The 72089-nt window shown below is 43.8% G+C and overlaps 1 protein-coding gene and 1 long non-coding RNA gene across 4 annotated transcripts in view; one reads left to right on the top strand and one right to left on the bottom strand.

The window, feature by feature from the left end:
* Positions 1 to 12867, bottom strand: part of LOC142828954 (uncharacterized) — a 13652-nt gene extending 785 nt beyond the window's left edge. Inside the window, exons 1-2 of one of the 2 annotated variants that reach the window (XR_012903134.2) lie at positions 12575 to 12867; positions 463 to 730 (exon numbers count right to left, since the gene is read on the bottom strand). This is a non-coding gene — a long non-coding RNA (uncharacterized LOC142828954). The remainder of the gene's footprint in view (positions 1 to 462; positions 731 to 12574) is intronic. The other variant, XR_012903133.2, reaches the window with a different exon arrangement.
* An 18254-nt stretch (positions 12868 to 31121) lies between these two features.
* Positions 31122 to 67502, top strand: LBHD2 (LBH domain containing 2). 2 transcript variants are annotated; one of them, XM_075926509.2, is made up of 5 exons: positions 31122 to 31395; positions 48678 to 48776; positions 56035 to 56095; positions 59993 to 60188; positions 62801 to 67502. In XM_075926509.2, the coding sequence occupies exons 3-5, from the start codon at positions 56036 to 56038 to the stop codon at positions 62875 to 62877; spliced, it is 333 nt and encodes a 110-aa protein (XP_075782624.1). In that variant the 5' UTR covers positions 31122 to 31395; positions 48678 to 48776; position 56035; the 3' UTR covers positions 62878 to 67502. The 2 variants fall into 2 exon arrangements, with proteins under 2 accessions (XP_075782624.1, XP_075782626.1); XM_075926511.2 differs by lacking the exon at positions 31122 to 31395 and adding an exon at positions 46551 to 46694.
* The last annotated feature ends 4587 nt before the right edge of the window (positions 67503 to 72089 follow it).

Here is a 72089-nt window from a genome sequence, read left to right as displayed (position 1 = left end):
GATTTGTATCCCGGGATGCTGGAGGAGAGGGGGGCAGGGAGTTGGGGGGAGGTGCGTGTGAGCCGCAGATGCTCCTCTGCCTCGTCATGCTGTCCCCAGAAGCAGATGCCACCCTGAGAGTGCGGGCAGGCCCATGTGCCATGTGTGATACTCCTCAGAGTGCGCGTGCGCGCGCGTGTGTGTGTGTGTGCGTGTGTCTCCATGTCCCCTGCCTCCTTCTAGTGGTGGCTTGTGGAGGGAAGGTGTCTCACCCCAGTGTCGGGAGTAAGGCAGGCCTCTCCAGACATCCTGTGAGCCAGAGCACAAGGGTCCTCTGATGCAGCCTCCTGGGGCTGTGTGCCCCAGATTGGTGCTCCACATGCACAGGCTTGATGCATGATCCCCCGGGGAAGAAGGCCAAGCAAGGAGCACGCAGCATCTCCTCACAACAGGTGTGCATTTAGGGAAAGTAATGGCACTCACCCAAGGGACCTTCCCCAGCTTTAGATGATACCTGGGAGACATCCTGGGAGGAGGATAGCAGCTGCAAGGCGAGCATGATGTCCTGGTTGGCAGGCATGGAGTTGGTGCTGGCCTTGTCCAACTCCTACTTCTCCTGGTCTTCCTCCTCCTCCACACCAGCTCTGCCCCCTGGGAGGGTGACGATGGGCATCTCCAGCACAGAGTCCACAACAAAGAGTAGGGATGAGACTGTCCCCCCCTCCTCCTCCACAGGATGTGATGGAGCTGCCTGTAGTAAGGGGAGGTCCAGAGGAGGAGACAAAGGTAAATTAAAGTTGCAGATAGTTGAAGTGCGTGAGATGTGTATACAGGAGATGATCTCCTAAAACACGTTGATTAAGGAAGCTGAGCTGGAACCATGAGTTTACTTGGTCAGACAAGCAAAGAGGATTAACTCAGAACAATTATTTAGGCCTGATCCAAAGTCCATTAAAGTCAGTGGAAGGATTCCCATTAGTTTAAAATCATTAGTTGGGTTGTACTGCTAAAGTGTCTACAGATAACTTTATAAAAATGAAACGTCAACAATGGCCATGTAGCCTTTTGGGAACCACAAGAGGGAGCTAAAAGTAAATTAAACATTTGTACAGCCATCCCAACGTTCTGGAGAGAGAGGACACCTTCAGGCAATGCTCGGCCTACTCTGCTTAGAAAGCACACTAGGGTTGCTAAGGTCCCGATCCTGTCGTTTAGAAGAGGCAGAACAAGGCTCTGCATACACACAACAGCCCACTTTGTGTTGGCAAATGCAGAAGCAAGGCCTACAATTTGACAGTATGTTGGAGTGAAAAGATATTAGGCCAGATGAATTCTGATATAACCTCCCAGCTTTAATGGAGTTCCCCTCAGGACACCTGTCCCAGGGTATGTCTACACTACCCCTCTAGTTCGAACTAGCGGGGTAATGTATGCATACCGAACTTGCTAATGAAGCCCGGGATTTGAATTTCCCGGGCTTCATTAGCATAAAGCCGGCTCCGCCATTTTTAAAAGCCGGCTAGTGCGAACCCCGTGCCGAGGTGGAACGAGGTGTACAGATAGATCGGAATGGCTACGTAGTTCGAACTATCTAGCCCGTGCCGGCACTAGCCGGCTTTTAAAAATGGCGGAGCCGGCTTTATGCTAATGAAGCCCGGGAAATTCAAATCTCGGGCTTCATTAGCAAGTTCGGTATGCATACATTACCCCACTAGTTCGAACTAGCGGGGTAGTGTAGACATACCCCCAGAGAGGTGTAAATGGATGCAGCACCAATAAGATTTGAATTTAGCCCGTAATTTATTTTTAAAGAGTTAAATAATTATATTAAGTCATAATGATAATAAATGTTATAAGATATATCTACTGACTTCTTTGGGGTTATACAGTGATGGATTTGGCCTATAATCTTTACTCTCAAAGCTTAAAATGAATATGGGCAACTGTTCATTTACAGTGTTTGTTGGAAATACCCTTCATCCCACACTTAAAGCCCTTGTTCCTGCTCCCATAATATGCAGATTTATTCTCATATCTTAAAGAAATGAAACAACACAACAATAGAAACCATATCAGCATGAAGTAGTACAGGCATGTTTTCATGTTATTAATTTGTGTGATTGATCAGAGACATATAAATGTTCCATCAAATTCATAACACAGCAGATGGATTGAAGGGTAGGAAGAACATGGCACTGTCTAGTGCTTTCTGAGACACTTTCTACTACAGAATTGTAAGGACTATAAGGAGCTCCATCTTCCCTCTCTTTTTGTGGGGGTGATGAAGAAATTCTGAGGAGTGTCACCTGAGAAGAAGGGGTGATGTGAGAAGGTCCCAAATTTCCTGTGCAGATTAAAGCTGCATTTCCAGATCCCACTAAAACCAGCAAGTCTTTCTATTGACTTCACTGAGTGTTAGTCAGAGTCCAGGGGCTTGATCTTACCAAGTGACGAGCACTTGAGACCTTATCCAATGAAGAAGTCAAGCACACTCTTAAAGTTACGCATGAGAATAGTCCCATTGACGTCAAGGGGATTATTCTGGTGCTGAAATTAAGCATGTGCTTTGTTGAACTGGGGCCAGAGTACAGGAAGTCCCCGGGTTACATCAATCCAACTTACATCGGATCCCTAGTTAGAAATGGGGGGAGGGGGTGGCGCAGCTAGTGCGGGGTGCCTCCCCCACTGTCGCTGCCTCTGGCAGCGCGGGGGACGCTTCCCCCCAGCAGAACAGAGAGACGTGGAGCTAGCGCCCCCCTCCTCAGCAGACCAGGGAGATGCGGAGCAGCTTTTCTCGCCGTGGAGGACGCGGGCGGCAGGACCGCCGAGACGCACCGCGGTCCCGTCGCCCGTGTCTTCCGCGGCAAGAAAAGTCGCTTCGCGTCTCCCTGGTCTGCTGGGGGGAAGCGCCCCCCGCGCCACCAGAGGTGGCAACAGTGGGGGAGGCACCCCGCCCCGCCAGCTTTGGGTCCATTGGCCCCGCAGACGCCCCTGGGCAGCTCCAACACCCCCTGCTGTCGGCTGGAAGGAGGGTCTTGAGAATAAAGGACTGAGGGAAGTGAGGTGTGGGAGAAAAAAACTGAGCTCTGGAGAAATGTTTGGCTAGAGTTTCCCCTACAATATGTACCAGTTCCGACTTACATACAAATTCAACTTAAGAACAAACCTACAGTCCCTATCTTGTACGTAACCCGGGGACTGCCTGTACTTAAAACTTTGCAGGATGGAGTCCTGCGTGTGCAACAGGTTAGTCTGCTCACATAGGGCCCAGTTCTGCTCCCCTGATATCTACAGATTTCCTATTGACTTAAATGGCAGGAAGATCATTAATCAATATGGGCCTGATCCTGTAAGGTGCTTATCCCCTTCTGTGAAATCTCTTTGTAGGATCAAGGTCCTGAGAGGTTTCCCTCTGTATAGGCTGAACCTCGGCTGTTACAAATAAAAACTCCATTTCTGAAATGTATAAAAAGAGAAATTCTTATTTAAAAGGTAGATATCTGGCTTCCCTTTTTCTGCTGAATGTTGAGTGACCAGTATGCAGGGTCTCTTTTGGTATTAGTATGCTGCCACTCCCTACCACACAGCGACAGACTAGATAAATTAAACATTTTTCAAACCTCTGTGAAATTAATAGGAGGTGGTATTTCAAAATTTCCATGGGTACTCAACTGTCCTTCAGGCTCCTATCTCTCTAAGTTTGGGTTCAATCTAGATAACTCACTCACTATGAAAATAATATATAAATCTCATTATGGTGAAAAATATTGTGTGGTCCAGTGTTTTCTAACCTTTTTTCATCTCCAGACCCCTAAAAATGTCAAAAGGAGATATGCACCCTTTGGAAATCTTGCACATGGTCTATGGACTTCCAGGGGTCCCTGGGCCACGGTTTGAAAACTGCTGTTGCAGACCAACATAGCAATTTGGATGATTAATTCAGGCCGGCAGGAATGATAGCTGCTGGCTAGAGAAGGGCTGGACACCAATTACTGTTCACAATCCCTGCTTCTATGGATGAGGATTGGGAGAACACCTGCTAGGCATGAATAATTCTCCCTGAGCTAATATGCTTTTATTCATAGCTGATTAACTCTATACCACATATGGGATGATGATAACAATGTAATTAATTCCTTTATTTCTGCAATCCTCTGATAAACTACACTTATTTTTCACCTTTGATCCCCTCACTTGCACTCTGCCTATTAATCCTTCTCAGTCAGGACTGCTGCTAATATTCCAAACGCACTCAACGGTCATCAAACAGTTGCCTAATTCTCTCTCTCACTCTCTCTTAAGAACCTGACACAAAAATGTAGGTCATGTGAAAGAGCAGATTGCAAATTACAGTTGTAAGATCTTTTTTCTTTTAATATGTGACTGCAACGTTCATCACCCTGGGGGCCCAAATCTTGATTGGGACCTCTACGACCTGGTCTACACTAAAGTGGAAAGTTGACGTAAAGAGTCGCAACTCCAGCTATGTTAATTATATGGCTGGAGTCGACTTACTTTAAATCGTGTTTTCATGCCATCCACACTGTGGGAGGCCAATGGGAGCAAATGCTCCTCTTGACGTCCCTTACTCCTTGTGAGGAGCAGGAGTACCAGCACCAAAGGGGGCACCTTCTCACTTTGAATTAGCAGGTCATCACTAGACCTGCTCATTCAAACCCCAGAAGATCGACTGTGGTAGTGTCGATCTTCCATGTAGAGTAGACAAGCCCTAGGCGCTGTAGTAGTTGGAATGTGTTACATAGGCTTTTGTTTCAGGCCCTTATCTTACTACAAGTGCTATCACAGTACATAATTGAACAATATGCTTCCCATATTCAGTCCTCAATCAATGGCAGTATGATATCTTTCTGCAAACACAGGGCCAGACTAACCACTTGAAGAAGCAAATAGCCATTGGGATCACTGGAGATGAGCCTATTTCATGGATGGGGGTGTTAACCTTTATTTCCAGGCACCAGAGACCTGACATGGCTCTGGTTTTAATAAATCAGCATTTGTTCATACACCAGGCCAATTTGAATTGACTGTGACTATGGGCAATGATCTTGTCAGCTCTCCTAAGACTAGCAGCATGAGACTTTATCAGTGCATGGATGGGAGACCTTCAAGGGAAACCTGAATCTGCTGTTGTTTATGACTAATGTGGTGGTGTTTCTTCTTCCAAATCATCCTTATAAGCTGGGAGGGACCATCTCTGGGTGAGATGTAAAAATGAGAAACTATCCACTAGTGATCTCATGACACTTTCCATCTGGGTAAGTGTATTGATCCAGGCAAGGGTTCAGATCAGATTCCAATTTGACTAACTATGTATAATATCCTGCATTAGCACTGAAACTTATAAACATTTCATTTACTTGTATGCCATGTATCCTGATTCATCCTGTATCCTAATTAGTTTTTACATTTCTTTGCCCTTTGACAGTGAAAGTAGGGAAGTCAATTTCACTTTTCTGTTTATAAGCAGAGTTATGTTCCAATTTCTGTGTACTAGCACAAATATTCTTGTGTTTGGATTTTCAGCTAACACTGCAGGAAAAAGTTCTAAAACTTTAAAAATACATATGGAACTCTCTCCTCACCATTCTTAATTTGGGACTTAAACTATTTACCATAATATCAGTAAGAAGAAACCTATTCTTTGTACATTTGTTATTTCTTCTAACCATTATTTATCCAGTAGTAATTCATATTCACCCAGTTCTTATTGTCTGATATAACATGGATTCTCTGATCCAGGCATCTTTTAATTCCTATTCCTTCCACCCACCATTAGTTATGGGTTTTTTTCTATCCATGTTTATACTACACACAGTCTTGGTCTTCTCTGTATTCACGCTAAGTGTAAACTCCATCTCAGAGTTCTCCTCAGATAATTGTTTGAAAATCTTTAGGGATTTCAGCAACATTCTCTTTGCTGACATCCTTTCTTCTTGTTCAAAGTTTCTGAAAATCTTCTCTAGGAATGAGATAAAAAATTACATTGAGATACTGACACTTTTATCTAACTCCCCAATCAACTTGTTCTCTGCACTCACCTTGTCAGCCTGAAATGCCATTTTATTATTCATGTAAATGTTTCAAGATAGCTTGTAGTCCTCCCTCTTCCAGTATTTCACACCATATGTCTATTTCCAACATGTCCTGGGTCAAGCTATTCAGTCTGGCATGCGCAGCCATGGTCTTCACCAAAACCCTAGCGGTAGTGGCGGCCCTCTTGCGCAGAGTAGGAGTAACAATTTTTCCCTACTTGGATGACTGCCTCGTCAGAGGCCGAACATACACAGAGGCGAGACAAATGGTAGCAATAACCTCTCAAACCTTCGCTTCTCTGGGTCTCCTCATAAATGCACAGAAGTCTTCACCAGAGCCAACCCAGGACCTGATGTTTATGGGGGCGAGACTCGATTCAAAGACAGCACAGGCCTACTTATCCACCGAACGTTTCAGCGCCATCCAAGACCTAGTACACATGCTGACACATGCTCCTACACTTCCAGTTCGCGTGTGCTTACAACTAATGGGACGCATGACTGCTTCAACTACTGTAGTCCAAAACACAAGGTTGCATTTTCGCTGCCTCCAGCACTGGTTAGCCACAGTTTATACTCCGGCAAGAGACAGCATCCACAAAGTGGTGGTGCTACCACCACATGTGCTACAATCCCCGTAGTAGTGGACCAAGCCACACAACCTCATGGTGGGCATTCTCTACCATCGCCCACAACCATCAACACAAATAACGACAGATGCATCTCTTACTGGTTGGGGAGCACAAATGGACAACTTGACAGTCCAAGGTCACTGGTCCACGCAGGAGATGCTGTTACATATCAACGTGCTCGAGTTAAGAGCAGTACAACACATGTGCCAACACTTTCAGTCCCATATAAGAAACACGACTACCAGAATCCTCACGGACAATATTGCCACCATGTACTACGTGAAAAGACAGGGAGGTACTCGATCCCGATCCCTCTGTATGAAAACAATCCGTTTGTGGAACTGGTGTATCCGCAACAACACTGCGTTGACAGCCTCTTATCTACTGGGCATCCACAACTCTATTGCGGACTCACTCAGCAGGGCTACGTCTAGACTGGCATGATTTTCCGGAAATGCTTTTAATGAAAAAATTTTCCGTTAAAAGCATTTTCGGAAAAGCGCGTCTAGATTGGCAGGACGCTTTTCCGCAAAAGCGTTTTTTGCGGAAAAGCATCCGTGGCCAATCTAGACGCGCTTTTCCGCAAAAAAGCCCCGATCGCCATTTTCGCGATCGGGGCTTTTTTGCAGAAAACAAATCTCTGCTGTCTACACTGGCCCTTTTGCGCAAAAGTTTTTTGGAAAAAGACTTTTGCCAGAATGGGAGCAGCATAGTATTTCCGCAAAAGCACTGACAATCTTACATGAGATCATCAGTTCTTTTACAGAAATTCAAGCGGCCAATGTAGACAGCTGGCAAGTTTTTCCGCAAAAGCAGATGATTTTGCGGAAAAGCTTGCCAGTCCAGACACAGCCCAGGTGTTTTCCCCACGATCAAGAATGGGAAATTCGCATGGACATTCTGCATCGTATATTTACTTGATGGGATTTTCCTACGATAGACCTGTTCGCAACTTCACTCAACGCCAAGTGCCCCAACTATTGTTCGAGGGCGGGACTAGGACGCCACTCTCTAGGAGATGCCTTTCTCCATCACTGGAGAATGGCATTGCTCTATGCCTTTCCCCCGGTCGTCCTAGTACCCAAGATTCTGGAGAAGATCAGCATAGAAAAGGCTTGAGTAATCCTCATAACCCCAGCATGGGCGCGTCAGCCCTGGTACTCAATACTCCACCAGATGTCCGTCAGAACACCGTACACCCTTCCTCTTCTCCCAAACCTCTTGACTCAAGACAACAGCTCCCTCTGTCATCCATTTAAACCCGAAACCTTGCACCTCACAGCATGGATGGTAGTTGGTTCAACTCTGCCGAGCACTCATGTTCACAAAGAGTCAAACAAGTATTAATGCATAGCAGGAAGGATTCCACTCACGCAAATTATCTAGCCAAATGGACTAGATTTAAAGCCTGGTGTAACAGTAACAATATGGATTCCCACATGACAAATATATCATAGATACTTGATTATATTTTACATCTTCATGACACAGGCCTTGCAATAGCCTCCTTGCAAGTGTATTTAGCGGCAATTAGTGCATTTCATCGTGTGGAGGAGGGGTTCTCCTTGTTTGCTCACCCCACCACAAAGAGGTTCCTGAAAGGATTCACAAACCTCAACCCACCACGATGACCGCCACCACCTTCCTGGGCCCTGGACCTCGTTCTGGACTCATTGACTCACCTCCCCCCACTTTGAGTGACAATATCATTACAACTTCTTACCACTAAACTTCTGTTTCTGCTTGCCTTTACATCAACTCGCAGAGTCAGTGAGATAGCAGCGTTCATGTCATCACCACTCTACACAGTTTTTACTAAAGATTCGGTGACACTGAGATCTCATCCGGTGTTTATTCCGAAAGTTTGTTTGGATTTTCACATCAACGAGCCGGTTCTTCCTCCCTGCTCCAGAATTCTATGTTTCTCATTTCAGATAGGGGGTGAGAGGAACTGAGTGGGGCCTGACCACGTGCAATACATCAAAGGCATGAACGCCGCCAAAGGCAGCTGCGCATGCACAGTCCAGCGGACGACGGCTCTAATAGCTCTCCAATTCATGGCGCCAGAATGGGACCCAACACCAGGAGTGAAGCACCCATGGGGCACATCTCGAAGAACAATCGTTACTTCACAGGGTGATGAACTTCTTCTTCCCCAATTTGGCCTTAATGGTCTTTGCCTTGTTGGTATGTCATATCGCCACATGAAGCCCATCTCTTATTGCTCGGAAGGTTGGGCATTACAGATTATCAACTCTTCTTTTCTTCTTTTCGGTCAATACTGTGTGAATTCAACTCCTTTCCCAGTGTTGACCTCTTTGCCTGGAATGACCTTCCCAGTCAATATCCTCTTTTTTGTTCAAACCCTGCTCCCCAAGTCCATCTCTTCTGCAATGCCTATACAGTGCAGAATATAAGTGACCAAAAATATCCAGCTATTCCCTTCTCTGGAATCTCTAGTGCACTCTGCCTTTATATTTGTCTTTCAGATTGCATGCTCTTCAGTGGAGTTTGAACCAGGTTCGAAGCGGGTGCAGACCAACAAGGTTCAATTCAATATTCCTGCTGAAGGATCTTGCCTTTGTTTTTTATCTTGCAGTCTTGAATAGTACAGAATCCATTCTTAGTGCTAACCAGTAAAATAATGGAATACAGCAATTGAAAGAGTTCTGCTCGCTAGATCAATAATCAGTAAAAAGACATACATTTAAATACAAATGTGAAAGGCCCTCAAAATAGGTTTTATATTATCCATCCATGGCAGAAATGGCATGAGTCCGACTGAGACATTTTTTGAGTAGGGACCTTATATAATGTTAGCTAACTGATCAAAGTGGCCGGCAGCATGAATCCATTCGGATTAAACACATAATTAGCATGTGGCTAACACACAAAAAGCTAAAAGCCTGGCAGGACAAGGAGACATCAGCCCATCAAAGAAGTGTTGAGATTTTCACTTTAGAAAAATAATGTAATTCACCAAATATCATCTTTGCGAAATGTGGGTTGGTTTTCCAGGCACTAATGTATGTGTTGAAAGAAAGTTGTCAGTTCTGAAAAACATTTACATTTAAGAGGAAACAACTGTCAGGAGAGACAACAGAGCCATGATTGGGGTTAAGGGCCATTTGGGTGGTAATTACTATGAGTTCAGAAAATAGTATTAAGAGACTAAAACAGCATGTTTGAGGAGAAGAGACCAACTCCCTTCTTTCTCAAACCAACCTGTATATTGTTCTCCCCCTTCCTCCTTTTTCTGATTGTGAGTTGGTGATAGACAAATTCTGGAACCGTATTTAATGTGTAAGTGGTTTTGTCTTGTACTGCAGCGTTACACAGTGTGCTACTGTGGGCGTTACAAATTGCTAAGCAGATTTAAAGTGTTCTTTTGAGATGCAAACTGCAGTATTTCTGCACATACTGATTATTATTCATCTCTTTCAAGATGCTCAGGGCCTGATCCTGAAATATGCACTTCTAAAAGAGTTCTTTTGCCTGAGTACAGTCAGCATGATTAACACCCAATTAGTAGAGCTGTAGGGTATAATTCTATGGATCCTGAGAGGTTCCTGCACCTCCTGTTGTTTATATAGGGCTCTGGAGAGGGTTTACAAAGACAGACAATACAGATTATATTTACAATGGCAACTTGGTGCAAGACTAAATTGTTGGACTAAATTGTGCCTTCAAGTGCACAGATGCAGTGGTGGAAAGAGGCCTCAGTGGGGGTGGTGCTAGGCATTATGTGTGCACTGGAGACTGGACAGAGGTAGATCGAATGCCTCAACAACCACATTTACTGCCCATATAAGCCTGATCCCACAGGTACAAAGTGTGGATGGCTCTGGCTCCACCCCTCAGCCACTCCACTTTTGAGGAATACAACTCAGCCTTCCGCACTAATGAGGACAGCGCTACCTAGCTCATTTGGTCTATCTGGGTAGGTTCTTTTATCACACCCATCTCTGCAGTATCTAAGTGCCTCTCAATTACAATCCCACCCTCCTCAAATAGCAGTCTCTCACCTAGGGTTGCCAGGTGTCCAGTATTGACCCGAATAATCCGGTATTTTCGCCTCCTGTCTGGTAAAAAAAATTCAGAAAATACCGGACACCTAAAATGTCCGGTATTTTCTGGTTTTTTTCCCTGCCAGGAGGCAAAAATACCGGACACCTGGCAACCCTACCACACACTCAGCAACTGGGCCCAGCCCCGGCCTCCCTCTCCTCCCCGACACCCCCATCCCCAGACCTCCTGCTTACCTGGTTCCGCAGGGAAGCTGTGTTCTGGCTTGATCAAGAAAACAAAATGGCCACCAGCAAAAAGCCTAAAGACCAAGGGGAAGCAATGCCTTCCCTGGGTCTTAGTGCTCAACCGCTCCCCTGTTCCTATCCCTATTCTAACTGCACGAAATGAAAGGGCCTTGCTGTTTAAATGCTGTTTTATTTTAATTAATTAATTAATTTATTTTGCTCAACAACTTTGGTCTTCCCCCCCTTTCCCCCCCCCCAACAGAATTTTTTCCCCCATGGTTTTGTTTTTTTGTTTTTGTTTTATGAGTGGGGGGTGGTGGTGTTCAGTATTTTTTGTTAAACCATCTAGCAACCCTACTCTCACCCCCTTTTCCTATAGGAAGGTGTAGATTGTTCACTCTGATTCTAGGATTAGAAATGAGATTTGTTATTTGTTGGTTGGCTACTCAGTTCTGAAAAAGTGTAGGGGAAGCTAATTCAAAGGGACAACTTTCATACTGAATGCTGAACAGGGTGAGATCCTTGATCCTTTCCATCTCTGGATTGGGGAAAAGGGGCGAGTTCCATAGTCTTGCTCTGGACCCTGCAAAAGTTCTGTTTCCTGAGTGTCTGAGACTCTATCACTGGTCACCAGTTTCCTTGTTACAGTGAGATGCAGCTGTTGTGAAAAACCATGGTTGCAGAAGAGGAAGCTAGGAACAGTTCCATGGAGGGCTTTGAATCATAGAACAAAGACCTTGAACTGGATTCGGTATTGAATGGTGAGCCATTGCAGATATGATGTCTTCTTAGAAACCCTTGTTGCTAAGCAGAGAGGACGCTATGCTTTGTACCAGCTTAGCTTGTGAGGTTTCATTCTTTGAGATGAGTTCCAATAACTGAGCATGGAAATCACAGATACATATTGTCAGGTCTGAGTATGACCAGACGGGATACTGTTCTCTGTCCAGCTGGGGATGGAAAAAGGTTTTTTTCTCCAGCTAGGACTGCATGCAATAGCAGGAGTCTGAAAGAATCAGAGGCTATGTCTAGACTATAGAGTTTTTTCAAAAAAAGTGGCCTTCTTTTGAAAAAACTTCACCTGCATCTAGACTGCCGTCGCATTCTTTCGAAATTAAATCAAAAGAACGTGGCATTTTTTTGACAGCAGTAAACCTCATTTTACGAGGAAGAATGCCTTTTTTCAAAAGAGCTCTTTCGAAAAAATGCGTTCTTGAACATAAACAGGCCTTTTTCGAAACAGAGCGTCCGGCTTGCCTGGGTGCTTTCTTGTTTGGGTGCAATTTGCTTTTTCGAAAGTCTCGTAGCTGTCTAGATGATCTCTTTCAAAAGAGGCTTGTAGTCTAGACATACCCTAGGCTACCGTCTGCATTGCAGCTGGGAGATGTAAATGCAGCACATATAGATACAACTGAGCTAGCTTTGATCTACACAGGTCAAAGCTAGCTCAAAGTAATATATATCCAGAATCCTAAGTGGGCAGGGCTAGGCCATGTTAGTATGCTGCAGTGTCTTCATAGCTATTGTTACTTGCTATATTCTTGCTATTTTTACTCACTGTTGTTACTTCTAAACCTGCTGCAGCCACACCTCTCCTTTGCAGAGAAGACATGAGATATGAAATTAGCGTGTGCTAACAGCGGCGGTAGCAGTTTACCTGCAGACTCCTGCACTGAGGCCAGTAGATCCCTGCAGCATCAAGTTCTTCCATCTCCACCACCACTCCATCTAGCTCAGCCAAGCCCAGCGTGCTTGCATAGAAGACGGCCTTGATCACTTCTGAATAAGTAATTGTTAGGTAAACATGTTGGGTGAAATCCAGGCTCCACTGAATTCAATGACAAGTCTCCCATTGACTTTAATGGGTTTAGGATTTCATCCATCAATTTGTATTAGCAAACATCTACGAGAGTGAAAAAAAGTTCAGTCAAAAAAGTAAGCAAAGAAACTTTAAAAAGGTTGCAATTCATTATACTTTTCTACCACATGGTTGGTTCGTGGTGAAAATTGGGAGCTATGCCATGTTAGCGCTAATTATAGCTCATTAAATATTTGTATAGCCTAATCATTTCTAATCTAGCTATTTTTTGTTGCAATAGGACGTGGTTGTGTTGCTAACCTATTCCTTCTAACTCATCTTTGTTTGTTCACATTACAGGGTTTTGATCAGCTATCACTTTTGTTTTGAAATGCAAGGAATGGAAATGCATCACGCACAGAGGAAACTCAAAGAAATAAGAATACACTGTCAAATAAAATTGTGATGATTTAAACACAATCTTCTGTCCCAAAATAGTTTAAACAGATAAAGAAAAACGAAGAGATTTCATGAAAATTAGCCACCATGTCCCCTAAGGAAACAATTGTGACAACCCAATCAACACATTTTCACTTATGACCTCAGCTAGATTGGAAATGACATGTCCAGAGGTAAAATGCTAGTGCATGAACACTCTCTGCCTCCTCATCTTTTTTGCTGTTTGTTTCTAATGACTCCATATTAAAAGTGCAGAACTGGCTGGGAGAGAGATAAGGCACATACAGTTACAACTGCAGTTCCTCTCCTTACGTCTTTTCTTTTTCAAGTCCCTTCTTAAAATACCTGTCTTTCAAAGGACCTAGAAACCCTATTTCTCCTTCCAGAGAACAGCTAACAAGTTAGAGGACTGACGATCCAGTATAAATAATAAAACAAAAATTGAGGAAGTAATACAATGAACGTTGAACTCAACTCTTCAGTCACGCTGCTTTTTGCTACGTCTTGTCCTGATGCAATACACTGACCACTAAGTTTGTATGCTCTCTACGACAGAGAGCTTTTTTTTAAACAAGCCTGAAAAACACTTAGCAAATCATGAATGGTATATAAATAAAAACCAAGAAATAACAGCTAATATTCTCAGCAGAGGCTGGAAAGCACTGTCGTAGTCTCAGTCACAATGACAACATTCAAAAACCTTAGGTCTTATCTACACTAACCACCTCTCCCCCTCCGTCAATCTTTGCTACGCAAATAGCGTAGCTGAAGTTGATATATTTACCACCCTGTCTTCTGGGGGATAAGGGGATGTGATAAATTAGCTGCCAGTGGATTGATCGCTGCAGCGTCGATGCACTGTGTAGTTAGTGAAGACAAGCCCTGAGCTGTAGTATACTTTATGTTTCCTGACTAGTTGTTAGCATTCCCACTCCTGAACCTGTCAAAGCAATACATCTATAATACAGGCTGCTTTTAATATATGAATCAGTGCTAAGTTGCAAGGGAGATCTGTACCTCCTCTGGCTGGTTCATGAACTTCCCTTGGGGTATGTCTACACTAGCCCCCTAGTTCGAACTAGGGAGGCTAAGGTAGACATTTGGAATTGGAAATCAAGCCCAGGATTTAAATATCCCGCGCTTGATTTGCATGTTCCCGGCCGGTCGTCATTTTTTGAAATTTACAAGCCCGGACTAACTGCCCACATCTATACGCGGCAGGGAAATGGGCGTTCGAAATAAAGCCCTAAATCGAACTACCTGTTATTCCTACCTGCAGCGTGTAGACATGAGCAGTTAGTCCAGGCTTGTAAATTTAAAAAAAAAAAAAAATATGACAACCGGCCGGGAACATGCAAATCAAGCTTGGGATATTTAAATCCCGGGCTTGATTTGCAATTCCGAATGCCTACATTAGCCTCCCTAGTTCGAACTAGGGGGCTAGTGTAGACATACCCTTAGAGTGGTGAGAAAAGAACAGAGAAGGACTGCAAAATGAAAGTTACTACAATAGCCAGAGGGGCCAACAGCCTCCTCAGGCCCTGGGCAATGTGATGGGGCTGAGGGCAGAAGGGGAGGGACCAAGGGCAGCTAGTCCTCAGCACTGTCTGGAATGCACCATGCAGTCCCCAGCACTGCCCGGAGCATAGTGAACTCCTCCGCCCTGCTTCCCCCCCAGCCTTAGCATTGCCTGCAATCAGCAGCATGGCACTCCAGTAGCAATTTAAAGGGCCCAGGGCAGCAGCAGCAGCAGCAGGAGCCCCAGGCTCCTTTGAATCACCAAGTCCCAGGGCAACTGCTCCCTATATCTCCCCCACAGCCCCATTGGCAAGCCTGATGATAGCTCAGAAAGTGATCCAACCAGTAGTATTTGTTTTTCACCACTAATGTCTATATAGTCATGGTTTTTCTATACAAATTGATTCTTTCATCCTGGAGAAAAATGGTCTTCTCTCCTATCAGCTGTATGTAAGAATGACAACTTCTCTCTTTTATGATAATGGGCTGCTATTTAATATACATAGTGGCTTCAACAGCAATCATGCTGTTAGCTGAAGGTCTGTAGAGAACTAATGTTTTATCTAAAAGCTTGTTCTTTGGCTGACACAGTGCAAGGATGAATGAACCGTTGTTAGGTTGAATTCTTTACTTGTTACTAAGCAGCTATCCCAGTAATGCATGCTAAGATAAGAGGTCAGATCTAGTACTTCAGGATGAAAGCTGATCATTAGACGCATGATAGAAATATTTTCCTCCTCTGATGCATCAGATATTGGGCATGCTAAAGGATACTGTTGCCCCTTTTTCACCCAAGGACCTGGTCAGATTTTGGGGCCCTGTGGATGTTCTCGTTGAGTGTCAAAACTGTTGGCGGTCAGGCATTTCTTTGATTATTTACAAATATATACAGTTTGTCCTGTGCCTCTGAATTCAGAGGAAACCATCTGCTCATGGTTTGCATCCAGTCAACATCTAGCAGCTTCTGCCTTGTGAAGCTGAAGTATCCCCATTTAATCATATTACTTCAAAGCAGAGCGGGGGCAGAAGGGAGACGTGGGATCCTATAATCCTAGCTGAGGGAATCCTATTTTTGTAACAGATCATCTGAAATTTTTAATAGCTATGCTTCAGCTATGTTCCTGCCCTTTTTGTGCTCTCTTTCTGCAAATGTCCTAGTGAATGAGCTTCCTGCTAGGGATTTCCGTGTGACTATTTGAAGAAAAACTGAATTTTTACTCAAAAGTAAACCAATGTAAAGGGAAAACCGGTTCCAAGAGTAAATTAGGGAACAGAAATGTATCATGTGATCTACAGTGAAACAGTCTGGATATCAAGTATTTCCAAGCAGCTGCTTGCAAATTAGTTAAAATCAAGAGTTATTCTCAGAAAGTATTTAATAATTAATTCCCAGCAAATGAATCTGAGAAAACCATTCACATGAACAGGAAGAGAGGCAAAATTAATCAAATACAAAATTTGCTATGTGAATGATACAAAACAATTGGTCTTGGAGAAATGCACCCTTTTGGATGGTTTTACTGTATTTGGTAAGGTGGCTTGTCACATCGGGACACTAGAAGAAAATGAAACAGAATAGCTACCTCTTATGTGAGTATTTGAATTTGGGAGTAAAGGAATGGCAGGGAGTCTTTGGTAAAAAGTAATGATCTCAAATTTTACCCTTTGCTGGGATTAATAGAGTTATGTCATAATCTGAGGTATACTGAGGCACTGGATGGCAAATCATCCAAACACTGTTGCAAGAAAATTCTGAAGAGATGTCCAAGTTCATATTTAAGGTGAGTTTTTTCTAGCACTCATAATAAAGCAGTATCCCTGTGCTTCTCTTCTTTTGTTGAGCCATGGGCGAGATTTACATCTTGCAGTTAGATCACAGCACCTCACTAAAAGAAGATTTAACATGTTCACTGGTCCTCTCTTTCAAAACTCCATTCAAAATCTCCGTATGAAAGGCAGAATGCATCCCCTAGAGCGACTAAGTCTGCCATCTGGTAGTTTTGTTTTTTATACAGTCATTTAGAAGATATTAAATCTTCTTTTGTATGCAGTGAATTAGGTGGTAGAAGGGGCTTAAAGTTCCACTGAAGGAGAAAAAAAAGTTCAAAAAGACATTGTGTCCAGGGTACATATTATAGAGGCATTAGTGGAAAGACAAAAGGCAAGCTAGCATCAACCCCTTTGAAAGCTATAAATCCCTCCAACTCCTTCTTAGGTAGTTGGTTAAGTTCATTGTTTTCAGGATAATCACTGTCCGGTGTTAGAACTTAAGCTTTCAAACAGTTTATTTTGAAACTAAATCATTCAAGATGAGCAGCAGAAAGTCCTAATGTTGTTAAAGGGAAATCAAGGAGAAAATAGCTCAAAGAAAACCTTTAAGCAAGCTGGTATTTTCTGCCTATGCTACTAAACTCTTTTATCATTAGAAAATTAGAACTGTTTCTGGCTATTCTCTTTGGCCACTGAATATGGGGTAGTTGCTTTCCACAATGGAAAAAAAGATATTTGGTAAGATTGTTGGTTTCCCACCTTGTCACTTGCAGTAACACCATGGGCTGAAGCTAAAGATGTCTCCAAGTCTACAGCCATTCCAGCAGATGCTAGCAGCTATATTCATGGCGGATTGCCTCTCCAGTTACACTGAAATGAATGGAAGCCCTATAGCAAGTTGTTCCAGAGCCAAGACCAGAACGCCTAAATAGAGAGAGAATATTTGGCAAGTGAGTATGTTCAGATAACTTTGCCAGGGTCTCAGTTTTGAGCAAGTGCCACATCACAAGCCACCGATATTTTTACAATACATAGCAAAGAGCTAGACAAGGTGCCTCTTTGTGCAAGAGTTCACTCATAATGTGCACCAGGGTAGTAGCCTAATTGCTCCATTGGATTCTTCAGTGGTTTAGGGGGATATAGTAGCATAGTGCCATTTGAGTAGCCTACCAGCCTGAAACATCAAACTTATTCAAGTTTATAAGACGTTGGTGGCTCTGTTACTTACCAGGGACTGTGCCATCTGCTTGTAACTTCTGCATAATGAGAAGGAAAGTCTCCAAAAAGGAAGGTCTGATTAACCCATGACAATCATATTGTAGTCCCACAGTTGTTGCATTCTGAAATCTTAGTGAATACACAAGAGGGCCTCACAAAATTCTGAGAATGACCTTGATAGCTGGTCTGCTGGTTCAGCATTGGGCAGAACTTAAAATGCATAATAGAATTAGGAAAGTCAAGCAGAAGAACCAGAAAAAACAACACACAGAACCTCTTGTATCCATAGCATTAGCTGATAGAACAACACGCACATTAACAGCAGAAGAACAGCACTCTGAGGCTACATCTACTCTGCAGACTTCTTGCGCAAGAACTTATGGAGAGTCTACGCTGCACACGTGTTCTCGTGCAAGTAAATTTACAGTAAAGCATCCAAACAGAGGGCTTCTTGCACAAGAGTTATTCCTCTCCCCACGAGGAATAAGTCCTCTTGGCAAGAGCTCTTGTGCAAGAAGGCAGAGTGGACGGGCAACAGGGGTTTCTTGCTCAAGTAACCCCTATAGCTAAAATGTCCATCAGAGCTTTCTTGCACAAGAGAGCATCCACACTGCTATGGATGTTCTTGTGCAAAAGCATATCTCTTGTGCAAAAGCACATGACAGTGTGGACACACTCTTGCGCAAAACAGTTCTTGCACAAGAAGCCTGCAGTGTAGACGTAGCCTGAAGGAAAAGGCCTACCTACCTGGCAATCATTGACTTTTTTTCCTGGAGCTTCTGATTCTCACCAGACTCATATCATCAGAGTCAGAGAAAACATTAAAGACATGTTTCTCCCTTTGTTGTTGAAAAAGAAATACTAACAGTGAGCTACCATTGGTCAGCTCTGAATTCCAAGTGATTAGGATACAGTATGAATTCAAACATTTTGCTTCCAGCCCTCACCACCCACAGGGAATGAACTGACAGAAAAAGCAGTATCAATTGCTAGGAGAAGCCTACAACATGGAGATTTCATATTAGCTCCGCTGAGCTATAGGGCAGTAGCCACATTGGTCACAAGAAAAGGCTCAAATCACCCCTTGAGGGTTAACAGATTTGCCAATCCCCGAGGAGGCCTTTGGATGATGTCATTAGTTAAATAATGTGGATTGAGGGATATCAAATCTAAAAGGTCTCAGGCTTTCTTCCATTAATCATCTGAATGAAGCCCAAAGCTTACTCAGGCTTAAACCAGGAGACCTGTTTCTGAGATTGAATGAAGAAACATATTGGAAATCCCCAGCTGTTGTCACTAAACTGTTGATTTGCTAATGACTCCAATCTGCTGTAACACAGATGATTCAAAAAAATGGAAAAATGCCAAAGGAAGGAAGAGGCGAGACAAAGGTATTAGAATCTGCTGTTAACATGGAAAGTACATCTATACAGCAGGCCTAAAGCCAAAATAAGCTATGCAACTTGAGCTTCGTCAATTGCGTAGCTTAAATCGAAATAGCTTATTTTGGCTTTTGGCGCTGTCTACACAGCAGGAAATCTGAGAAAGAGCACTCTTCCTCTGACTTCCCTTACTCCTCATAAAATGAGGTTTACAGGAGTCGGAGTAAGAAGTCTTCCCGCTCCACATTATTTTGATATTATGTTGAAATAACTACTTGTTGTATAGACGTGAACTATGTTATTTCAGAATAATGTAAATTATTCCGAAATAACACTGCTGTGTAGACGTACCTGGAGATTCTCTCCAGCAAGGAGAGACCAAGAGCAGAACCAGAGGAGATGATGGATTTACAGGAGGTGCAGAAGAATCCAGCAAGGATACTGACTCTGGTATATCTACACTACTTAGATTTGTCAATAAAACGTATGTTGACACCCAAAAGTTGACAAAACAAAAATCCCCAAAGGGTGTTCACACTTGCTCCCTCTACCAACAGATCATGTCCACACTGGGGGCACCATCATTGACAGCGCTGTGTGGTGGGAAGGCAGAGCTGATTGCTGCACATCTTAGCATTCCCTCCAAGTTCTCCCACAGCCTCTCTCAGCTGCTAGGATTAGGAGCAAGAGTAGCTGCCTGTCCCCCTCCACTGCAACAGCAGCCTGCCTGCTGCTGTGTTCCCAATGCTGGTGAGGAGGGTGCCGTCCTGCTCCACTGGATCCCAGCCCAGGGTCCTAAAAATTGCAGACCTGGATCCAAGTAACAAAACAAATGGACTAAAATGTTGTGTCCCTAGGCTACTTCCTACACTCCCCTCACTGGGTACCCATGTCTGAGCGTTGTTCTTCCTCTCTCCTGGTACATCTCCCCAGCAGCTGTTTGGCATCCTGATTGGCTGGCAGCTCTGGTGATCCTGATGAGTGCTCAGCACGGCTGAGGGGCCCTAACATAAAGTGGGAGGCGTCTGTCTCAGCTGGTGGTTCTCCAGCCCAACTGAGTTGCAGGGCCCACCTTTTCTACTTCCTGTCCCACCCTTCTGCTTCCAGCAGAGCAGACATGAGATTCCTGGCTCCACTCTCCAAGGAGTAGATGGGGGTTCCTTCCTGTGTGTCTCTGAGGCAGGCCATGCCCCCTTGCTACAAGGCATTCATTATTCTTCCATAGACCTGTATATCTTATGTTTTGTCTATGAGTAGAGTGTGTGTATTTTAGAAAGATCCATGCAAGGTCTCTGTGTTACTTCTTTTAACTGTCAAAATGTCCTAAAATAATTAAAACAAGGTATCTCCCAGGGTGGAGCTCTGGAGAGGGAATATATGAGCTCCTGGAGGGGTGGGAGGAGAGGATTCTCACTAGTCTCGGGACCCATTGCAACGGAGATGTGTGTCCCACATCACAAAGTGTAACAACATTGGAATCTGTAGGCCAGGAGTGAGTCTGAGTGGCCAAGCACAGATCCAGTGTCTGGATGGTGCTCAGACTCAGTAAGTTCATGTATGATGGAAGATTTGAGTCTGATTCACAATCCGCAGCAGCCAAAGAGGACATGGCTCCAAAGCACAAGTTGTGGGACATTCTCCCAACACTTCAGGGAGTATCACTGGCTTAAACTCCAGCCAAGAAAACAAGACCTTGTTTTGTCAGCACAGAAGCAGACAAAGTATTCCTAAACTGATCAATCTGGATTGCAAAATAGCAAGCAACTTCTTTAGAATGGCAGGGATTCAGACAAGCTAGTGAGCTGACACAGACTGAATTTACCAAACTATCTACCATGCAAAACAAATCTGCTCTCTGCGATCTTGCAGATGGAGGAAAAGAACTTTTCCCTTGCTTCCCACAAAATAAGAATTTGCAAAATCTTGATGCTGCAATCTGCCTTGGCATGAGACTTCCGGCACTGGCATGCTAATTGTCTACCCATTTGCCACAGATCATCAGTAAAGAAAACTGACTGACAGAAACAAAGCCAGTGAAATGGATGGCTAAGAGCCACCTTATCAACCACCTAATCAGTACAAATTAGTATTATAATGAGCTACCAACCCATGAAGGGAGTGCTCTGTCATTGTTCTCAGAGCTCTCTGGAACATTTCTTGTTCCTTTAATCTTTAAGGGTACACCACCAAAACAGGTCTCTCACCCTGACAGGAGAGATGAGCCTGAACCATAAGTGATAGTGGTAGGTCCATTACACAAAATGTAAGGTTCAGTTTACTAATCTCCAATTCCAGTCCAAATCTATATCCACAGTATGACTAGCTGCATACTCTAAGCAAATAACTACCTGGGATACACCCATGAGCTGTTTCTGAAAATTCATCATCTATGCACAGTCTGCAATTGCTAAGAACAAGCAATCTCTGTGTTTCCAATGCCACTCTAGCAACAAATTTAATCAGCTCATGAAGTGATTTGGCAGTGCAGCAGGGCAAGCAGCTCCTATTGTAATCCCATCCCATGACTCCAATATTAAATGCACACAACTTTATAAGATCCAGGTTTGCCATGCGGAGGATATTCCAGGCGTGGTTCAAAGATTCAACATGGGGTCTTCTTCCCCCACTATGAAACAAAACCAAACTCATCGCAAGCAGGGCAATCACCACTCCTAACCTTTTCTAAAGCACCCTCATTAATAAGATTATCTCAGTCTATATGCCTTGCCTCTGAGTTTTTCATAGAAATAACTGCCATGTCACTTAATCTTTCCTGCACGTGCGGAGTTGGGGCTCCCCTGAATTCTCAGCACATCCCAATCCAAGTTGGTCATGCTGTCAATACACAAGGGGTTCTCCAAACAAACCATAGAAAGGTCTTTTTCTTTCTCTTTCCATTGAAAGCAAGGGGAATTGGAGTAAAAGAAAAGAAAGGCAAGATGGTTTGTGTCTTAGGCAGTCTTATGGGATCACCCCTTTAGAGCTTGCCTTAATAGCAGATACAATATCTTTAATGAAGCTCTAGCTCCAGCCTGAACTCTTGGGGTGCCCTGCTTTACAGCTAGCTCATGCAGCTTCAGTAGTGATGAAGCCTGCTACTGACAGCGGTGGGCTGGCCAACGGGCCAACAGGGCCATGCCCCAGAGATCCTGGCCAGTTGGAGGAGCCCTGAAAAAAATGCTCGCAGGCAAGAGTGTTGGATGGATGGGGGAAGCTTACACATCCCAAACCTATTTTCCCAGCAGGAGCAGGGGGAACTGCAGGCAGACAGGAAACAGAGGAGCTCCTGTTTGCACTTGCCCAGGGCCCTACCACAAACCCCTAAGCTGCCATTGGCTATGGTCTCCCTCTTGGCTGATCTGTCTCTGTTGCCAGGGGGTCCCTGAAGTACACCTGTCTTCTTGTTCACCACCCCTTCTGTGGAAGATTTTCCCTTTTAAGCTCCCCCCAAACCTCTAGACAGAGCAAGCCTTACAGGTGCACTTCATTAGTGCTGAGCAAGCCCATAAAAGCTTGATAGTCACCTCTCTGGCGACATCTACACTGGCGCGTTCTCACGCAAAAACTCTTTTGCGGAAGAGTTCTTCTGCAAAAACTCTTTCAGAAGAGAGCATTTACACGGGCATGTGCTTTTATGCAAGAGATGTGCTTTTGTGCAAGAGCATCCATGCCAGTGTAGACACTCTTGTGCAAGAAAGCTCTGATGGCCATTTTAACCATAGGGCTTTCTTGCGCAAGAAATTCATGTTGCCTGTCTACAGTGGCTTCTTCTGGGAGAGCTCTTGCGTAAAAGGGCTTCTTCCTGAGCGGGAGCATCAGAGTTCTTGTGCAAGAAGCCCTGATTTTATACATTAGAATACATTTTTATACATTAGAACGTCAGGTTACTTGCGCAAGAACACGCGGCCAGTGTAGACAGGCAGCAAGTTTTTGCACAAGAGCGGCCGCTTTTGCACGAGATCACGCCGTGAGTGAATGTGTGCCCCTTCAGGCTGTCCTATGGATTGATTAATTTAGTTTGGTGAAATAAGACCTCTTGTGAATGTAGCTAAGGTGATCAATGGGCCCCTTTGTTTCCAAGTCATCCCTTACAAATATGCTTGCAAGAACTGGAGAAGAGCTCAGTAATGTTCTCAATATTCTCAGAGTTTCAATCCTCAGGCCAGGTACTCGCTAAGTTTTAAGGATGCCTCTTTAGGTCTGCCCTGTTGCATACCTGTGTTAAGTTACAGTGTGATCCTTTTCCAATCATTCTGCAAATTCCATCCCCTGAGAAACTGATTGCCTTTGGCATGGGAAAGGTTAGAGCAGGCCAGAGAGGCTGTGCAGGACTCCAGCCAATCAAGGAAGGGCTTACTGGGAGCCTGTCAGGAAAAGCCTTGCTGGAGTAGCCCAAATATAAAAGGCTGCTCTGCAGAGCAAGAGGTCAGTCTCTCCCTGACTAGCAAGGGAGAAGAACTGGCCTTCTGGGAAGACACTCGAGCTAGAGCAGTGCTAGGCAAGGTAGCAGGGCAAAGAGAACCCTTGGCTGATTCCTGCCATTTTGAAGTCTTTGATACATGGACCTAGTGGGTGCCAGGGCTATGTGGAAATGGCCCAGGGAAAGCAGGCACTAAACGGGAGTGGAAGAGGGCAGTAAATGGCTGCCAGCGTAGAGGGCAGGCCTGGACCTCCTCCCCACTTTGCACCTACTTGCCAGAGAAGAGACTGGCTGAACCAGTCTACAGTTTGCCTGAGGGACTGGATTTTAGGTTGCAGTTTACCACTGAGGCAAGTGAGAGGCCTGAAGGACTGCTGGATTCCTGGCAGGGGGAGAATGGAGTTGGAGCACAGGCAGAAAAGAGTGCCCTGAAGAGGCCACCATGGTCAGGAGTGATGCAGGTCCAGAGCTGAACTGGAGGGCTATGTCTACACTGCAGGCTTCATGCGCAAGAACTTTTTGTGCAAGAAGCTTTGCACAAAGTTCTTGCGCAAGAGCGAGTCCACACTACCTTGTCCAAGATTGTGCAAGATTGTCCATGGCCATGTGGATACTCTCTTGCACAAGAAACCCCTGTTCCTGTCCACACTAGCCTTTTTACGCAAGAACTCTTGTGCAAAAAGGCTTATTCCTCATGGGGAGAGGAATAACTCTTGTGCAAAAAGCCCTCTCTTCTGATGATCTACTGTAAACTTTCCTGTGCAAGAATAGGCTTGTAGTGTGGACGCGCTTGCGCAAGTAGCCTGCAGTGTAGACATAGCTGAGGAGACAAGGAAGGGAAAACAGTCAAGATACCACTAGAAGCAGGGTGCACTGTTGGATTGGAGCTAATTCCCAGGTAACCACAAGGAGATGCCATGATGGTGAGTCTGCACCTTATTACAGTCTGGAAAAGCAAAGAAGCAAAACAGAACAAGACGTCAAAAGCTAACTATGTATCAACCAAAATCTCTGTGGTGTAATACACACTATTAGGAGTTGTGACAAAGTATCACAATTTTAATAATGCATAAACAATGAGAAGTCCTGTGGCACCTTATAGACTAACAGATTTATTGGAGCATAAGCTTTCGTGGGCAAAGTCCCACTTTGTCAGATGCGTGTAGTGGAAATTTCAGAGGCAGGTATAAATATACAGGCACATGAAAAGAAAGGAATACCAATCAAGAGGAAGGCCAGAGATAACGAGGTCAGTTCAGTCAAGGAGGATGTGGCCTACTTCTAGCAGCTGATGTGGAGGTGTGAAAAGCAAGAGGAGAAACTGCTTTTGTAGTTGGCTAGCCATTCACAGTCTTTGTTTAATCCTAAATTGATAGTGTCAAATTTGCAAATGAATTGTAGGGGCAGTTTCTCTTTGAAGTCTGTTTTTGAAGGTTTTTTTTTTTTTTTTTTTTTTTTTTGCAGGATGGCTACTTTTAAATCTGCTACTGTGCGGCCAGGGAGATCGAAGTGTTCTACAAGTTTTTGTATGTTACCATTCCTGATATCTGATTTGTGTCCGTTTATTCTTTTACACAGGGACTGTCCAGTTTGGCCAATGTATATGGCAGAGGGGCATTACTCCTTTTTTTTTCATGTGCCTGTATATTTATACCTGCCTCTGGAAGTTCCACTACATGCATATGATGAAATGGGTCTTTGCCCACGAAAGCTTATGCTCCAATCAATCTGTTAGTCTATAAGGTGCCACAGGACTTCTTGTTGTTTATGCAGATTCAGACTAACACGGCTACCCCTCTGAATTTTAATAATTGCCTTTCTTTGCATTAGTTAGGTGAAAAGTCTTGTTGATTAACAGCAGGACTGGTTTCTACCAAATGATGAACAGAAGCTGTCACTTGTGGTCAAGTAGCCTTATCTGCCATGTCAAGGTCAAAATTCTGCTCCATGCTTTCAATAATCATACGGTTTTCGATGTCCTCATCCATAACAGTTGTACTAGCAACCAATAGACAACTTTCTGTCCCAAAATCAGAATCCAGGACCAAACAATTCAATGCTCATATCTATAGTGGAATCAGAGACTCCCAAGAAACACCCAAGAAACAGACAAAGACACATCAATGTCTTCATGAGCTAAAGAAGGCCTAGAAATTCAAGGAGTGGAGCTATCTGTGAATTGTTTGCCAGGAACATGGCAGGATTTCAAACATTTCAAGAAACTCTGTAAACCAGTCACACTTTTCTGATCTTATTTTCCTTGGACTGTTGCAGCTCGTGTTTTTTAATACCACTTTTGTGCTTGTTGGTATTCAAGGAGGCAATCGTGATTAACTGTAAGAATTCACCCACTAAACTCTTCACGAATGAATTGCTAGGTTTTAAATGACTGCAGCAGCGGGTGAAAAACGAATATGTCTGAAGCTCAGTGAAATCAGGTGAAAGATCACAATATCTCGGTGAAAGTCTGCACTATATCAGGTGAAATTAATAGCCAGAGCTCAGGACTGTGGAAAAAGTCAATCAAGATCAAGAGAAGAGAGAAGTTACAGAGAAAGCTAAAGCCCTGTGATAGAAGAAAAAAGTGAGAAGTAATGGGCCCAGGTCCAGGAACCATTCAACACTAGTCCCCTTCAGACAGCCATGGAAGAAGACCCACATTTTAGTAGGGATGCACTCCTCTCCGCGGCTCTCTCTGTTGATTCATGATATACCAACACCCAACTGATGGCAACTGTGCCAAAACTAGCCCAGCAGCAGCATCCAAGCAGGCTTCATATGTGAGCCCTTTGGCCGAAAGCCTGGGCTTAGAGAGAAGGGAGCTCAATGATGTCACCTGTTGTTGAAACAGGAGAAGAGTGATCCAGAGCTGCATGAGAACTGCAGATAGGCAGGGGCTCCACTGTGGGATGGAACTCTGCCAAAGGAACTGACTGAATGTGCCTGACACATTTTTATCTGACAGATTGAGGCATTTTGGTTAAAACACAGTTAAATGTTGAGTTTGAGGGCCCCAAAATGCTACTGACCTTTTTGGGAAATGTGAGGACAAGACAAAAAATATGTCTGGGGCCACCTTCACTGGACTGCTGTCAGGCACAGTTCGGTGAGGGAGCCAAAAGCCAGCAAGGGAGGGGTGGCTGCTGCTGCATGGAGGGCCTCTCTAATGGTGAGGCCTCCATTAAGGATCCCTTAGTGCCTCAATGCCTCTCTAAATAACTGAACAGAGCCTGCTTCAGAACAGTGGATGATGCAGGCAGTGGAAGCTTTGAAGTGACAACACAAAATGCAATGGGGGCAGCAGCTCTGAGGTGATGGCTGGCCCAGGGTGGCAATGGCAGATCTGAGAGAATGGATGGAAGCAGAGGGCAGCACATGGGGGCACAAAGGGTTGTGTACCCCAAGCACTGTGGGCAGGAGGGGCTGGCCAGCAACTGATGGGAGAAGAGGCAGGGCAGGGACAGAACCGGGCCTGGGGTGGAGGGAGTTGTCCTGGCCCTTCCACAGGCTGCCAGGGGGAGTGTCACGTGGCCAGCAGACTCCATAATTCCTCCTCACCAGTTGCCTCTGGAAGGAAGAGAACCAACAATGGCTAGGACAGAGCTGGGCAAGCTTGGCCTGAAGGCACAGACAGTGCTGCAGCCTAGCTACTGATTGTGGTGAAAACCTTCCTACCCAGCAGATGAAACTGAAATCAACTTACATGTCAGAGCCTTCAGAACTGCCAAGATCCTTGAACTTTTCCTGCTCAGGGCAGCCAACTGGGTGGAGAGCTGGGAAGGGGGGAATTGGCTAGAACATACCAACAGATAAAACTGCCAGGAGTACTGAGGCTGAGTGTTACCCCAAAGAATTTCTATTAATCAATTGCTAGTTTTAAAGTGTCTAGTGGTATCAGCTCCCAACCTCCTGGTATCTCCCTTAATGTATTTCTCTTTATTTTAAGCCCTGGTCTCAATGCTTACTGGGACGGGGGGGAGGGAGGAGAGGGAGTATTGTTCATCAGGGTGCCATTGGGACAGGATATAGTTTTGCAGTATTGTAGGTGGGAACTCCAGATGGCTTAGTGCAGTTTCTAAGAAAACCTCTAGAAAATGGAACCCAGCCCTTTGTGCTGCCATCATCACCTGGTAGTCAGGGCATTCACTTTTTAACAAATCTTAGCTGATGTTTTATTTCTCACTGACTAAGCCATAATCATCATGAACAGAAAACTAGGATCCTTGTTTTTTGAGAACTTGACCTGAGAAACCCAAAGGAATAGAAATGAAGCCTTTTGTTCCTGGCATATGCAGTCTCTTTACAAATGTATTATCATCTGGTCTCCCACTGCCAGCTACCAGAGGGACTGAGGACTCCAAACTCCCACATCTACACTCCTTGCTGGGCCTTCGTAGTCCCTGTGTTATTCCATTCTCTTGACCATTTGACGGTCGTTATCAAGGTCTTACATCTAGGTGCTCAAAAAGACATCTGAACAAAATCCCTCCCCATATACCATACCCTTCCTAACCCACCGCACATTCACTATCTCACATTGAATAACCTCCCCAGAATTCTTTTCTCAGGGAGATTGATGGGTTAGGATGCAGAGACCAAACCCGAGAGTGATTATGTTATGTTCCTCTCCATTTGGCCACAGTGGGAGTGTAATTATGGGGACAATGACCCAATGACTATGGAAATGGGGGGGGGGAAAGAATTTTTCTTGTTTTGAGAAGGTTTGGCACTCTAAGGCTATGTCTATACTTGTGGCTTCTTGAGCGAGAAATATGCAAATGAGGCTAAGCGTGGAATATCGCCGAGTATCATTTGCATACCTAATGAGCCACCATTTTTGCAGAAGAGGCTCTTGCACCAGAAGGAGCTGTCTATACTGCCCTTTCTTGCGCAAAAAACCCCTCTTGCGCAATGCCACTACCCTGATTATTTTCAGGAATAACGGCATTGCGCAAGAGGGGTTTTCTTCTGCAAGAAGGGGCAGTATAGACAGCTCCTTCTGGCTCAAGAGCCTGTTCTGCAAAATGGTGGCTCATTAGGTATGCAAATGAGGCTCGGCGATATTCCACGCTTAGCCTCATTTGAATATTTCTCGCTCAAGAAGCCGCAAGTATAGACATAGCCTTAGAGTGCCAAACCTTCTCAAAACAAGAAAAATTCTCTTCCCTCCCCCCCCATTTCCATAGTCATTGGGTCATTCTCTCCATAACTACATTGCCACTTTGGCCAAATGGAGAGGAACATAACATAATCACTCTCGGGTTTGGTCTCTGCATCCTAACCCATCAATCCCACTGAGAAAAGAATTCAAGACCTCTTCCCCGATAAGCCAGGGCCTCTCACACCAAGGTGTACAATACTCTCATCCACCCACTCTCAGTTTTAAGATCAATCCTCAAAAAGAGAGAAGATAGCACTCACTTTCTACAAAACTTACTGGCCCCTCATGCCACATACTGTCCACATGTCTAATGCCACCAAACTCCCTGCCACGGAGGCTAGTCCATAGGTTCCATCCTATAAGAGTCTCATTTTAATGATTTCTTACCCTGCCAGCCTCTTGCCTTACCATTAGAAACCCTCTCAACCACAAAAACTGACTCGTGGGTCTAAATCTCTCAAAATGAAGAATACATTATTAACACCATAAAACCCCACAAATAGCCCACCACTCAGAAGGTCTAAAGCAGTGATTCTCAACCTCATTACCAGGGTGGGCGCTATGTGGCCCACACTGTGCTACCTGGACCACAGATTGACAGCCATAGTCCTGCCCACCTACAGACCCCATGCCCCACATCCTGGCCTGCCCACAGACCCCTCCACAGACTGGGGCCAGGAGCAAACCCAAATGATGGGGCCACCGTGCAGTTCCTACTATGGTCCCCCTACCTGTCAGCCCCTACCCCGGACATAACTGGGCAGCAGAGCAAGGCAGCCCAGACCCAGCACTATTGCAGGTGGCAGTGTAAGGTGCCTGGACAGCCCTATCTCCACCAGGTGGCAGGGCAGGGCAGTGCAGCTCTGACTCCAGACTCTGAAGTGCATGGCTGGGCAGCAGGGCATGGCACTCCTGAACCCAGACTTCTCAGCATGGGGCCAGAGAGCAGGGCAGGGTGTTCCTGGCCCCAGATGTTGCGACGCAGGGCCCAGCAGCAAGACAGGGTAGCAACCCCAGGTCCCACAGTGTGGGGCCAGGCAGTACGGCTTGGCAGCCCTGACCCCTGATCTCACATTATGGGGTTGGGAAACAGGACAGGGTCCTCTACCCTGGACCCTAAGGTATAGGGCCAAGAAGCACAGCCCAAAGCCCAGATCCCACCAGGCAGCAGGACGACACATCCCCAATCCCGGACCCTGTAGCATGGAGCCAGGCAGCAGAGCAGAGTCAGCCCAGTCCCTACCCTGTGGGGCAGGGTAGCCCAGCAGCCATGACTCTGGAGGGGGCCACAGGGAGGCCTGGACACCAGACTCTGCCACACCAGGTAGGGTGGCAGGGCAGCTATGGCCCCAGAGCCCACTGCTTCAAGCAGTGGGACAGCCCAAACCCCAACGCCACAGACCCAGCAGCTTTTAGTACACAGCTGGGCCACAGCTGTTTGCTAATTGGGCTGCAGGCTGTGGGTTAAGTACCAGTGGTCTAAAATATGCTCCCAGCCCTCTGCTGAGGCCCTGGTGGCCGAAAAGAGGCTCTGGTGGCCTCCAGTAGAAGTCCCTGATCAAATGGGCTAAACTCCCTTGTTAGCTCTTGCATTAAAATGCAAGGCACACTGGGATGATGTATGGAAATGTGCACTGCATCTGTTTGCATGTTCTGTTTTAGCTTTGGAGCAGATGGGTTCAAGCCATGAAATTCAGAACTGAATGTTTAACGTGCACACCTTAAGATGTCTGGGGTTTTGTACTGTGCTTTTTCATCCTGTTTATGATAAAGGTCATGTAGGATAGATGATGGAACTCCCTCCAGCTCCCAATCTACAGGTATTTGGTTAGCGTCCTCTCTAACGTATTAGTAATATAATTTCTCCTCTGCGTAGATGTGGGTAGAAATAGTTTTGCTGCTTCATGGAAAAGCAGGGACAATGGAACAATTTGTATAGTGAAGATGCTGAGAGCCGCTGAATCCAACTGTAACCTTGAATATAATGGAAAACACTTCCAGCGCCGATGTGGAAAAGTCCTGTAAAAGACTTTTAAATCGAGAAGATTCTGTAGAAAAATGACAGGGTTAAAAGTTGCAATAAAACTCCATGGAATTTCACAGAGCACGATCTTCTGTTTATGTCTCTCCAATATCCCAGCACCAACAAGGCTACAACAACGTCTGCCTTGAGGCACTTTCAAAGAACATCCCACACATTTCTATTACAAAAAAAATGTATTTTCCCTGTTCAAGGCTATAGGGGGGCTTAACACAAACCTGGAGCAAAGCAACCACGTGCTGCTCCGTGCTCTATGGAGGACTTCTTGGGGGCTGCAGTTGCAAAGCTCACTTAGCTCAAATCGCCTCCTGCCTCTTTCCAGACTCAGGAGCACGGACACGAAGCCGAGGAGGCTCGGCTCGCCTCCCCCGCCGCCGAGTCACGAACTCTGCCTGCACTCGGCCTAGGGGAGGGGTTTCGCAGCCCGGGGAGTAGCAGCGGAGCTCGTTTGCATGCGAGGAGGTGCAGCCGCGGCGGCAGCGAGAGGCCAGCCCCTAGTCACTGATGATGTGGATGTGCTGAGGAGCCGCGGCTCCCTCTGTGCCGTGCATGGGAGGCAGAGGGCTGCCTGCCTGCCTGGAGCTCTGCCTCTCCCCTAGCGGCGCAAAGCGGCAGCTGCCTCCAGCCTCCTCGAGACTTCTCCGCTGCGCCGGGCAGCCCGGGCTGGGGCACGCGGAGGTGACGGGGCGCCTCGCAGCGCAGCAGCAGCAGCAGCAGCAGCAGGTGAGCCCTCGCCCGGGAGCCGCGGCACTTTTCGGGGCTCGCGCGGTCCCAGGCAGCGCCGGCGGAGAAGTTAGGAGGCGGGGGCCGCTCTGCCCGGAGAGGGAGCCGGACTTCGGAGCTCCTGGGGCGCGGGGACCCCGACTAGGGCTGCGGCAGGAGCCAGCCGGGGCAGGAGGCACAGGCAGGGGAGGCGACTGGGGCAGGCAGCCAAGGGGGGCCGAAGCAAGGGCAGGACGTGGAGGAAGCCCAGCGCTGCGCAGGGGAACACGCAGCTGAGGCCGACCGGGCTCCTCCGACTCCGCTCTGCGGGGCTGTACCAGGCGCGGAGGAGTCCAACAAGCCACTGTCCCCGCCTCGGGCTGAATGCGCCTCGCTCCCTGCGGTGCAGCCTGTCCGGACAGGGACGGGGAGGCGAATGCGCTTTCGGGGAGCTGACCTTTGATTTCACCTTCACGGAGGAGGAATTCGCTTCGCTTTCCTCTTTCTTGGCAACCCAGAAGATGATTTTTTTTAATTCGAGCTAAGCAAGGGTATCAAGTGGCGTGGGGTGGACACAAAGGGACGGCAGCGAGCAGATAACGCTCCTTTGCATTCCGTAGGGAATGAGTAATCGGGCAGGAAACACTTGCGGCTTCAGGCTGCTACCCGCCCGTTCAGAGAGACTCCCTATAATCTGGGAAAGTAAATGAGCTAGATTTCCCCACAGTGTAGGGTAGATTTATACATCAAACTCTCATGAATGGGAGTTCTAGTTTTAGCCCCCCCATATTTCAGATGAGAGAGCCTGCACCTCTAACAGCTCTCTCCAGAAGGCACTCTACATATATCACATCACCTGGAAATAGGACTCTGTAGAAATCATAGAATTTGATAACACCAATAAATTGAATCAGAAAAGTTCAAAAGTGTCTATCTGCAATTTATGGGCAAAAGCTACTTGAGGAATAACTATAGCCTGTCACTGTTTGCAAACATTTGTGCCTTGTTTAGCATCAACTACTTGGGAGATATGCAGTGAAATTAAGTATGTATGTAGATTACTCTACTGGAACATTTTAGAAAGTGGCTTTTACTGCTTGGAAATAGGTATATGCATCCTAAATTATGTGTGAAGAAATTATAAAAATTGCACCTGGATTGCTTCCCCCCCCCCAGTTATTTTGTGCAGCAATGGAGACTGAAGAGGCTTAACTAGAGAATGGTTATTGTCATTGCCTATCTTTTTTAAAACATTCATTTGACAGCTGCCTGGTCTAAGTTTGAAGGAACTATGATGAATAACAATAGCAACAAGAGATTTTGGTTTTATTATGACCACCTTAGCTACTCGTTTATTTCACCATTTTTCAAGATGTATTTTGAAAGGAAGAATTAAGTAACAAAATACAACTTTAAAAAGACTGTACTTTTACTTGTAGCTTGGATACTCTGATTTCTGGTGCTTTCCATTAGGTTCACAAATATCACATTTATAATTTCATGTATAAAAATAATGAATCTATTATACCATGTAAACAGGGATAATGCTTACTTTATGCATGCAGTGTGAATGTTTTCATATGATCCCAGAGGCTGCCAGATGAAAGTACCACAAAAATGTTCATTTCATTTGGTACAGAGCTCTATTTGTGTTTTTTCTGAGTATGGCCTCAGTCTCTGGGGTAGAGTAGGCTAGAAGGGTGACAGAATAAACCTCCTAATCTATCTGAAATAAGCAAATTGTATTAGATATATGCCATCAGGACAGTTTTCTCCTTTTAGTGTCTTTTGCTGGCTAACATCTTTACTAAAATACTACAAACTAGTTGGTATAGTGGATTGGGGCACAGCTGAGTGTATTCACATCATAGTCCTAATTTGTCTGCATTGCAAATCCACCTCACAGTTTGGCACCATAAGCAATCTTGAAAGAAGCCCAAGAACAAAACAGCAGTTTTCTGGACTGAAGTATACTGGCAGAGTTGGAGAAGAGGAAGCTTGCACACTGCATGCCTACACAAAATGGGTCCAAAGCCAGTGTTTTAATGTTCCTTAGCTCTATGAGCAATACATTTGGTCCTCAGAAAAGAATGCAGCACATAACTTAATATTCTGATAATTGTTATTTAATTTTAAATATATGGTTCTGGGAGTCAGTATTACGATTACAAAAAAGAAAAACAAGGAAATACGTGACCTGGTTTCCTTGCTTTCCTGATGTGGATTGACAATACGTCAATCATGTGGTATTCTCTTTAACTTCTCTGTACATTACGTTAGTAGAATAATGAATGTGCAAATACCCGTCACTACTTTCTCTCTCCCTCTCAATGATCTCTTTGTATTGAGCAAAATGCTTTTGCACAGATCAGCTATCAAATCTGCCGAGTATCAGCCACAGTGAAATTATCTCTTTGTCCTTTCTAAATTATGTGCATGCACATATGGGTGTGTGAATAAATCTACAACCCTTTCCTTTTTCAAATCCCTCTCCCAGACTCCCTTCTACTAGGAGGCCTTTAGAAACTGGCAACTAATAACGGCTAGGTACAAGGAAACTGGGGCGGTTGATACAACCATTTTTTTCTATTTAAAAAGAAGTTTGCCATAGTCTTCTCCCTCATCCTTTATTCTTTCTTTGATTGTGAACATTTTGGGTAATGGATTACATCTTATTATATGGATAGAAAGCATCTAGCATATTGTTTGTGCCACCACAATCCAAACAGTAACAATAGGGATCTCTTGTCAGCAGTGCGGGCCAAATTTTGCAGTATGACAGTGGTACAAACCTATTATCAATGGGATTGTATGAGCATACTGACAGAATTTGCAGTCACGTTATGTTGAGGCCAGTAAAGTTTTGGAAGTACAGCACATCCATTCAGACCTCTGTAATATTTGTAATATATCGCCTGAATTTCCAGCTAATGTCTGTCTGAGTGGGCATTTGCCCGTGTTGACTGGGTGACTAATGTATGTCAAACTGCCTGTTTGCAGGCATTTAACAGACTTGCAGATCTTTCAGGTGCATGTTTAGAAACTGATTGGGAGGGTGGCCTTTAATGCTGCTTAAGCATGTGTGCTATTAGATTTCATGGCTTATTTCAAAGCTCAAGCAGTGTGGGCTTTTTTTGTGTATATGTTTTTAAAATAATTTCCCTTCTTTATTTTTTCCATGTGTTCCTGCTCTGTGCAGCTGGACTATCCCTTCTGGGACCGCATATTTGCATTCTCATGTTAGCTGACTCAGAATGTGGCAACATTTAGCATTTTGAAAATTCAGTTGCCGAGCTTTTGATTTTTAAATCATAAAGAAAAACTCTGGAATTGTGACATCTTTCATTCTTACACTAATTACTGATGTTGAACATTATTAGGCTTTGTCTACACTTAAAAGTTTAAAAAGCAGCGGTGGTAATGTTAAACGGAAAGTATGGTCACAGCATGAGCACTGGGAGAGATCTCTCCCAGTGCTTTATGTAAATCATTTCCACAAGGGGTGTGGCTAACAGTGCTGGGAGCACGGCTACTGTAGCCTGGTTCACACTGGAGCTTTACAGCACTGTAACTTGCTGTGTTCGGAGGAGTGTTTTTTCACACCCCTGAGCCACAAAGTTACAGGTGTAAAATGCCAGTATAGATTTAGCCAGAGTCTAGTCTCTTTGTTTTCACAAAGGTGTCTCTTTTTAAAAGCCACTCTCTTACTTTTCTGTTCAAATACTTTGGCTATATTAAACTTTGAACTGACAGGTTCAGGGTTACAAGATGGTAGGGTAGTATCTAGAGTACCTGATTGTGTATATGATAGACTATAGAGGGACTCATAAGGAAATACCTAGTTTTCATTTGTTAGGGTATGTCTACACTACCCTCCTAGTTCGAACTAGGAGGGTAATGTAGGCATACCGCACTTGCAAATGAAGTCCGGGATTTGAATTTCCCGGGCTTCATTTGCATAAGCCGGGCTCCGCCATTTTTAAACCCACGCTCGTTCGAACCCTGTGCCGCGCGGCTACACGGGGCACGAACTAGGTAGGCTCGTGGAATGAGGAGTAACGGTAGTTCGAACTAGGAAGCCTAGTTCGAACTACCTAGTTCATGCCCCGTGTAGCTGCGCGGCACAGGGTTCGAACGAGCGGGGTTTTAAAAATGGCGGAGCCCCGCTTATGCAAATGAACCCCGGGAAATTCAAATCCCGGGCTTCATTTGCAAGTGCGGTATGCCTACATTACCCCGCTAGTTCGAACTAGCGGGGTAGTGTAGACATACCCTTAGGTAACTGCAATCCATATGTCTAACCTGCTCTTGTCCTAATTCTGCTACCTATAATTCTGCACTGTGTGTGATGGACAAATGAACATTCTTTCATGATGCCTTCCAAAAAGAGAACAGACAAATTTGGAATCCATCTCATCCATTTCCTTTCTAGTAATTACTGAGGCTGCGCTGTACTGATGCTTTGAGATGCATACATTCTTCTGCTAGTGGGAATGCTATCTAATACTGAGACAAACCTGAAGTATTTACAGGTAGTGAAGTACAAGAATCCAATTTTCATGTTCCAAAGAACAGAAGAGTCAGCCAACCCAATCAGCTGTTCTGCAGCGCTATAATTAGGACCCTATCAAGAAGAGAGGGCAGAACAGAATCTTGTCTGCTCTCAGCTCCTAAAGGTACTACAAGATGAGACAACCCTAATATGAGTCCAGTATTCTGCCTCAAAGGGTGTCAAAAAAACCAGAAGTACTAACTTCTTCCAAGGAAGGTGCAAGAAATATCATAGTGGACAATTATGAAATAATTTGTCCACCGTGGAAGATTCTCCCTAGCCTCATTTAATTACCATGTGTTTTGAAGTCTGAGGGTTTATATGCTTATTTGTAAAGTATTTGGTGTGTAATATTTCTTGAACAAACCACGAAACCCAAAGTGTTCTCTACAGTGACGAGTAGAGTGAGGAACATGTAGCATATTAAGGGCATTTTCAGACTCCAAAAGTAAGTTCTCAGTGGAGATGTTATTTGTACAGCATGTAACAGAACACATATCTGTAAAAATGTATCCACAGCTTGTTGAGGCTTATCTTTGGGGGATGATTTTTTTTAATGATCTTTTACATCAACCAGTACCTGTATCGAATGGCAAAAATCCTTCCCTTGGCACAGATCACAATTCTCTGTGGAGTCTATGGAGATTTCCATGATACTGAGGCCTACTAGCATTCAGAAAAACTCATTTAGTCACTCTTCCCATCTGCTCCATTTCTCTCTCCCTCTGTATGTTGCTTCCCTGCTGCCTGGTTCTCCTCCTGCCTTTGCTCATGCTGGCTAGCTGCCCTTGCTTCTTCCTTTCCTGCACCTTCCCCCTGTGGAGAATTTTCTTCAGCAAGCTCCTGTAATTAAGTGTTGAACTCAAAGGTTCACAAACATGTTCCTGTAAAACATCTGGAGAGGAGTATCAAGCAGTCCTGCCAATCTTATGTGCTCAAAAACCATGAGTCGAGCCACCCCCAAGAGCCATGATGTTTTTTAAAATATATTTTGGATTTGCTTTCTGTTTTTATTTATTATTATTTTTGTGTGCTTAGGTTTTACTTTTCCAGCTCTACTCTGCAACTGGGAGGGATAGACACTTACTAAAAAGAAAAGTTCTGATTCTCATGTAACTACAGGACTCCAGGAACGGAGACTTCAAGAAAAACCCCAAATATCATTAGGTGCGGGGTTAGATGCAGGCTCTGGGAGGGAGTTTGGGTGCAGAAGGGGCTCAGGGCAGGATTTGGGTTATGGGAGGGAGGGCAGGATACTAGAGCTCTATGAGGGGCTCAGGGTTAGGGCAGGAGGTTGCGGTGCAGAAGGGAGTGAGAGATGTGGGCTCCGGCCGGGAGGCACTTAGACTGCTGGTTGGTGACGCAGCAGGGCTAAGCAGGCTCCCTGGCTGCCCAGGTTCTGTGTGGCTCATGGAAGTGATGGATACGTACCTGTGGCTACACTGCCCCCAGCTCCTGCAGAAGTGCTACAAGTCTATAATAACTACAAGTGGTCAAGAGTTTTAGATCTCATCCACAGGTGGTCTTAGGTATCAAAGTACTTAAGATACAGCTCTGTACAAATATATGATTAGTGTTGATATAGAAAAAAAGGAGTCATACACACGCCACCACACTCTGTAGAATACCTTGGAGAGATCTTGCAACCAAATACTTTTGCCCAGCTCAGCCACACTTACAAGATCAGACAAACTCACTGCCCAGAGCAGCATGGTTGGAACTGCAAATACTTTTCTTTGCACTTGCAGTGCATTTCCTGAACCACCTCACTGTGAGGATTCAAAAAGAACTTACAATCAAATTCTGTATTTATCTACAAGCAGTACTTGGACAGAAGTGGTGAAATAGTGTCCTAAGGTTCTGATGGGAAACATTGATCCCAGCAGGGACACATGATAGTGGTGGGAAACAAGTGCTGTGCTTGCACAGCTCAAAAGATTGTAAATTAAAAGAAGTAAAAAATTTCTCCTTCTCCAAGAACTAAAATATTGAGGAGGTTGGGTTAACAGTCTGTTTGGTGATTACAAGTACTTACTTACAATGAATACCAAGGAAAAGGGGAGCATTGTTCAAGGTTTGGAACACTGACAATGTGTGGGGGGAAAGAGTGCAAACATCTGGAAATGCAAGGAACATAATTTGAAAGTATAAAATTGCATTTAGCGCTGACACGGGTGGAGATCAGAAGTTAGGCCAAAGAAGAAATAGTTAATTTTTCCCAGCATTGAGTAAAAAGGGAATTACCCACTGGGTTCTAGCTGGATACCTATGAAACCCTGTTTGCATCTCTTGCTTCTTTCAAAGCTATGATTTTATATAACCTGGTTTGATGAGACTTAAGACAGAACTTGAACATTTAAGGATCATCAGTTAAGACAAGTGATGGATGGAGAGACATGAGTGAAGGCAAGTTAAAATATTGTTAATAATGTTAAGCTTATGTTCACATTCAGCTGCTGCTAACGTGTATCAACTGAAGTTTTTAGACAGTAGAGATGGTCTGACAACTACTTTTTGTTTCTTGGTCAGTATTGAGATTTTATAATGAATGACGGTCCCCAGCAGACCAGGGACACGGGGAGCAAAGCCGCAGCGGCGGCGGAGTCCCGCGCCTCTGAGGCTTTGCCAGAGCAAAGCCTCAGAGGCGCGGGACCCCTCTGCCTCCCCGGCTTTGCTCTAGGTGTCCCTGGTCTGCTGGAGACGGTCCCCGGCAGACCAGGGGCACCCGGAGCAGCTTTTCTCGCCCTGGAGGTCGAGGTGGCGGGACCGCTGCGCTCTGGGCGGTCCCACTGCCTGCGAGCATAAGTGCGGATCCGACATAAGTTGGATCCACGTAACTCGGGGACTGCCTGTACTACTCTGTTGGCCAGAGAAATGGTTGCCTTTCTACAGAGAATTTAAGTGGGATAAGGATGTGGGAGCCAAAGTGCCCTGTTTTGAAATCATTCTGCACTGAAAACTCCATTGAAAGTCAGCGGCTGCTTTGTGTACATGATAGCAGGATTGAGCTCCAAGATTACATTATTTACAATTAAACCATATATGGAGCCACCGTGAACTTTTACATAGGAGAGAAGGTGTGGAACCTCTCAGTACCATTTAAATAGTCATATTGCAGCATTGAATGGAGGGGATTGCAGTTCCTACAGTGACTTTTAAAATTATAAAATAAATTTGCAAGTTAAACAGCTCTATAAGGGCAATTTAAAGCTGTTTATAACAAGGTGACAGTTCAGTGCAATATTGTTAGATTGTTAATATTTCCATTACTGTTATATGGAAGAATTATTAACTTGAGAACTATAAAGAGGACAGAGAAGATGAAAAGGAAATAAATATATTTCCTGTAAAACAGGTTAAGCTGATGTTAAACATTTATTTCATTATTATCATTGAATTTGTTGGGCAATCAGTCACATGATACAGGTCACCTCTGTACTGATTATTTTGCTTTTGTCTGATACCTGGGAAGGTTTTGCTGAGAAGGCCAATAGTTTTGAACTGAGTTGGGTGAGGTGAGGCTGTTACATGTATATCTTGATGCCTAAACAAAAGTGGACTGACTGACTTTTAGATATGCCAAGCATCTACAACTCTTAACTGAAATTAGTAGGAGTTGCAGATTCTTAGCACCTTGCAAAAATGGCACTTTACTTAGCATACCAACTTTAGACACCCGAGTTTTAAAATGTTACCCATTTTTTATTACAACTGCATTGATAGAATATGTATATTGGGAATTTCAGTTTTACAGTTAATTTACTGATAAAATGTCAAGCCCAATAGCACAGATTTTTAATGAATCTGTAAATTTTAGGGTCATACACTGTGAGCAGTGAATTGCAAATACAGTACTTATATTTAAGAAAGAAACTACAGGCCCATTACTTTGACGTCAATTGTATACAGGGTCTTAGAACTTTGAAAGACAAGAGTAAAGGACAGAGGTAAATTAGGATAAAATACATCATGGTTTTACAAAAGGACAGATCATGTCAGACAAACTTGATCTTTCTTTGAGAAGGCAGCTGATTTTCTATACACGGGAAATGCAGTAGATCTAATCTGACTGGATTTCAGTAAAGCATTTCATACAGCTCCACGTGGGAAATTATTAATTAAATTGGAGAAGATGGGAATTAATATGAGAATTGAAAGGTTGTATAAGGAACTGGATAAAGGGTAGACTAGAATGTGTCATTCAGAAACAAACTCTGAAGATGGAAGCAGGTTACTAGTGGATTTTCTTGGGGATTGGTTTTGGGACTTATCTCATTTAATCTTTTCTTTCATGACTTTGGAACAGAAAGTGGGAGTATGCTAATGAAATGGGCTCATTTACAAACACTAAGAATGTTTGCTATAATCTGGGGATGTATTAGTTGGAAGCAACAGGGGAGGAGAAAAACCTGGAGTTATGGGTCAGTCACAGGATGGCTATAAGCTTCCAGTGTGATGTAGCTATGAAAAAGCTTAATGCAATCCTAGGATGTATCAGGTGAGATATTGCCAGTAGATATAGGGAAGTACTATGGAAGGCACTTGTGAGACCTCATCTGGAGTGTATGTAATTCTGGTCTCCCATGATTAAAAAGATTAATTCAAACTGGAACAGTGTAAAAAGGTCTTCTAGGATGATCTGAGGAATCGAGAATCTACATTACAGGAGTAGAGTTAAAGAGCTTAGCTTGTTTAGCCTAACAAAAGGAAGGATGAGGGTATAAATACATCAGAGATCCCAAAATCAAGGAGGGATAGAAATTAATTCAGTTAAGTTCCAGTGTTGGCTCAAAAGGCATCAATACATTTGGGCTTGAAATTAGACAAAGGCTTCTAACCATCAAAGCAGTGAAGTTCTGGAAAAGCCTTCTCATGAGAGTAGTGGGGACAAAAAAACCCTAACTTGTTTTAAGACTGAGACTGAGGGTACGTCTACACTACGTTAATTCGAACTAACTTAGTTCGAATTAGTTAATTCGAACTAAGCTAATTCGAACTAACGGATCTAGACTAAAAAACTAGTTCGAATTAGCGTTTTGCTAATTCGAACTAGCATGTCCACATTGAGTGGACCCTGAACCGGGCTTAAGGATGACCGGAAGCAGTGCCGGCAGGGCATCAGAGGAGGACTTAGAGCGTGGAGATGCTGTCTCAGGCTAGCCGAGGGCTGCGCTTAAAGGGTCCCGACCCCCACCCCGGACAGACAGTTCTAAGGGGTGCCCCGCTTGCAAAGCAGTCCTGGCTTGGAGTGCCCGGAGTACCCACACTGGGCACATCACAGCACTCGGCCATCAGCCCGGCTGCACTTGCCGCAGGCTGCCATCTGGGGAGATGGGGCAATCGGGGGGCTGCAGTAGAGGTTCCACCCCAAAAGCCCGCAGAGCCAGCCCAGTCCTCCCCATCGGGGGCGTGTACCCCATTCCTCCCTCACCTCCTTCCACTTACCCTTCCCTAGCCCCTTTTCTTGATGTACAATATAAAGGACAATTGTGTTAAAAAATGGAATCTGTCTTTATTGAACAAAACTGGGGGAGACTGGGAAAAATAGGTGGGAGAGGGGAAGAGAGAGTGTGGGAGAGGGGAGGGCAACTAAAATGATCAGGGGTTGGGAACAGGTCCCATATGAAGAGAGGCTAAAGAGACTGGGACTTCTCAGCTTAGAAAAGAGGAGACGGAGGGGGGACAGGATAGAGGTTTCTAAAAGCATGAGTTGGGTGGAGAGGGTGCATACAGAAAAGTTCTTCATTAGTTCCCATAAAGAAGGACTAGAGGACACCAAAGGAAAGGAATGGGTAACAGGCTTCAAACTAGTAACAGAAAGTTATTCTTCACAAAGCACAGAGTCAACATGTGGAACTCCTTGCTGCAGGAGGCTGTGAAGGCTAGAACTGGAACAGAGTTTAAAGGGAAGTGAGATCAAGTCATGGAGGTTGGGTCCATGGAGTGGTATTAGCCAGGGGGTAGGAGTGGTGTCCCTGCCCAAGGTTTGTGGAAGGCTGGAGAGGGATGGCACGAGACAAATGGCTTGGTCACTGTCTTCGGTCCATCCCCTCCAGGGTCCCTAGTGTTGGCCGCTGTCGGCAGACAGGCTACTGGGCTAGATGGACCTTTGGTCTGACCCAGGACGGCCATTGTAAGCTCAGGGCTCAGGGTCGGGGGTCTTAGTGGACCACCTTGATTTTCATGCACTCCTGCTCCTGGGTGGCCAGGCTGGCAGCTCTCCTGCCCAAGCCGGCCACGTTCCTGTGCCTAGTGCGGAGATCGTGGACGAGGTCCACGATGTCCGCACTAGCCCAGGCGGCTGCCCGCCTCTTGCGGTCCCGAGCAAGCTCCCGGGAGCCGCCAGCCTGGTCCCGGGAAGAGGGGGAGGGCTGGGGGGCATTGGGTGGGTGGCTCGATCCGTGCCAGGTGCAGGGTCTGCTGGCTGGGTGCTGGCAGGCTTGCACCTGGCACGGGCACCGTAGCCAGCCCGTGCCCCTTTAAGAGGTCCGGGGCCAGGAGGAGGGCAGACGAGTTTCCCTGGTGTTGGCCAGAGTGGCCACCAGGGAAACCTGGGGAGGGCTAGCCTTCCACTAGTTCGAATTAAGGGTCTACACAGCCCTTAATTCGAACTAGTAAATTCGAACTAGGCTTAATCCTCGTGGAATGAGGATTACCTAGTTCGAACTAAGCGCTCCGTTAGTTCGAATTAAATTCGAACTAGCGGAGCGCTAGTATAGCGCCTATGAAAGTTAGTTCGAACTAACGTCCGTTAGTCCGAACTAACTTTGTAGTGTAGACATACCCTGATAAATTTATGGAGAGGGTGGTATAATAAGATTGCTTACAGTGCATATGGCCCATCCGTGACTGCTGTTTGCAAATATCTCCATGGCTGAAGATGGGAGACTAGCTGAGGAGGGCTCTGAATTACTACAGTGAGTTCTCTCTGAAATATCTGGCTGGTGGGTCTTGCCCACATGCTCAGGATACAATTTATCATCATATCTGAGGTCAGGAAGGAATTATTCTCCAGGTCTTATTGATGAAACCCTGCCCCCCCCCCCTTTTTCTCCCTCCCTCGGTAGCATGGAGAACAATCACTTGCTGGTTTAAAAGTAAATTGTGGAGTCTCTAACTTCAAGACTTAAATCAAAACTTGAGGACATCAGTAACTCAGCCAGAGGTAATAGACCTACTACAGGAAAGGCTGAGTGAAATTCTGTGGCCTGCAATGTGCAGGTCAGACTAGATGATTTTGATGGACCCTTCTTTGAGCCTGTTTGTGTTGCCAAATGTCATGATTTTTCACTAGCCATGGAATCTCAGCTGAGGCTGGAGCCAGTCTTAGCTTCTGGCCTCTTGTGAATTTCAGCCTGCTGGTCTTTACTTGCCTGCCTCCTGGGGAAGAGCAGCCAATCCGAGCTGCTGCAGAATGCAATGCAGGAAGAGCTTTCCGCAGGAGCTGACACTTCTCACAGGTGGGGATGCAGCAGAAAAAGCCCAGCAACTCAGAGTGTCTCTATTTTCTCCTCACCACCTATGTGAATAGAGGGAATCCGTTGCCCTTGGATCCCTGCAATGGCTGGCATGAGGAGGGGGCCCTGCTGCAGCTCCCCCATCCGTTGGCCTGGGAGAGTGGAGTGAAGAACCTATGAAACTGCAGGATAAGCAGATGTGAGGCAGGAGCAGGGTCAAAATTGATGTGAGGGGTTGAGGAGATTTGGTGATGGGGGTGATGGGCAGACAGTGAAGTGGGGTAGAACTGATGTGGAAACGGGGAGTTGGAGTGAATTTGGGCTTGGGGTATAGTTAATTGCTGGGCAGGGGGATGAGCAGAGGTGGAAGGGAGATAGGCTGATGACCTTTGCTGAATGGAAATAAGGGAAAACCACATGAAAAACAAGAGACAATGCTTTTATTTTAAGGAAATACCGTTTATTTTAGCATAGCATGTATTTTTCTCTCAAGTGTACATTTCTACTGCCCTCAAGTATACAATGCAATTATCATAGGCTTCAGTTTACTGTTTAAAATGGTACTTATCCATTTTAATACACCTTAAATAAAGGATGTGTGGTCACTGTTGGGGCAAATCAATGAAATAAGATGATACCAAACTGTTTAGGATAGTCAAGACAGAAGCAGACTGTGAGGGACTCCAAGAAGATCTCACCAAACTGAGTGATTGGGCAACAAAATGGCAAATGAAATTTAATGTGGATAAGTGTAAAGTAATGCACATCGGGAAAAATAACCCCAACTATACGTACAGTATGATGGGGGCTAATTTGGCTACGACAAATCAGGAAAGAGATATTGGAGTTATCGTGGACAGTTCTCTGAATACTTCCACACAGAGTGCAGCGGCGGTCAAAAAGGCAAATAGGATGCTAGGAATTATTAGGAAAGGGATAGAAAATAAGACCCAGAATATCTTACTGCCCCTGTATAAAACTATGGTACGCCCACATCTTGAATACTGTGTACAGATGTGGTCTCCACACCTCAAAAAAGATATTTTGGCCTTGGAAAGGGTTCAGAAAAGGGCAACTAAAATGATTAGGGGTTTGGAACGGGTCCCATATGAGGAGAGGTTAAAGTGACTGGGACTTTTCAGTTTAGAAAAGAGGAGACTGAGGGGGGATATGATAGAGGTCTATAAAATCATGAGTGGTGTGGAGAGGGCTGATAAAGAAAAGTTATTTATTAGTTCCCATAATAGAAGAACTAGAGGACACCAAATGAAATTAATGGGTAGCAGGTTTAAAACTAATAAAAGAAAGTTCTTCTTCACACAGCGTGTAGTCAGCCTGTGGAACTCCTTGCCAGGGGAGGCTGTGAAGGCTAGGACTGTAATAGAGTTTAAAGAGAAGCTGGATAAATTCATGGAGGTTAGGTCCATAAAAGGCTATTAGCCAGGGGATAAAATGGTGTCCTTGGCCTCTGTTTGTCAGAGGCTGGAGAGGGATGGCAGGAGACAAATCGCTTGATCATTGTCTTCGGTCCACCCTCTCTGGGGCACCTGGTGCTGGCCACTGTCGGTAGACAGGATACTGGGCTAGATGGACCTTTGGTCTGACCCAGTACGGCCGTTCTTATGTAAGGGACACTCTTCAAATAAGGGATGGATGGATGGGCAAAATCACCTTAATAAACCTGGAAGAGTTGACAACACTAAGTCGGTCACTCATGCCTTGAGGATGAGCAGGGGGAGTTCAAGAATTAAAAGACAGACCCAGAAGCACGGTATAATCTTTTGTAAAATTTTACCACAAATCATTCAGTCTCATGGCATTTTGGGGCCAGAGTCATCCTTTGGGGTTGCCAGTATTGTAATTAATCTGCAATGGACAATTACGAAGCTGCCCCCAGAGCCCTGACTGGTCAGGGATGAGCCTAAAAGGAGTCACTGTTCTACCACGAGAGGCTAGAGAAATGGTTGCAGATCCCATCCCTGCTTTCTGCTGCCAGCTCTTTTCCCACTGGAAAAGGAAATGCCAGTCCCAGAGGCTAAGCTATGGACTGGGAGACAGGTCCAGTGAGCTGCCTCTGTGTGTAGCCACTAGGGGCTTGTAAGGCATTGACTGTACGAATCATGGCTGTACTAATCTGGGCTAACGAACCAACACTGAAGGGCAGCCGAAGAGATGTGCCATAGCTGCTGATTACAGTGGAGGGAGAAAGTGAGTGCAGTGTCTTCAGTAGATGTTACTGAGCATGTTCAGTACAAGCCAAGCAGCAAATCTGCCAGGAGGAGGGAAGACGTGACTCGCGCACACTCCCCCACATGTTGCCTCTGCTGAAGAGGCTATTTGGGTGGCTGGTTATTGAGGGAATCAGACTTTTTTGTGAAGCATCTGGGAATGATGTCATTGCATGCTCAGTCACACTGTCTCCCGGGACACCCTGGTTCAGCTCTCCATGCTGAGAAAGGTCTAGGGATAGGACTGTGCATCAGACTTATTCCTGAGCAAATTCCTTCCGCTCCAAAAGTTGAACAAAGGGTATCCAGCCCCAGACAAGGGGAAGGTGTGTGGAATAATCTATCTTGCAGAAAAGAGCTGCCTCCCTAGACAAACATCATTAAATTGTTCCACTTGGCAATGCCGTAGGCATCATTCATATATTTATTATGTGTATTGCAGTAGTGCCTAAAGGCCCCTATCAGAATTCAGGCTCCATTGTGCTAGACACAGTACAACACAGACTCCCTGTTCCAGAGATCTTGCAATCGCCTCTAAAACCGGTACATGAGTATGACAAATGGTTGAAGGGAAAGGGAGGTTGACAGTAAGGGGGTAACAGGCTTGTCCAGTGACAGTGCAATTGGGGCACAATGTAATCGCTTCAGATCAACTGTAGGTACTGGTTTCTCTGACATAAATAAAATAACAGGAGCTCTCGCAGACAGCAGCCTAGCTAAGTCATCATCCCTTGGCTGATCCCTTCCAGGCATCACAGCAGAAGTTAGTTAGCTTGAGGAGGGGCATTGAAAGGGGGGGGATGGTAAATGAGTTTACAGATGAATTCAGGGAGGGCATTCACTGTAGAAGAGGTAAAGTGGAAGAAATCACATGCTTACTTGTGACAGATACAGACTCTCAAGACTAGCATCGGTGATGCCACAAAGGAGGTGCAGTGATGTAGCAAGTGACAAGGGCAGAACAAATCTTTAAAGTGTTACATAGTTTTTCCTTTTGTTGAAGGAAGGGTAGTAGTTAATGTTTCCCTTAATGTCAACCAAGAAGATAATCAGCTGTATTAGCTGGATGAAGTGAGTATCTCCCTACTCCGAGAATAACTGCATTCTGATTGCTTTGCACTTTGGGAGAATTTCCTGCTAAGACTTCTAGACTGAAAAAGTTGTTTCTTTTAAATATGACTTAGCTGGAGTGTTTGGGTCTCTTTCCAGTGGACACTTTTAATTTCCCATTATAATTTTAATGTGACTTAACATTAGAGGAACTGCATGGGTTGAGACCCCTTTGCTATCTAACAAAGAGGCCTCAAATCCAACCCTTTTTCTGGGCAGATGTTTAGTCTCCTAGTGAGTTCAGTTGCTCACTGGCTTCTCTGCTGAAACTGGACCAAGTGGTACTGATTGTGGGTTTTGTGAGCTGCTCAGCAGCAAGTGGAGTGAACAGCTATCAGAAGATGATAATTTCAGGGAGTTGCTGTCCTGGACTGGATTCATAGCAATGACCTAGAGTAAAGCAATTTTATAGCCATTTAATAATCCCCTACATCATTTACTCTGTCACTGATATCTGACTGTGTAATAACAGTCCTTAATGCATCTAATCTTTTTCTAAAGGAGAGATTTAACATAGGCCAATTCTTGCTGCATTTTCTTGCTGCATTTTCATGGGTTTTACTAACAGCGGTGTTGTAGCGTTCAGTGGGATAAAAAACTTCCTAACAGTATATAGGACCACTAGATTTTGAATTCTGTCCAGTTTCCAAAGAAGAGTAAAATATTGAGTACATTCATGAATTTCTTGAGAGAATCTATTACTCTATCCCTTAAGTTGATCTGATAGTTAGGGGGTGTGTGTGAAAAATTACCTGGCAAGAATTAAACAGTTTAGAACTGAATTCTGGGCACATAAAGGGGGATATGTTGACTTGGAAAGGAATATGAAGGTAACTGCTGGGAACCGGAATAACCATGAGACTGTCTCCTTCTATAAGGGCAGTAGCCAGGGATTCTAACCTGAGAAGAAACTTTAGAAAACAAGAGGCAATTTTGCCAAGCTGCTCTTTTTAAATAATACCAGTGTGCAGTTAATGCATTAATATAAATCTAAGCAGAAAGGCTTCCAGAACAGGTAGGTTTATTTAATCACTTGGCTCAGAATCCAAACCACTCGAGGGTTTCAGGTGTTTACACTACTGCAATTCACTTCGGGAAAATGCCTTTTTCATGTCCAAAGAAATAGCTGTGACTGACATAAAAGTAGCTTTGGCAAACCATAAGGCTAAACGTTTTTGTCAAAGTCCTGTTTTTTCAAACTATTTAGCTAATATTTTACGCCCAAAACTAAGCAGAAAAATGGGTGACACAGATTACTTTAGAGGGAGCCTTATCTCCATTCACCAAGCAGCGACGCTGACAGTGTTCAGGGCATCATCCTATCCTCACTCAGATTCTTCCTGAAAAATCACTTCTATATTACTGTATTCTTATGAGCATCACAGAAGATCTGCCCTCCAACCTCTAAGTTATTCCCTTCTCCAGGTTTCCCAGTGTCTTCTGTGTTCCTTGACTGATAGCTCTTTGGGCAGGGAATGCCAGTCATGTTTTGTACTGCATCAAGCACATTGCCAATACTAAACTGATGACATACATTATTATTACAACCTATTAGCTATTTTCTCCAATAAAATCAAAATTCTTATGTGTAAAAAGTGCTGCAGGTCCTAATTTTAATAAAGGGAATGTGGCTTTGCCTCTGATTAGGAACTAAGGTTTCCTAGTTATTAAGAGTCAAATACCAGGCTATTTGAACCAATTGCCTTGGGGGGGCCTCTAGAGTATTAACTGCCTCAGTAATTCACTAGGATTTGCTAATAGCTGTTTCCTAATCAAGATTGAGTTCTTTTTGGCATAAAAAATTACCCAAGCTTCCAAAGTAGGAGTTTCTGCCTCCTCCCTCTGAAGCATTAAGTTTACAGTAGTAATCTTTCATACTGGGCTCTGCCAGCTTTGTCATTTTCATTACGTTCTCTGATTTTTCTCTAATGTTGTCTCTTTCAGATACATTTAAGATTTGACTCTGTGCAACACTTCATCATCAAAGTGAACATTGGCAGCAAAAACAGTTTTTGGAAACAACAGCCATTCATGTGATTACAGGTAATATACAATATTACTCATTCCATTGTCCTGTGTTTATTATTTATCACTCCTGTTTAGAAGCTGTTGCTATTATCATGCTCTCCCTTCCTTTCCTGCTTTTTCCCCCCCTATGAATCAAAAGATTTTAATGGAATTTATCTTAGGATCATATTTGCTGCCACCCTGACACTCTGAAAGCATTTGCTCTCAATTGCAGACTTAGCTTTCTATTAAAAAAAAAAAAAAAAAAAAGCTCATTGAGTCACAGAGTGAACTACATGGTTCTGTCTGTCAGTTGCTAAATTTTGGCAGTATCATACAGTGTCTCTTCCTGAAGCACAAAGGAATATCTGAAACAGATGACTATTCATCCTCAAGTTTCTGTATTGCAAACAAATGCTTCCAGTGTTGGAACTGTAATATTCCAGAATGGTTGTGCTGCATCATGGTCCCTCCTTTGAAATGTATGAGAGTGGCACTGGTTTACAAAACCATAGTGGGTCAAATGCTACTCTTGCATACCAGTGTAAATCTGGAGTAGAAATGTTAAATATCATTAATTTAATAGTTGAGTAATCTTATTAATTTTTATCAGTTAGTCAACTATTCTATAATCCCCAGGAACGGGGCCAGGAGCCAGTGTATCAGAGGCAGCTGTGCAGGGTGCCAGGCAGGAGCTGGTCCAAGAGGGGAGCCAGTTTTTAAACCAGCTCCCCGTTGGGACTGCTGCCTGTTGCCCACTGCTGCTGCCTCTGATAGAGGCAGCAGCATGGGGTGGCAGGAGCCCCTGTCTAAGGAGGATCTAAGCTCCTGGACCCGGTGTGAGCCACGCGGCCTGCCCACCTGGCTCCTAATACACTTTAAATGAAGAGCCATAGCAGAGATAGGTTCTGGACCTGGCAGGAGCCAGAACTGAGCCAGGCTGTTGGACAGCCTGCAAAAAATGTACTGGAAAGGTTGGGGGGAGGGAAATGCGTGTAGTCTGTAGCATTAACCTATAAGCTTTTGCTTATTGGTTAATCAGTTAATCGACTATTACATCCCTAATCTGGAGTAACTTCTTTGAAATCAGTGGAGATAGCATTGATGCCAGTGAGAACAGCATAAAGCTTGAGAATTTTATACCCATTTGAGCATTCATTGGACTGGGCAACCTACATGGTACCAGAGAGCCGAACACTCCCAGTCATGAAATGAAGCAGGGAATTGCAAGGGGGAGGCCAGAACTGATTAATGACAAGTTGATTGATGGGGAACTGAAACCACCATTTCAGTTCCTCTGTCAAGTTACATGCAAGTTTCAGTATCTAGCATGCATTATCTGTAATAGAAACATATAGTACACATATATCCAACTTAAAGGCAACATTCCTGGCAAGATGCCAATGTACCAATGATACTGAGAGATTTCTATTCTGGTGCTAGATACAGCCTCCATGAAACCAAGAGTACAGCCATTTCAGGGTTATTTAGATTAGATCAGACCAGTGGCCATCCCATCTGGTATCCTATATCCAACAGGGACATGTACCAGATGTTTCAGAAGAAGGTGCAAGTAAACTGGGATGGACAATACCCACACAGGGGGAGGATTATTCTTAATTTGTGTCTGTTTTGTGCTCTGAAGTGTGTGTTTACCCCATTTATGAAATATTGCCATGTCTTTCGTGACTGGATGCTCTTATTAGCCATGTAAGCGTCTAATGTTTTTAAACCTAAGGGCTGCGTCTAGACTAGCATGATTTTCCGCAAATGCTTTTAATGGAAAAGTTTTTCCGTTAAAAGCATTTGCGGAAAAGAGCTTCTAGATTGGCACGGACGCTTTTCCGCAAAAGCACTTTTTGCGGAAAAGTGTCCGTACCAATCTAGACGTGGTTTTGTGCAAGAAAGCCCCGATTGCCATTTTCGCCATCGGGGCTTTTTTGAGCAAAACAGTTTTTTGCTGTCTACGCTGGGCCTCTTGCGCAAAAACATTTCCGGAAAAGGGCTTTTGCCTGAATGGGAACGTCAAAGCATTTGCGCAAGAAGTGCTGATTTCGGACAGTAGAACGTCAGTGCTTTTGCGCAAAATCAAGCGGCCAGTGTAGACAACTTGCCAGTAAAAACTTGCCAGTCTAGATGCAGCCAAGCTGTTTGTGGCAGTGAGATCCATGGGTTAATTAAGGCCTGTTTAAAAAAACAATTTCTTGTATTGTTTTTAAACATAGTTATGACATTCTCTCCTGTTTATTCACTCATGTGGTCAGAGGCTCAACATTTTAAAACAATTTAGTGCTCTTTACCTCAGTGACCTGTTTAAGCATCTTCGCCAAAGAGACAAAGCTTGTTTGTTTGCTAGTTGCCTCCAAAATGAAATTGGGAATGAACTATACCAACAAAGCCTAGAATTGTTGCTGTCTGTTCATCGCATTTAGCTTAAAATTTTACTGACTGCATTTGAGAGAATGTTCTCTGCATATAGGTTTTTCACCGAAAAGCAAGAATAGATTCTGCTACTTTTTAAATTAGTACATTCAAGCTCAATTAAAGCTAGGGGAATGTAAATGTATCTCTTAATTCACTGCTAAAAGAATTTTAAGGCTCAGAGTAGGTGACTCATCCAGTAGAACAGAATTTATTCCCTTTGTTTGTAAATGCTATTTATTGCCTTGCTTTGCATTGCTATGGCTACTGTATGTCATTGGTGAAATCAGCACACACAGTATATAAAATGAATTCAAGACCCAGTTTAAAAGATTATGCAGTTCTTTTAATAAATGATCAATTCAATGTTAACTACCTGCCATTGTGGATGATAGCTACTTGTATAAAAGCAGCAATAAAACCCATCAAAATCACCTCAACAATAAAAAATTCTTTTCTGTTAATATCATGTCACAGCCTCAAAGTCTTTCAGATTCAGCAGTACTCTAGTAATCATTCTCCAAAGTCCTGCAAGTGATTTCTATCTTTCAGCTGAATTGATGTGCAGCTCCATTTTCAATTCTTTTATTGCTAGCTATTAATATTAAATACTTAGTTAAGTGTGTTATAAACATCACTGCATTCCCTAGGCCATACAGATTGCTCTTGCTCTTAATGTTTGTAAGCAAAGCTTGTGAACAATTAATCTATTTCAGTTAAAACCTAATGTCTTGCCAATTCGGTGGCCCTTCATTCTTTTCTGAAATGCACGAAGTACAATTACTTCTGCCATCCTATTCAGCCAAACATTGAAGGCCCATAGATTTTTGAAGGGAATAGTCTGAGCTTCAACAGCTTGAGTGCTGATTCACGAAGGCATCTTTTGTGGCATTGGCATGACAGTCTCCAATTTCCCAGCCAGAATCATTTGTCTTTGTCATTTAAACACAATGTACAGGGCTTAACGTGATCTCAGGGAAGTACCGAGTTTGTTATTGACCAATAATGGAATTTCATTATGTCGCAATGACATTTGTTTGTGCATACAACTCATTTAAATATATGCGTAGGCTTATTGCTCTGTGGAGCAAGGGCAGGGAAGTGATTTCAATGCCAGAGAGCCAAAGCAGAGTGAAAGCAAAGTGAAATGTCTGTCAGTCCTCCTATCTCCCAGGAATGGATCCAAGTCCCAAATTAGAGCTCTCATCTGGGACCTCTATCTACAGTGGGCAGAATCTAACCATCTCAAATTTTAAGAGTTTGCGGTAGTCAGATTCTGCCCGTTTTATATAGAGGTCCCATATTCTGCCCATTGTTCTAAATCCACTCACATTTTAAGAGTTGGATGTGGGTTTAGAGAACATCTAAGCTCAGAAATACTCAAGTCTCAGCCTTTTGGGTCTGCCCACTACAGAGATAAAGGGGCCTGATTCTACTCACATTTACTGTGGTGTCCATCAGAATTAATCCCATTGAATTCAACTGAGATAATAGCATATATTAGATCAGATTCTGACCTAAAAAGCTTTTGAAGCCAGAGAATGCCGCTGTGGTTTGATTCCAACCCATATCTGCTCTCAAGTTTGTAGCAGATCTGTGGTTTGGTTTGGTTTTCAGAACATGATTCAGTGGGATTTTACAATCCCAATGATACCATGCTGTTCTGTGCTGCTGATAATTAAAGTAATGGTTGAGTGTTTTATATTAACTGCAGAGACTGTGTATTTTAGATTCATGGGGCAATTGGTCACATGAGCCTGAAAAATGTTCACCTTAAGATGCTTTGGTTTGTTGCCGGCCTCAATTTGAAAGGCGAGGCCGGTAGCACTAGTGTCATTTGGGGATGCATCATGCAGTCTTTGCTATGACAAACAGAAGTGTGTAACTGATAGTGCCTGCATTACATATTCTAATGGAGTCTTACATAATGGGTGGCTCTTTACTTGTTTAACTTTTAGTAGAACTAAATACACTGGGTCCAATTCATCCAGGGCATAACCACGTTAAAGATAATGGTGTTACACCCAACATGATTTTAGCCCATTTTGTCAGTAGGTCACACATTTAGATAATTGGGAGACAGATTTATCTTTTGATGGTTGCCGTTTTCTTAATAATAATTTGTGAAATGTTCAGAGTTTTTTCAGTAGGACAAATATTTTATTTATAAAGCTCAAGTAAGGGGAAAATCCTAATTGTATGGAAGTAAGTATAAATAATAGACATGCACTAGACTAAGTAACTGCATTGAAGATCATTGTGTGACCATTTCCTTGCCAGTATCCAGTCCCTCTCAGATCCCTCTATTTTCACCTATATATGTACTAGGCAGAATCTGCAGAAAGGTATTCAAGTACCTAAAGATACAGATAGGAGCCTAAATTTATAGCCACACTTAAGCAGGTTAAGCACTTAACTCACATTGGTTTCAACAAGAGTTAGGTATCTAGATGCCTTTAAAATAGGGGCAGTAATTTGTGATGGGGCATTCCAAGAGCTTAAGTGATCAAGGGCTGCACTCTTCCATTGCATTGAGTAGGTGTGAGATCTGGGATTGAGGTGGGGTGCAGACAGGAGCTTGAGGTAGGAGATTGAGGTGCAAGAGGGGATGTGGGATCTGGGAGGGAGCATGGGTGAAGGAGGGGTTTGTGACCTGGAGCAGGGATTTGGAGTGCAGGGTCCAGAAGAGGGTATGGGGAGCAGGAGAGTATTCTGACTGGAGGAGAGGTATAGGAAGGGGTGCAGGGGTTTGAGTTGTGGATCAGGGAGCTGAGGTACATGAGGGGGTAGGGTGCCAGCTCTGGCTGGGAGTTGCTTACCATAGGTGACTCTTGGCTAGAAGCCCAGAGGTACCCTCAGGCATACTCACTGCCTTCTGCATCTCCACATGCCACTCAAAACAGTTAGTTGTGGGGACTATGTGCTCCTTGGGAGGGGGGGCCTCTGCATGCATAAGCATGGCCCAGGCAGCTCCCATTGGTTAGAAAGTAGCCAATGGGAGCTATGAGATTGTGCTGAGGGTGAGCCAGATCCAGCAGTTTGGTGCGCTGATGCTCCCACTGGTCTGCAGACTGTATTTTGCCTTCTCCTGCTTTAAAATCTGATCTTACAGGCATCACCTATGTAGTGCTTTTGAAAATCCCACTATGTGACTCTCTGCATCTAAACATTTTGGAAAATCTAACCCGTAAATACCAGAACTATTTGGTTTTATGCAGTTAATGGTTTAATAGGTAATACTGTATTATTAATAAATGGGAAAGACATCCTGTCATTGTAAACTTCTGTCACTGTAAAGTATCAGAGTTAGTTTACGTCAAGTTTGTTTAATATTTCTTTGAGTGCATATTTGCCTATAGATAAAATCTGTATGACTGCATATTAATAATTAAAAGGTCCTTGTCAAGGTTGGTACGCCCCAAACTAGCCATGAATTTTTGTTATATGCTTCTCTTTCTCTGTTTTTCCTCAACACAAATACTTTGGTGCTTCTGCTTTGAAAAATGCTGCCCTTATGCTAATTTTCCTGTTGAGTAGTGTGGGAATTTGGAGTTTCTTCTCTAATCTCCCTGCTAGTACAGAAGGGGTTTGACCACTTCAATCCTCAGATGTCACAACATGTGCAGGACTTACTAGTAGTGAATTGCTTGTACATTTCAGCGTCGAAGTCTGTTCACACTCAAAAGGACCATGTCATGTCTAGCTGTTGTTTTGCTAGCTCCTTCTCTTCCTATCTATCTAGAACAGAGATGGGAAAAATATGGCCCGCGAATTATATCTGCCACGCCAAGCCGCTAGATCCAGCCTGCAGCCCAATGAGAGCCTCATTCAGGCCCCCTTCCCTGCTTCTACATGTTGTTGAAAGCAGCCAGCTGTAGGAGTCATGTGCTTTTCTGAGTGCCTCCACAAGAGGGGGAGAGGCTGAGTGCCTCCGTCCCTAGCAAAAACTCTCAGCTCCCATTGGTCAGAAACCCTACTTTCCAATGGCTGTATTTGTGGCTTAGGCAGCACACAAGTTCCCCTTCTCCCATGGTTTGCAGTGCTCAGAGAAGAATGTGGCTTCTGCAGCCAGCTGCTTTGACCAGCATATAGGGGTGTGGAAGTTTCCCTGCCTGAGGGACCTGCTAGGCTATTGGCCAGGAGCTACCTAGGTAAGTGCCATCTGGCTAATCTGGCACTCCAATGCCTCTTCCCCCATCCTGCACCCCATTAACCCATATCCTCTGCCCCCACTCCTGCACCTATCTCCCCTCCCAGATTCTGCAGCCCAATCCCCTCCCAGACCCTTCACCCCCTCCTACAGCTTTCCTCCAGGTCAAAATCCTGCACCCATACCCTCGCCTAGACCTTGCATCCTGTACTCCAACTCCCTGCCTCAAGCTCCCTTCTGCACCCAACCTCATACCAGACCTTGCACCTCCTCATATTTCATGGAAGAGTGAAGCCCTTGACCACCTTACCAAATTCTTGCAGTGGTCTCCCGTCAAAAGTTATTGCCCATCCCTGGGCTAGAATCTAATACAATACCTCTCTCCACCTCTAGCTATACCCCTAGGAGCCATAAACGACAACCTCATGGAGAGACCTCCAGGGAGTCTGTGGTCTATATGAGGGCGTATTGCAGTCCCCACCATGGATTTGGCCACTAACTTGGTAGATTTAGCAACTTGCTGCACTATGCAGCAGAGCAGAGCATGTTGCCCAATCTTAATAGCCCTGTGACTATGAGCAATAAGTGTGTGCACAATGGAGGAAAAAATACTGATTAATAAGTAAACCGATTTCAAGATGATGTGATAAAATAATCTTGTTACACACTATTCTTTAACAAGTGCTAAGTCAAGTTTGTCCAACTTGATTTTAATACTTGCAGCATGACAGAGGTGATGAACACACGGGAACCTGTTATGGAAGAAGGCGGCCCTTCTGCCCAAGTGAGTCCAGATGAATCAGAAACTATTTTGTATTGCTTTACAAAATCATATGCAACATAATGCAACTACAGGTTGAACCTCTCTAGCCCAGTACCCTTGGGACCTGACAGGTAGCAAACCAGAGAATTTGCCGAACCATGGGCGGTCAATATTATAGTGAGTAGTTCTTATTTTGCCGAGGCAAATAAAAGGAACAATGCTTGTAATGCTGCTTAGTAATGTATGACTGAACTGATACATCGTATATAAGCTTATGCCTAGACAAGGCGTATCAGCTCTCTTCATAACAAAGTGTTAGTCGTGTTACAACATTTTACAGTATTGGCATAAAAATATAAGTACATAAGACATACAAAACGTGCTTACACTTAGCAGCATTACCAACACTTCCACTGTTTGCTGGACTCTGAGCATACGTCTAGAATACAGGCTTCTTTTAGAAGAAGGTTTTTTTTTGGAAGAGATCTTCCAGGAAAACTCCTTCCGAAAGAGAACGTGCACACTGCAAAAGTGCATCGAAAAAGCAATCTTTTTTGAAAGAGAGCATCCAGACTGAATGGACGCTCTCTTGTATGTAAGCTGTGATTGCTATGAATGGAATGGCCACCAGGGCACCTGTGCTTTTTTCCTCTTTCCTCTTCTTCCAAAAGAACTCCCTCTTACCGGTCCACACACGCCTTTTTGTGAAACAGCTCTTTCAAAAAAGGCTTCTTCCTCATAGAATGAGGATTACCAATGTCGGAAAAACCCCTCTGTTCTTTCAAATTTCTTTCAGAAGAATGCAATTGCAGTGTGGATGTTCCTCAAGTTTTGTTGGAAAAACGAATGTTTTTCCAAAAAAACTCTGTAGTGTAGACATACCCTGAGAAGACATTTTGGGATAAATCAGAGCTAAATAATAGCACAGAGCATTGAGACCCAGGGCTGGTAGCTATAAACAAAATTTATAGGACAGCGGGAAATTTAGCCATACCCATAGTAAGCAGATACATGGGTAATTAAAATCATGCTGCACCCTGGATGTTGCTGGACCAGAAAGTGCCGGACTTAGAGGTTCAACCTGCAGTAACTTTTATAAGTTAAACAGCAGTCTAGATCAACTGACAGTAAAGGACACGGAAGAACAATGTCTAAGATAATAGGATTATATATAATCATCCTATTCAATTTTAATTTTAAGAATGTATTGTTTCTAAGCCTGTGTGAAGCAAACTACACAATTTGCTATTGACTTGATGTAATAATAAATGTTGTTCAGACTGGGAATGTTAAAAATTGTGTAATGGAGTAACCATGTAACCACTGAAAAATCTGTATACTGTAGTGCCCACAGCGAAGCCTCCCCAGGAACAGGGCTGCCAATCCCTGCCAGCTTGGCTGCTGTAGGGGAGGCTTTGTTGAGTGTAACCAGCACCATTAAGTGATCAGCATCTGCCTATCGATTAAATGATTAGTTATTTACACTCAAACATCCCTAGTTCAGACACTCACTGGTGGAGCTACAGTGCAGACAGAGAATGAGGTTTATCAACAAGCCATAATGTATTTTTTTTAAAAGCAGATTTTGCAACTATATATAATCTCTTTCAGGATTAAACAAACATCACTCGGTGAGGATATACAGCAAATATTTCATCAAGCCTCTTATTGCTAGGGCAGTGATTTTAGGCAAACCCGATAACTGCAGACTTAAAGTGAAAAGTGAGACATTTATAGGAGAGAAATGCTTTGGCGCACAGTCACAGAATTAAGAGATTGAGAGATTCCAAGGCTAGAAGGGACCATTGTGGTCATCTAGCTTGTAATCCTTTATAACACAAGCCATAGAACTTCCCCAGAATAATTCATAAAGCACCAAGTTGATCCACTGTATCAGTTCTTTGCACAGGGACTTTAAGTTATATCTCATGGGAACTACTGCTATGTTACTCCTGTAGATGAAGTGATGGAGATTTGGTGGTGGAGCTAAAGGTTCAAACTCTGCTGATGAACTATCTAGGTATCAATATGATGCCAAATGATGGAATTTTTGGTTTTTCAGATTGCTTTGTTAAAAGCCTAGGCAATTACACACTAATTACGCCCATTTCTAGATAGAATAGAAAGAGGACCTAGCAAGGTTAAACATTGAAAATGTGGTTCAGATCTGGCTACATGACAAACTGGAACTGAAACTGAATCACAAGTCAAGTGCATTTTACCAGGATGCCTTGACTCAGAAAGTGGGAGTAAATACAAAATAACCACATGACCTTATTTTTGTAGTCCTCATCCACTTAGGCTACTAATTACCTTATATATTGCAGTAGCTGTCACGTGTCTTATCATGTCTTCTATTAGGCTGTGTCTAGACTACATCCCTTTTCCGTAAAAGGGATGCAAATTAGACATATTGCAATTGCAAATGAAGCGGGGATTTAAATCCCCCCCCCCACTTCATTAGCATAAAAATGGCTGCCGCTTTTTTTCCGGCACGGAGCTTTGCTGGAAAAAAGCACCAGTCTAGACGCGGATCTTTCGGAAAATAAAGCCTCAGAGGGGATAAGGGATCTTTCGGAAAAGGCTTTATTTTCCGTAATATCCGTGTCTAGACTGGCGCTTTTTTCTGGCAAAGCTCCGAGCTGGAAAAAAGTGGCAGCCATTTTTATGCTAATGAAGCGGGGGGGGATTTAAATCCCCACTTCATTTGCAATTGCGATATGTCTAATTTGCATCCCTTTTACGGAAAAGGGATTCAGTCTAGATACAGCCTTAGAGTGTAAGCTCTTGCGGGAAAGAGATATCTCTTAGATGTCTAGGAAGCACCATTTTTGGCACTGCCACAGTATATACAGTATGTAGCTCTAAAGTCTGTACAGGTTTCCCCATCAGTAAAATAGGATGGATGATAATTCCCTACTTCACTGTGCTGTTGTGAGAGTTAGGGTTTGAAAAGCTTTCTGAAGACAGTGCTACGTAGGTAGCATGCTTACTGTGACAGACTGCTGATGAAATTAGTAATAAAACCTTTACTAGAAAATTTCACTGTTTTAACTAAACCAGTTTAAATTGTTCTAGTTAAAACTTTCCACCACTAAAATAGATGCACTTAAAATGGCAGGGCCTTCCTTATTATAGTCAGGGTAGACAGTATCACCTATTATTAAAGTTTCCTAACACTTCCCATTATAAGAGCATATTTCTAGCCGGCTAGGCAAAGAGGAGGAGCAGAGAAAAAGTGATACTAGTTGGGTGAGGAGACAGGAACTAAGAATTGCTGGAGCAGGGAAAAGGTGGTGAGAGGAGACCAATATGACTAACAGCCAGTGTGCAGGAGAACTGAGACTGGCTGGGCAAAGAGATTGAGCCAAGGAATTGTGGATGGTAAAGGAAAGGCTGAGATTAGACTAGGAGCATAGTGAAAGAGACTGGGGCTGGAAGCCAGTAGGGACAGGGATTGTGAGATGACTGAGTAACTGAAGGCTTAGTTGTGGGGAAAGAAAGATATCAGATGAGGTCAGTGTAGTGATCACCAATTGCTAGCATAGCATGCTGGAAACTGTTGGATTGCACATACTCAAGAATTATCAATGCATAGGGCAATGAGCCTAGTCCAAGCAGGCGGGAATGCCACTATGCATCCCTCAACTGTGATTACGTCAGCCAATTAAGAAGCAGAGTAAATGGTGTCCTATCCAGAACTCCTTGTCTAGAATATGGTAGCTATGACACAGAGCCTTAAAAGTATGATGGATATTAAAATAGATTGGCAAATGGGGAAGATATCTTGGAGTCAGTGAGGAGGGGGGAGTACCTCTTCCCTATGAAAGCCTTCTGCTGTACTCACCATTACAGTCAGAATAAAAAAATCAGTTATTTGTGCTATTCTGACTTGCATATAATCCAATATTTTATTAGGCTTTTCCAGATTCACGTGAGAAGTACCCCAAGCTGTCAAAAAGATTACCATCAATTGTAGTAGAGCCAACTGAGTCTGGGGAAGTTGAAAGTGGAGAGCTACGCTGGCCACCTGATGACTTGAAATCCATGGAAGACAAGAATCCCCTGGGCGACCAAAGAGTTTGCGGTCAACAGCAGCAAACGGATCTGGAAAGTATGAATTCATGATTGTCACCTTCCACTATAGAAAAATGACATTTCCAGAGAGAGTAACATGTTGGAATTCATTGCTGATACACAGAGGCCTCTAAATGGGCAGTTAGATTCTATAGGGATAAGTACCTTAGAAATACATGAGGTGAATTTAGGTATATTTATGGAAGGAATTTAAGGTTATCTACTGCGCATCTGAAATTCATAAAACTCAACACATTTGAATGGCTAACAGACAGCTTATTGCACATTAGCACTTCACTCTGAACTGGGAAACAAATCTGTCAACAGTCATTATCCCATTCTATCTATCTGTCTATCTAGTGGGGAGGGATAGCTCAGTTGGTTTGACATTGGGGCAAATCTGTCAGGGATGGTACTTGGTCCTGCCGTGAGGACAAGGGACTGGATTCGATGAAGGTCCCTTCCAGTTCTATGAGATAGATATACCTATATGGAGATATACGTGTCTACACCCACACACACCAAAGCCTAGAAGCAAAGTATTTAATAACGGTATATTTTCAAAGCATCAATGTGCGTGCGCATGCACGCACACACACGTACACACAGACGTACACACACACACACACGTCAAAGCCTAAAAGCAAAGTATTTAATAACGGTATATTTCCAAAGCATCAATGTGTAATTGAAATTTGCATTAGTTCAGTATACATGCTCGCACATATCTATGTTATGACTAATAGTGTCACTGGGTGGTCAATATCTGACTGAAAGATATAAATGTGTAAGAATATACTTCTTACGAGAAGCCCTACATTATGTAAATTGTCATAGATAGTCCTTTGTCCTTGGCTGCAAGTATTTTCCTACCTTCTTGAACCTTTATGTTGTTAGCATTTAAATGCATCAACATTTGAAACCCAAACTGTATGCTTTTCTTACCCCATACTCCTAGGCTTTGTCTACACTATGGCTTTTGCTGGATGAGGCAATGTAAATGAAGCACTGATTAGCATTTTGTCGCGCTTCATTTGCATTATCTATTCCAAGCTGTTTTTGTGAAAGGGGTTTTTGTGCAAAAACAAGCAGTGTGGCCGTGGCCATTTTGCGCAAAACGGAAATGTCCACACTGCATGTTTTTATGCAAAAACCCCTTGTTGAAAAATGAGTTGGAATAGATTATGCAAATGAAGCAAGACAAAATGCTAATCAGTGCTTCATTTGCATTACCTCTTCTGGCAAAAGCCATAGTGTAGACATAGCCCTAGGCTGTGTCTACACTGGGCCACTTATTCTGGAAAATCAGCCGCTTTTCCGGATTAAGCTGCGAGCTGTCTACACTGGCCCTTGAATTTCCGGAAAAGCAACAATGCTCTACTGTACAAAATCAGCCACTATTCCGGAAAAACTATTCTGCTCCCGCTCGAGCATAAGTCCTTATTCCGGAACACTGTTCCGGAAAAGGGCCAGTGTAGTCTTTTCCGGAAAAAAGCCCCGATCGCGAAAATGGCGATCGGGGCTCTTTTCCGGAAAAGCGCGTCTACATTGGCCACAGACGCTTTTCCAGAAAAAGGGCTTTTCCGGAAAAGCAGCCTGCCAATGTAGACGCTCCTTTTCCAGAAAAACTGAAAACGGAATAGTATTCCGTTTTAAGCATTTCCGGAAATTCATGCCAGTGTAGACACAGCCCTAGTGTCTTTAGTAGGACTGCCAGTGAGAATAATAATTAAAAACCTTTCTTGTTCTTTAGCCATTTAAAACTAGCACTGTGATGCTATGAAAATAGATGTAATATAAAAATGTCACCATTTGACTAATTTCTGTGTATCCATGTCTGAAAATATTACACTTGTGTGTCTATACAAAAAGTTAAAGACAACCTTTACAGATGCAGAAAAGGATCAGGTTGTATAATCTATCTTTAGTGCAGCTCTCCTTTTAATAATGGAGATTGCCTATCTCCTAGAACTGGAAGGGACCTTGAAAGGTCATTGAGTCCAGTCCCCTGCCTTCTCAGCAGGACCAAGTACCATCCCTGATGAATTTTTGCCCCAAATCCCTAAATGGCCTCTGCAAAGATTGAACTTACAACCCTGGGTTTAGCAGGCCAATGCTCAAACCACTGAGCTATCCCTCCTTATTTCCAAAAATTGGGCAAGGACACATAGTTCTATTCTTTAAATCAGTCAAACCATTCACCAAAAATCTGGCCTGCACATCATGACCACAATATTTTTCTGAGCAAGGATAACATTATATAATGTAATTTAATGTCATTTGTACCTGATATCCTTAGTAATGGAAGTCCTATTAAATGTGATTGATAAGGGCTGGTCCTGTAGTCCTTCCTCAGCCAATACACAGCCATTGACTTCAGTGGGCATTATACCTTAAGAGGACTCAGGACTTCCCCAATTGTGTAATATCAATTTTCAGTTTCTGAAGTCACCTGTAAAGTCAAGTTGCTGTGTAGTTAGTGTCTCCTAGTTTGGATTTCACAGCTGGTTTGCAAGTACAGTTAATTACTAATTGCAAGTCTGAGCGCATACATACATATCATCTGCTTCACTGAACAGAATGAATCAAGTAATGTTGCTGTAGTCAGATGGAGAAATAAACACGAATGAACTATTTTTTTTTAAACAGATCTTTTAGCACATCCAGCTCCAGAAGTGGAAGACAATACAGATAATATTGAAAGGAGAACTGAAAAGGATGACTAGGAACTACACGGCCGCAGACGTGAAACTTCTGAGTGAATGTTGTTGAAAAGCTAACATGTTCTGAAGACATGTCAAAATAATCTGTATTTAAATCTGCAAAGGTTTTTATTTAGTACATGATAAGAAGTGTATGGGCTTTAGAACTGTTCTTTTGAACATTTAATTTTTCAGGCTGGGCTTCATATTATTTGTTTAATTTTCCTTCAGAAACAATGGGACATATTAAGAGATAGATTCCAGTTACTGTGAGATCACAAAGCAAAAATGCTCACAATTTCAATTAGCACATTTTAGTGGATTTGCCTTATTAGAGCAAGGCTGCTTTCAGGTATCAACAGCAGCAAAAGGGTTTGCATTTCTACAGAAGGAATATTTTCAAATCTAAAACCTTTCTTGTTTTTAGCCATTTAAAACTAGCACTGTGATATTACGACAATAGATGTAATATAATGTCACCATTTGACTTTGTAACTTTTTGTATAGAGACACAAGTGTAATATTTGCATACCTGGCTACACAGAAATTGGTGACACCCTTTACAGGTTCAGAAAGAGCAGTACTTTCCCTTTGACCAATTTGTGTAAATTCAAATGAACCAGCCTCTTCCTAACTGTTTTAAACAAGGAGCAAAAATTTTAGAAATGCTTTGTTGATGTACATTTCTTGAATTGGAATAGCTAAGTCACTGGTGTTTGTGCAGTGAGACTGTTTATTGTTGATTTGATGGAGTGGCCTGTGCTGTCTGTGCACACACCTTAGGGTTCAGATTCAGCCCTGGTGTAATGGAGTATTCTGTCCATCAATGCCAATAGAAATGGCCCCTGCTTACACCAAGGCTCAGTTTGCCCCGATATGTTGTGACTATTCTGTCATTATGTTTAGTGTATCAAAAATAAGTACAGAGGCCCAAACCATTCTGCCTTGACCTGTGAAAGTAGGAAAGGGGGGAGCTCAGTGGTATCACCCTTCCTCTGGACCCTGCAGAGGCCTTTCCACATGGTGTGAGTTCTGCACTGGAGGAGGGAGTAAAGATAGGGCAGTTTGTGGTAGGAATGAGTGGGTCTTGCTGGGTAAATGCATATCATCCCCCATTCTGTCCTGTCATCATCAATCAGCTCAAGTAATATGGTTTGGGGCTATATTATCTCTTCTGCTGAGTGCTGGGGGGGTGGTGGAGCTGGTGTTGGGACATAGAACCTTCATGGATGACACTGGGTTCCCCTGATTTTTCCATGTTAACTATGTCTGGAGATGGGCCCTACAGCCTTCTCTGTTAGGGGCAAAGCTTGCTCCCCAGACAGGACCCCCTGTACAGAAATTCCCTGTCCTTGGACCCCATCCCATGGAAGGTGATGATCTGGGCATAAACTAGTACCTATTTGACTGCTTGATGGCATAGTTTCAGAAGGATTCCACTATTCAACTGTGGAAAAAATGCTCTGTAAAGTATGGAATTAGAATTATCCCCATCTCTTTCCTTTTCAAGACTGGATGGGTCCCGCATTTCCAATTAACATCTCAGCTGGAAAAGGCAGCTTGTTATAGATTTAAAGAAATAATACAATTTCTTCCAGCATTTTCTCTGATTACTTTCAAGTGCATTCTTTTGTCCAGTAATAATTTTCTCTAGAGGAAGCTTTTCAGTGTGTGATGATCAATACTAATTTACTGGCCAGATGTGTTAATAAGATAATTTTATACATTCTTAACCACCAAATTTAATATATTTACATAAAAAGAATTCTGTGCAATTAATGTTTATTAGTACAAAGAAAAGACTATTTTACTTCAAAGCAACATTAATGTATGTATATATATATAGAAAGTTCATTATTTGGGGTGTTTGGGATCTGTGACCATTTTATAAGCAGTGTAGTATAGTATGATGTAATATTTGGTAGAACTTTATCCTTCAAATCTTTATAACAATCTGTTTTGCCTTTTGCCTTAGACTTTCATACCTTTGCTGTCACAAATGAGCTTGAGGGCTAAATGGTATTCTGGCTAAAGACTATCGAAAATTCAGAACAATACATAAAGGTTTCAGGAAGGCCTCAACCTGCTGCAAGGCTTGGCTGCTGACTCTTGTTAGCCCTTTCTGCCTGAAGGTCGTAGTGGTACAGCTCCTATCCTCCCCCCCACAAAAAAACCCCAAATGTTAAGATTTTTGTTTGAGTAACACATTGAGTATTCACAGGCCTGTTGACAGAAATTTTGGGCCCCTTGACAACACATCAGTGGGTCCTCTGCCTCCTCAGAGAGATCCACAACCCCCCCCACCCAGAGAAATCCCAAGCACCACCCCTCAATCAGAGGACTCCCTAGTCAGTTGCTGCCCCATCCCCCACTTGCGTGGAGGTGTCCCTCCCACTCTCCTCATCCTCTGCTCCCCCAGCCATCCCCAGACCAGCTCTGCTCCCCAGCATTCTTGTACCCCCGCCTACCCATGCTTGCTCCTTTGCCTTTCCAGTCTGGTTCCTCCGCCCCCCTCAGTCCTCGCTTCCTGCAGTCCTGTGCCCAGCTCTACACCCAAAGCTCAGCTCAGTTCCCTCTCTCTCTTCCCAGCTTGGCTCCCCCTGCCATTCCCAGTCTGGCTCTCCCCTCCCTGCTCACTCAGCCCCCTCTTCCCCAGTCCAGTCACTCCAAGGATGTGAGCCCGGGTTCAAAACAGCAAGGAGCTCCTGCCCCCACCACTGCTGATCTGAGCACAGGGCTTAAAGCAGCAGGAAGCTCCAGTTCCCCCTCCCTCCCTGCTGCTCTGAATCTGAACTCTGCGGTTCTCTGTAGCTACTGCTATCGGAGCTCTGTTTAAAAGGACTGAGTCAGGGCTCACCGGGCCCCTGTGAAATTGCCCCCTTTGTCCCTCCTTCCCCTGTTGGTGGGCCTGAGTATCCAAAGACCAGGCACGGAGGCAGTGATAACACAGCACTGACAGAAGCATGACAGCAAGCCCTAAGTTTGCATGAGCTACATCACTTCCACTCTGACAGGGAAAAAAAAGCAACAGGGATCCAACTGCAGCAATGAGGCAGCTAAGTGGGTGTGTGGCATGCTCTAAAACACTATACTTTTGCTTTCCCTGTCAAGAATTTCACAACATTCTGGAAAAATCCTGGGTTTAGAGCTCTGAAAATCCATTGAAATAATAACCTGCAGCTTTGTCCAACTGTACTTGTATTGACATACCATCTCATTTATTTTTCCTTTCAAAATGGAAAAAAAAAGTTGATTACTCCCCAGTGTTCTCTTTCTGCTTTTGGATACTCACCCCTTCTTACCCTATATGGACCGTCTCCTGTTTCCAGCTGCAGACAAAGGGACTTTCCTAAGAACAGTTCCCAGGAAGCACAAAAAAACCTTTTAGGCATATATTGGCTAGATAGCTGTCCAGTATTACTTTAAGTAGATGTGACTATAGCCCATATAGAGTTGCTGTACTTTCTCATCCATTCAACCTAATAATTTTCCTCTGCCTTTTTTCCTCTTTCATATTGGTCCTTTTAAGCATTTCAGTTGAAGCAAATGGATTCTTAAAATTAAAGCTTTCTACTAAAGCCAAATGGCTTTAGTTTAACACACTCACAGACCAAAAAAAGTATTTTACTGAAAGTGAGCCAGAGATTCTAAAGAAAAGAGCAAGGTGGAAAGAGAGAAAATTGTTTTTTAAAAGCAAGCCCTATTTCTTCAACTTGCAGGTTTGTATGTGTCAAATTATTTTGTCTCTGTACAACAGTGTTGTCTATCTGAAACTCAATGGTTATTTTGTATTTTTTTTCTGGATGAAAAAAAACTTTTAGAAACAAAAAAAGACATTGTCATATTTTTCTAGTCTAGCTTGTAGTATATTTAATGTAGCGTGGAAAAAGTTTTATGGACTAAGACATTATTAGATTTTGCTCTATTTCAGTTCTTTCCAATTTTGTAAAATGTCATCTGTACATAACATTCAACTACTGTATGTCCTGTAGATGTATTACACAATTTAGTCTATTAAAAGCCTATAATGGACCTACATACAGAGCTGGTATATCCAAGACTTATTGGTTGAAAAATACAAAGGGGCAATCGGGTCTGTGCATTTCCTGTTCCACATATAATACAGAAGCCATTTTCGTGAGTCAGTTAAGCAAATTCATGCTCTGCAAACGGAATGGTCTCACATGGTTTTTCATGCTGTCAGTGGCCACTTTCCTTTGTATAATCTATTCTAAATTCAACTCCAGTTCCGTATATACAGTATACACCACTTCCCCTCTTTTTCCTACAGCTGTTCCCAGACAAGGGAACTCAGAACTCACTGGTTATGTCTCATCTTTAAAATGATAAAGGCTTGAATTTCTCGTATTCATGTAACCTTCTAAATTTTGATGCCCTATGTTGCATGAATCATGAGTACTGGGCCAACTGACTTATTTTCATTCATCTTTCAATACAATGCACATTTTAAACACTTGTTTGAAAGACTGTGATAGTGCCCAGTAGGGACTGATGTTGCTGGAAATTCTGTATTTATTCTGGAAAAGCAGCATCATAGAACAGAAAAGATGAGAGTGGAATAAATCATCCTGGCACAATGTATTCTAAAAGTGTCATGTTACTGAAAGGATAAAGATCATGAAACTCAAGCACTGGACTCTGTCAATCATTCTTACAATTACTATTAAAAAAGGAAGCAGGAGAGGTTGCAACATTTTGTGGTATGTGTGTCAGGGAAGCAGAAGTTATATAGAGATCTGGCAAATGCTTTTCCTCAGTAAAGACTGGGACCTGCTTTCTGACTGTTCTATGCCACCATCTATGCTTGCTTGAGGCATAGGATAGGGGAGGCTGTCTTCCATTAGTATGTGCTTATGTACACCCCATCATGGCAGTACTTCTGCACCTCACAAGCTACCTAATTTAGGTGCCAAACATCCCCCCACCACCACACACACCATATTCTCTCCGGTTTGTAGTCAGGAAACTGAAATACAGCATCTATTAAGTGGGACTTTCCTAAACTTTCATAACAAGCCTGTAGCTGACCTAAAAGTTGAACCCAATTTTTGGAAACCTAGTCTACCACCCAGTGCACTAGACCATCCTGCCGATGGCAACACCAGAAATGATACAGCATTGGAGCTCTCTTTCACACAGTATGGTGTTCATACACTTGAGAAAACCATTTGACCCATCTTGCTTATCCTAGAAATATCTGATTTCAGCAAGTGCCACCAAATGGATTTTAGGTGCACACAAGGAGATTTAAGCAGTATCATGATTCTTACTGTTATATTTCAATGTGTCGGTCTAAGTCAATTGGTAATGACCCTTTAATTAGGATGAAGCATGATGACAGCATTATGCTTTCACCAACCTACCAATAGATATATTTTAAAAACTAACTAAAATCCAGCTCTGAGTCTCAGATCTGAAAAAGATTTGAGAACTGCTTGGATGATCTGTTGTAGAACTGTAACCAAAAGAGATCCTGGGATGCATAAACGGGAATCTCAAGTAGCACAAGAGAGGTGATTTTATCTCAGCATTTGTCACTAGTGTGACCAGTGCTGGAATACTGTGCCAGTTCTGGTGTCCGCAGCTCAGGAAGGATATTTATAAATTGGAGAAGGTTCAGAGAAAAGCAAAGGCATGGTTAAAAGATTAGACGAAATGCCTTATTGTGACAGACCCCAAGAACTCTAAAGCTATTTGGCTTAAAGTGAAGGACCAGAGAGTCCTGGGCTGCAGTGGGGAGTGTGTGTCAGGGGGCGGGAGCCCAGCATTATGCAGGAGAAGCCTGGCACTTGGCTCAGCTGGGCTGCAAGGGGCAGACTGGAAGCTGGTGTGCAGCTCAGCTGGGCTGTGGGGGGAAGAAGAGGCTGGGAGCCAGCACATGACTCATCTGGGCTTTGGGAGCTTGGGACCTGGAGACAGTGCGTGGCTCAGCTGGGCTGCAGGGGGAGCCAGAAATGACCTTGGCCTGGAAAAATCCCTCATTCAGGACCAGTCAGGCCCCAAGGGTGCTGGACCAGGAAGGTTCAACCTGTGTAAGTATCTCTCTGGGGAATAAATATTTAATACTGGTCTCTTTGATCGCACAGAAAAGGGCATAGCATGATCCGGAGGTTGGAAGCTGAATCTAAACAAGATCAGATTGGAAAAAGGGGCTGAATTGTTGCTAGGGTAACTAACCATTGGAACAATTTACCAAGAGTTGTGGTAGATCACTGACCATTTTAAGATCAAGATAGGGTGTGTTTTTCTAAAAGTTCTGCTCCTGGAATTATTTTGGCAAAGTTCTATGATCTGTGCTTTACACAGGAAGTCAGACTAGATGATCAAAATGGTCTCTTCTGGATTTAACATTACATGGATTTCATTGATTCTAAGTGCTACTGTTTTCATGCATATTTATTCAGCCTTCTTATTTGTGTCTCCTCTGTGATGTATGCTTCTTGACATTTTTACGTGAAGGGTAACATACATCTTTCAAGTGAAGTGGCCCTCTAAGGCACTATTCAGAATGGATAATCTGATTGTTGTGGTGTATTGTACTAAGTGCCACTTTTGTACCAAACCACATCCTAGTTTGAGTCTCCATTAACCCCAATACAGAAGAGATCTGACACAAAACATTGGGAAGCATGGGAAAATATTGTATTCACAGGAGAGCTCATGTCCAGCCCAAGGAGGTAAATTCAGTATGGGGCTGAATGCTGCTGTGCTTCTATGATGGAAGAGTAGACCCGAGCAGATCCTGGCTGGGATATGGTCCATGACATGCTCTGCATCTTGCCTTCACCTGCAGGTTTTCAGACATGATGAGCGCTCATGTGATGAAAGTCCACAGCTCCCTTTTACTTCCATGGAAGTTTCATGGTTTCCAAGGAAAATGGACTCAAAGGGCAACTTCCACTGGCTTCAGTGGTGATTGGATCAGGCCCTAACTCTCTCTCACTGGATGCCCAATGTTAGTAGGCACCTAAAAATTTAAGACCTGACCTCTCCATGCCTCAGCTTCCCCATTTATAACATTTTCATTGAGTCAAAGAAGTGTTGTGAGGCATCATTCATTAGTTTTTGTAGCATTGCCTGGTCTTGTGATCATCAGTACATGAGTGATTTTGCAGGTGGCCAATTCACAAATTTCCCCTTCCCCAAAATGGCCACTGTCTCCTATTACTGTTATTGTGGCTGTAGCCAGAAAGGTTTGCTGCCATTTCCCTACAACTTATGTGCATATGGAAGCGAGGCAGCTGTTGATAAAAGTGCCATCTCCTATTGTCGTCAATGAGATTTAAGCCAAATGGCTTCCACTCTGAGCTTTGGGGACTGCACAAGATATGGGGACTATGAGGAGCAGCAGAGATACTGTGAAAGGTGCATGGGGAGAATGAGGTGGGAGCAGGAGACAATTTTAGGGGAATGGGGTACAGGGTGTTGCAGAGTACAGAGAATAGTGATGGGCAGATGGATGGCAGCTACCCCAGCCAAGAGGTAGTGGTGAGAAAGGGAAGACCCCTCTGAGCAGCCAGGAAAGGCAGTGTTGCTGCTCTCATAAATTGAGTATGAGTCACAGGAGTTTGGTGCCTGCAACATACCTGCCTTGCCACTGAACCCTGATTTCATGAATACCCCTTGAGCAGAGAATGCAAGGGAGTGAATGGCAGTGGAGCAGGGCTGTTGGGTGAAGACAGTAATAGGAAATGGAAGTTCCTCTAGGTTAAGGATGAGAAGAGAGTAAGAAGAGTCTTTCTATGAGCAGCCAGGGAAAGCCATGCATTTGCGTGTGCATTACAGGTAATTTTTTCAACTTGAAATGATGGCACATTGGCAGACAAATAGAGGGGAATTAAACAGTCAAGAGGCAAACTACAACATGTGATTTGATTTTTTTTAATCATTAATTTGGGTGCAAATCACATTTTTGAAGGTCTGACTCATGATAGCTGATTAGGGTTGGCAGTGCTGGATTTGGGAGGTGCCCCTATGCTATAGAGTACCATAGAAAAGCTTATTACTACATAACTAATTTTTCAGTGCCTCATGATATAAATAAGTTGTTTGGATAAATGAGTTCCCTGGAGGCTACAGGATAGTCCCTCTTTATCAAAATCCTGGCTGCAGAAGTTGAATTGGGATGTTGAATTGCAGAACTAATGGTGATCAGTGAACCAGTACATTTACCCATCAGTTACTATATTGTATTCCATGATTTTTACAAAACCTAAGGGCATGTCTCAACTTATAGCTAGATCCACACTGCTATGATTGATGAAATGGTGTTGACTTAGCGAGTCTGGCAAAGACCCATTAAATTGATGGTAGAGTACTGTCCCATTGACTCCCATACTCCAACTCCCTGGCTACGTCTACACTGGCCCCTTTTCCAAAAGGGGCATGTTAATTTCACAGGTCGTAATAGGGAAATCCGCGGGAGATTTAAATATCCCCCGCGGCATTTAAATAAAAATGTCCGCCGCTTTTTTCCGGCTTTTAGAAAAGCCGGAAAAGAGCGTCTACACTGGCCCCGATCCTCCAGAAAAAAAGCCCTTTTCCGGAGGATCTTATTCCTACTTTCTAAAAGCCGGAAAAAAGCGGCGGACATTTTTATTTAAATGCCGCAGGGGATATTTAAATCCCCCGCGGATTTCCCTATTACGACCTGTGAAATTAACATGCCCCTTCCGGAAAAGGGGCCAATGTAGACGAGCCCCCTGAGAAAAGTTAGGTAAACTGGCAGGAGAGCATCTCCCATTGACAGTGCAGAGTGCACTCTGCTGCACGTCGACCTACACTATGTTGACTTCAGTTATGTAACTTGCATAATTGAAGTAGCGTAATTTAGGTGGACTTGCAGCTGCACTGTACACCAGCTCTAAATCTCTGGTCCTTGTAAAAGTTACAAAAATGTGAAATGAGTGTAACCAATATACAAATGTCTGCACGAATCAGCAGCGAGCCTGAAACAACAGCTTAGATTTCAGAGTTATTTTTCAATATCAGTGTTCATTTCAGTGCTGATGATTGTAGCAGAAAAAAACCCAGTAAAGATGCTGCTTATCCCACTAACACAGGCTAAGGATGTAAAAGGGTAACTGGCAAGCAGCTCTCTTAACCTTGCAGATCCCTAGGGGTAGGAGATCATATTTCCTGCCTCCTTTGCAGTAAAAAATTTCAAGACTACATCCTGGGGATGTCTATACTGCAATCAAAGGTATGGTTACAGC

Source organism: Pelodiscus sinensis, chromosome 5 (genome assembly GCF_052426305.1).
Source record: "Pelodiscus sinensis isolate ZL-2025 chromosome 5, ASM5242630v1, whole genome shotgun sequence".
NCBI lineage: Eukaryota > Metazoa > Chordata > Testudines > Trionychidae > Pelodiscus > Pelodiscus sinensis.
Note: the sequence above shows the minus strand (reverse complement) of the source record. Positions and strands in the feature narration are given on the sequence as shown.

What these genes read in the sequence shown, in the direction of transcription:
- LBHD2 (XM_075926509.2), top strand. Translation starts at nt 56,036, where the DNA reads ATGACAGAGGTGATGAACACACGGGAACCTGTTATGGAAGAAGGCGGC. An exon ending in AAGGCGGCCCTTCTGCCCAA is followed by an intron (nt 56,096 to 59,992) that starts GTGAGTCCAGAT and finishes ATATTTTATTAG; the next exon opens with GCTTTTCCAGATTCACGTGA. An exon ending in GCAGCAAACGGATCTGGAAA is followed by an intron (nt 60,189 to 62,800) that starts GTATGAATTCAT and finishes TTTTTTAAACAG; the next exon opens with ATCTTTTAGCACATCCAGCT.